Below are 68,080 nucleotides of genomic sequence, written 5' to 3'. Positions count from 1 at the left end.
AATTGCCTTTTCATTTTCACTTATGTCATAAACATTTAAAATTTCTCTTGAGATTTCTTCTTTGTCGCATGTGTTATTTAGAAGTGTGTTGTTTGATCTTTCTGTTACTGATTTCTAATTTAATTCCATTCTGGTCTGGGAGCAAACATTATATTATTTCTGTTCTTTTAAATTTGTTGTGGTATGTTTTATGGCCCAAAATGTAGTTTATCTCTGTGAGTGTTTCATGTGAGCTTGAGAAGATTATATATTCTGCTGTTGTGGATATAGTCTATAGATGTCAGTTATATTCAGTTGATTGATGATATTGTTAAGTTCAACTATGTCCTTACTAATTTTCTACTTGATGCATCTGTCCATGTCTAATAGTGGGGTGTTGAAGTATCCAGTTATTGTAGTGGATTCATCTATTTTTCCTTGCAGATCTATCAGTTTTTGCCTCATGTATTTTGTCACAGTTGTTAGAAACATTTATGTTAAAGATTGTTATGTCTTCTTGGAGAATTTATCCCTTTATCTCTATGTAACTTCCTTCTTTGTCCTTGGTAACCTCCCTTGGCTTGAAGTCTGCTCTGCCTAACATAGCTATGCCTGCTTTCTTTTGATTAGTGTTAGCATGGTATATCTTTCTCCATCAATTTACACTTAATCTATATGTGTCTTTATATTTAAAGTTTCTTACAGACAACATATACTTGGGTCTTGTTTTTTGATCCATCCTAACAATCTCTCTTAATTGGTACATTTAGACCATTGATATTCAAAGTGATTATTAATATACTTGAATTAATATCTACCATATTTGTTACTACTTCCTATTTGGGCTTACATTCTTTTTCTGTCTTACATGGTTTTAATTGAGCACATTATATGATTCAATTTTCTTCTCCTTTCACAGCATATCATTCCTTCTTTTTCACGTTTTGTAGTGGTTGCTGAGAGTTTGAAATATATGTTTGCAACTATTCCAAGTCCATTTTTAAATGACACTATACTGCTTCACAGGTAGTACAAGTACCTTATAATAAAATAATCCAAATTCCTCCCTCTCATCCCTTGTATCATTGCTGTCACTCATTTCACTTATACATAAACATACATGTACTCATATATGTATATATATATAAGCATACGTAATCACATATATTGTTATTATTTTGAACAAATTGTTATGTTAGATCAATTATGAATAAGAAAATAGAAGTTTTTATTTTATCTTCTTTTATTCCTCCTTCAATGCTCTTTCTTTCTTTATGGAGGTCCCACTTTCTGACCTATATAATTTTTCTTCTCTCTAAACAACTTCTAACATTTCTTGCAAGACAGGTCTACTGGTACCAAATTCCTTCAGTTTCTGTTTATCTGAGAAAGTCTTTATTTCTCTTTCAGTTTTGAAGGTTAATATTACAGGGCATAGAATTCTAGGTTTGTGGGTTTTTTTCTCTCAACACTTGAAATATTTCAGTACTCTCTTATTGCTTGCATGGTGTCTGAGGAGAACTCAGATATAATTTTTATCTTTGTTTCTCTATAGGTAAAGTGTTTTATCCTTTGGCTTCTCTCAGGATCTTCTCTTTACCTTATATTTTCTGTAATGATAATTTTGAAAATGATATTCTTTAGTTTATTTTGGCATTTATCCGGCTTGGTGTTCTTTGAGGTTCCTGGATCTGTGGTTTGGTTTCTGATATTAATTTGGGGGAAATTCTTAGTCATTATTGCTTTGAATATTTCTCTTGTTCCTTTCTGTCTTTATTCTCCTTCTGGTATCCCCATTATGCATATGTTACAGCTTTGGGTCCTGTTTTTTGATACACTCTCACAATCTCTGTCTTGATATTCTTGGATTAGTATCTACCATTTTTATCCATAATTCTTGGATTTCCTGTTACTTTTTTTCTTTTTTTCAGTCTTTTTTCTCTTTGGTTTTCAGTTTTGGAGGTTTCTGTTGAGATATCTTTGAGCTCAGAGATTCCTTCCTCAGTCTTAATCTGTTAAGGCTGCTGTAACAAATTACTGCAGGCTGGGTAGCTTACTAATAACAGAAATTTGTTTCTTGCATTTCCAGAGGCTGGTAAGTCCAAGATCAAGGCACCAGCATGGTCAGGTGAAGACTCTCTGTCTGGTTCATAGCTGGTGGCTTCTCCCTGCATTCTCACATGGTGGAAGGAGTTAGGGAGCTCTGTGGAATCTTTTATAAAAGCACCAATCCCATTCATAACATAAACATACATGTACTCATATATGTATATATATATATATATAAGCATACGTAATCACATATATTGTTATTATTTTGAACAAATTGTTATGTTAGATCAATTATGAATAAGAAAATAGAAGTTTTTCCACTCTCATGATCTAATCACATCCTAAAGGCCCCATCTTCCTTCTAAACAGTATCATGTTGGACATAAGGATTTCTACACGTGAATTTGGGGTGGGGCAGGACATAAACATTTAAACCATGGTACATGTCAAGTCTGCCAATGAGCCCATCAAAGGCATTCTTCAATTCTAATAAAGTGGTTTTGATCTCTAGCATTTCTTTTTGGTTCTTTTTGAGAATTTCCTTCTCTCTGCTTACTGTGAGTGACCATGAGTTCTTGCATGCTGTCTACCTTGTCCATTAAAGCCCTTAGCATATTAATCATAGTTGTTTTAAATTCCCAGTCTGATAATTTCAGTATCTTGCCACATATGAATCTGGTTCTGATGCTTGCTCTGTCTCTTCCAGCTGTGTTTTTTGGCTTTTTAATATGCCTTGTAATTTTTTCTTGATATCCAGACACAATGCGCTGGGTAACTGCTGTAAATAAGGCCTTAGTAATGTAGTAGTAAGATATGTGGAGGGAGGGGAAGCCTTCTCTAGTCCTCTGAGGAGATACAAGGTTTTTAGTGAGCCTGTGCCTCTGGACTAGAGCTTCGCATATGCTTCTCGGTCACCCTCCCCTCCCCCAGCCGAGGGCTATAGGATGACTAGAATGGAGTTGGGTGTTTCCATTCTCCCTTGTGGAAGGCTAGAGGGGACTGGAGTTGGGGTTTCCCTTACCCCAAGTCACTTGGGCTCTGATAAAACCCCAGCAGTTTAGGGCCTAGCTAAATAGTTAACTCGTGAGAACAGACCTTGTTTAGCAGCATAAGGGAAGTTTTCTCCCATATTTACTGTGAGAATCTCATTAGAACTCCAGGAGGAAAAACTCACTAAAGTGTGGGGACCCTGATGAATGGGCCCCCTTGGAGTTTTAAAATCTGAGTTGTCCACCCTGAGCCTCCAGTGATTCCTTAGTACAGTGCAGCCTTCCCGACCCCGGCACTTAATTCTGATGGAGCTCTCTGCTCCAGTAAATTGTGATTCTCTGCATTTGCCTGCCAGTTCCTCCAATCTAGGGGTCAGTAGTTACTCTAGACCTCAGATCTCCAAATCTAAGGAGAGGTGTTGCTTTTTCAGTTTATTAAGCTTTTTAGTTGCTGTTAGGATTGAGTGTCAACTTCCAAGCCTCTTACATGCTGAACTGGATACTAGAAGCCCTCAAGAGCACAAGTTTTTTAAGCTTATCAGATAAAAGGCTTGAACTCTCACAGTGAGTGTAGCCAGCACATTGTGTAGCCCAGCATTTCCCTAACTTATTTGACCATAAACCCCCTTTTTGTCATGCCACACTGGTTAATGTGCCATGAAATCATGGGAACTGACTTTGGGAAACACTTGAACTAAGGGACTGTCTGTGCTGGAGAAGTAGCCAGTCATTTCCTCTGGTTGTGGCTTAGTGCTTAGAGGCCCAGGGAGGTGCTGCAGTTGTTCCATTGGACCAGGAAGCCCAGGTGGGTCTCCTTTATAATGAAAGACCTAGTGAGAGGCAGAGCGGTTATGAGTTTCTGCTCCTGGAAGCTTGCTGGGCTCAAATCCTGACTGCTGAGAGACCCTAGGCAACATACTTAACCTGTTTGCCTCAGTTTTTACATCTGTAAAATGGAAATGATGGTGATACTTTTGGCTCATATGGCTCCTAAAAGATCATGTGAGTGAAAACTTGTTCAAAACTTAGAGTATGCTTGGCACCCAGTTAGTGTAGCTGGGTCTTTGTAAGCTCCTATAGTCATAGCCTGCAGACTCTTACATTTGCTCTTCAACCCATGGATAGACTATATAGCCTCTTTAAAGTGCCTAGGAAACATGGGATAAAATTCATTATACACTTACTTTGGTATGAGTTAGCCATTATTTGATACTCTTTTTACACTGCAGCTATTTTCTAGATTCAGCTCTGTGGAAGTAGGAAGACTGAGAACCAGTGGTGTTAGCCATATTTTTGGTGCAGAGCAATAGTTTCCAGTATTTCCAGACTTATGGATCCCCCCTTTTTTTAATGGACCCCCTTTTTTTCAGCATTTAAAGTTGGGCAGACCACAGCATCTCCACATATAGTGGTTGTGCTTTTGCCATCAACTGAGACAACAATAATGGCCAAAAGCTACTATAAATGCTGAGATGCTCTTTAAAAAAATAAGTTAAATGTTTTGAGATAATTATATGTACATGCAGTGATACTTTAAATGAATTATTTCCTGCTGCTGCTGACATGTAAGAAAATAAACCAAGAAAAACTTCTAACTGGGTAAATCAATCACTCACCTATATTAAAATATTAGAAAAAATAGATGCAGTGAAAGATAGATGGAATGGCACTTCTTTATGTATACCTGTGGGAAACTGGCATATCTGCATGTGTTCTCTGACCCTGCCAATAGCTCTGAGATCTCTAGGGTTCTGCAGGTCACAGGACCCACTCTCCTGCAGTCAAAGAATAATCAGTGGAGAAAAGGGTCCTCATACTGCAGGTCATCCCGTTAGTGGGGAATCCTTGGCCCTCACTCCTCAAATTCCTATGAAGGGGGATTTCTCTTCTCTTGCCAGCTCCCATCCCTCATTTGTATGAGGGGAACTTCTCTGGTAATATTAGTGATGGTCTATCAGCCATTGGGCCACACCTATGTGGGGTAAGTTGTCCCCAAAGTGACCTAAAGCTGCATCATGTCCTCCCTGGTGCTGCCCACTTTGGGTTTCTTGGGTGGAGAGAAGAACCAGGGCTCCTCTCTGGCTAACCTGTGAGGTTTGTCTGTCTAAGGCCACCTACACTCCTCCTTTTCTGGAGACAGCCTGTAACCTGTCGTTTTCGGCACTCTGTAACACTCTCCAATCATCTAGCAACTGGTTTGTGACTGGAATCTTCCAAGCGGGAGGCTAAGGGCACTCAGAGTCAGCTTTGTGCACCCACACTTGCCACACATGCGCACAGCATTCTAGAGGTTGGGAGGCAGCCCTTGGGGCCTTGGTTCTGCCCAGTCCTTCAATTTGGCCTTTCCAGGAATTGTCAGTCCTCCGTTCCCAGGGTGGATCTTCTGGTCCCTGTCTGACAGCTGGAAGCGAGGGCAGATTGTGTTAAAGAGCACCCATACCCAATCCTCAGGAAGACTTGGAACAAAAAGGAAAGGCAGTGTAAAATCCCCACCTTAACAACTACTAGTAATTTTATGTAGGAAGTATTCCGAGTTTCACAAGGCACACAAGAGAATAGCGAGAAGGCAGTTGCTCTGCACTCTCTGAGAAAGCTCAGCTGCAGGGGCACAGAGGTGATGTCCTGCCAGCACGGAGCCGGGACCCAGCCTGGGCAGGAAGAGCTGTTAGAAATAAAACCCTCAGTGCAACCCCAGGGATGTTACACAAAGCTCTGTGCTTTCACTGGCTCTCCTAATACACCTTCTTCTTTCCTCCCCTCCCCTGTTCTGCACAGCTCATCAGAAAAGTCACCTGGGGACAGAAAATATAAATCTGTGTGTAACTATAGACCTTTGTTTAAATATCGTTTGTGCTTAAAGGGACCAGGCCAGAATTCTCTAACACTAAGTAGTGAGATTAAATTCTGCCCCTTTAGATGTTCAATATATTTAATAAGAAAACACTGCTATTGATATAAGAAAGGAATTTCACTTAGAATATCTCAGGAGCCCAGTTCTTTACAATACTTCTCAGGACCTGCTAACAATTGTTATGATGAGTGAGTTAGGGAGTGTGCCTTTCTCTGCCAGCCACCTCAAGACAATCTTCAGTAATACTCACTGGGGACACAAAGAGTGTGGTTGGGGCCACACAGATCCACTTACCACCCTAGCTGCTGTTTCCCCTTGAGGGTCATCTTTGGACAACTTTGAACTGGGAAAAATGACTGTGAGGCATTCCTACTCCAGAGGCCAGGCTGGAAGCAGCAGATTGAAGGCAGTTATTAAAATGAGACATGCACAGGAGATTGCATCACTTACTTTTTAAAGTAAACAGAAGTAAAGATTTGGCTATGAATTGTTTGCCTGGTCATTCTTGTTGCTCACCTCGGCCAACCCCTTGTGCTAACCTCTCAGTGTTCTTTGGATGACAGTCATTTCTATCTCTTGAGTGCCACGCAGAATTATTCAGCAAGGAGCCAACAGACAACAGGCGTCTGCCCACTGCTCGGGGGGCCACCGAGTCCTTTCTCCTGCTTGGCAGCTAAAACCCGGGCAGTAAAGCCTAACCCCACCTGTGAAACTGGAGAGACCGAAGGGCTCCAAGGGAAATGTCTGGGAGCTGGCAGCTGGGGCCTCTGTGCCTGGGCACTCATTCATTCATTCTTTCAAGCATCTGACACATACTTATTACGTGTCTACTATGTGCAGGCAGTCTTCCTGATGCTCTAGGTGTAGCAGTAAACAGACACAAATTCCTGGCCTTAGGGGACTTACATGTTAGTGGTGAAGATGGTAAATAAAATAAATAAGTATTTTGTACAATATATTAAATGATAAATGCTACAGATAAAAATAAATCAAGAAAGAAGGATAGAGAATGCCAGGTGGAATTTTAAATGGGGGTATATGGAGGGCCTTGCTGAGAAGGTGACATCTGAACATGGACCCTGCAGTGAAGCCCTCCCCTTCACAAGCGCACACACATCTTCCAACCAGTTTTTGGTGCCCTATTCTTAAATATGTACAGACAGATCTCAAGTTCAAAGCAATATATTGGAAAGCCTTCAAATATAAAACAAACAAAAATAGGGACTCAGACAGCAAAAAGATAATGCAGGAATCAAGAAGGCAGCATTTCAAAAGGCCCCAACTACAGTTACCTTTGAGAGAGAATAGAAGTGATTGTATCCATAAAACAAGATGACAAGAAAACAAAACAAAACGAACAACTGAGAACAAGAAAGAACTCCTGGAAATAAGAAAAAATTAGTCGGAAAAAATTCAGTAGAACCTTAGAAAAATTACAATAGCCTCAGAGAGAGAGAAGATACCACATTCATGAAATGGAAACATTCCTATAGAAAAGGAACCCTCCGATAATACTGAAGAGCTATGAGAAATTAAAAATGATGTCAGCAATTAAAAACTCAATAGAAAAAGAGGAAGATAAAGATGAGTAAATTCCTTGGTGGGGTTGGGAGGGAAAGGGATTGAAATAGAAGAGAAAAATAAAACAAAAATTTGAAGATGGGTCCAGGAAAGCCAGTATCTGCTTATGAGAAGTTCTAGAAAGAGAGCACAGAGAAGATGGAGGGGAGGAAAGTATCCATAAAATACTCCAATAAAAGGTTCAATGGGCCCTCCATCCCTTCAAGGAGCCCCCAGAATATATAAAAATAGACCCTCACCAAGGCACATCACTGTGATATTTCAGAACACAGGGTCCAAAGGAAAGATTTTGTAAGCTTCCAGAGTTTAAACAAACAAGAAAACCAAACAGGTCGTCACCCAAGGACAGGAAGCAGAATGGTCTCTGGCTTCTTAACAGCAGCACTGCAAACAAGACAATGATGGCGCCTCAAACTTCTGGAGGAAAATGATTTCCAAGCAGATATCCATACAAGCTGTGAATCAAAATTGAGGGTAGGATAAAGATACTTTCGGACAAGTGAGGTTTCAAAAAGTTTACTTCTTATTCTTTCTTTCTAATAGCTCTGGAGGGTATGGTTCTCCCAAATGAAGAAGGCTAAACACAATCTGCTGACTTCCCTTTGATGTTCATTCTCCCCTTCTTTCTTTTAAGGCAGACCTCCCTCAGTTTTAGCAGGGCAAGCGGCTTCCCAGCAGGGCCTCCATTGCCTAACCTCTGCTTCAGCCTGGGCAATTTTTATTAGAACAGAAATTAACCGTTCACACTAGACACTGCAAAAGAAAATTAACTTAATCCAGAACAAACTTCACAATAAGGGATTCTTACGTTTTCATAGAGTGGGGAAATAAGGAGAGAAAATCATTTAGGCAGTGTTTCCCAAATTTGGCTACTTTCACAGACATATTCTTGGGAGAGGGGATTGCAAGTTTCTTTTATAATGTAACTCTATGTTTTACTTTTGTTCATCATCTAAACAAAGTAATATACACTTGTTCAGGATTAGCTGGATGACCATCCTATATAACAGTGTCGCCACATGGCTGCAGCATCTACACTTGTGCCTCTGATCCCTGGGGCACCAAGTGAAGACCAACATGCTTAGCTTTTCACGTGTGGTTCTCAATTTGGGTCCTCAAGACCCTTCATGAAATTGTTGAAATTTCCTATGAGATTTGTGAGTTGCCGAGGTCAAGAACACTGGCTCAGACTACTGATTCTCAGGATAGGATGGAGTGGGGTAGGGATGGCGATTGTAGAGACACATGTAGTTTGAAAAAGCCCGTTCAAAATACTGATTTCATAATACAGACTCTGTGAAGTCAGACTCAACAAAATTATTTTCAGGCAGTAGCAGAAAAAAACCAGCTACAGAGTCATCCTAGTGGGCCTGGGATAAACCTGGTTGAGCGACAGTGGTTTAGAGGTAGAGGAGTTCTAGCACACGGAGAACAGTAGGAAACATGTGCCAAAGGGAAAAGAAAGCCTTCTGGGTCATTGAGTGAATCCTTGTTATGGTCCTGTGGAACCCCAAGGGCCAATCCAGAAGAAACCTTACACTTCCATCAACCTTTTGTGGTTTGGGGCAAGTCAGTCCACTTGTAATACTGAGTCAAAAGAAGAAAAAGCTGTTTTTGTCCAAAACTTCCTCCTTCCTTTTTTGGGTAATGCATTTCAGAATTTTAGTAAACAGTTGCTGTAGTTGGGAAAGGGAGCCCCAGGTCTGTCCACCAGGAACTGCTGTCATCATTTGCAATGCCTCCAGCTCTCAAGGGAGATATCAACCTGGAGTCTGCTGTGCCAGGGAAAAAAATACAAGAATTAGATTTTCTTGGAAAGGTAAATGCTCCTCATGTCCCATTCATTACCAGGTAGCTTGCTCTTGTGATCTGAGCACAATCTGTGACAGAAGGCCTTGAGATGCAGTAGCCAGCAGAATACTGAGATCATATAATGGGGAAGGGTAATGCAAACAAAGTGACCTTGTGAATATGGGGAACTCTACAGCTCACGCCTACGTAGGGGTGGTTGGGGAAATAGTATGTCCCACTCTCCCAGGAAAATCAATAGTTTTCTTCCATTCTTAATATAAGCCTAAATTGCCTCCAAGTGTCCCAGAAGAGGAAGCATTTGGCACCACATCTAAACTGGACTCTGAGTGCCTTAGTGCATATGGGGTGAGGCCAGAAAGTGAACCCAAACAGTGTTCCCCTGCCATGATGCTGTTGGGGGATTATAATCAGAAGGTTTATTAATACTGACTATTTAATTTCAAGGGATTCAGTTGTATTTTTTCATACCTTTTAAAAAAGTCTTTTAAACTTCAGTTGCTATCCTGAGTAACCACCACAAATTATACATACTCATTGCTCAGAGTAAGTTATTAATTAATGGGCAATAAATACCCCAACAAAGAAAATTTTGGTTGAAAAACCACTACTTTCTCCTCTGACTAAAAAACCCACTGAGTCTCTCTGCATATGAGTCAGCAGAATTGGCCTAGTTAGAAGCTAGCTAGCACTAACAGGAACTGGGAGACAGAGGAGTGTATCAGACCCCAAAAGTGTTCTGGTTCTTTTCTAAAGAGTTCATCACTCTATGGGTTTCCATTCACCAAGGATCTCCTTCAGGTTACAGTTGTAGAAAACTTTGGGCATTTGGGGAACCAATTAGATTGAACTGATTTGTAGTGTGAACACAAGTAAAGCAATAATTACCTTGATTTCACATTGCACTTAGAATAATCCAAACTGTTCACCAGGGCCTGTGCACTCTGACCCCTGCACATGTTACTATTCTTTCTTCTTACTGTACAGCACTCAATCTGCTCTTGCCTGTTTTCTGTTCCTTGAATATTCCATATTTGTTGCACCTCAGGGCCTTTGCACTTGGTGTTTACTCTGCCTGAAAAGCTCTTTGGCTTCATCTTTACATGGCTCTCTTATTCTTGTCAATCAGGCCTCAGCTCAACCAGTCCCTCTGAGAAAGGCCTTCCCTCACCATATTAGCTAAGTTTGCTCCCCACCCCCTGCCATGTTCTATCAAACAAATTTTGTTTGTTTCCTGAATTATTTACTTACTTGTTTTTGATCTATCTATTTAGAATATAAGTTCCATATTATCTTTTCATTCATCACTATATTCCCAGTGCCTTGTATGGTTTCTGTCACATAGTAAATGCTGAATATTTGTTGCATGAGGGTTGAGTGAAAGGATTTCCTCCCATGGACACAGTCAATCCCTTTGTAAAATGGGAAACTCATAAATGATGTTACACTTCCTGAAATCATTCTTTCCCTAGACAGAGTGCCTTCCTAGATTATAATGAAATATGGCAGTAGAATTCCACCATTTCCCAGAGTTCCTGGCCCACCTGTTACTCACCTATAATTATTGTAGGGCTCCAAGTTGCTGTAGCCGCATCAACAGTTCCCCCCTCTCATGCATATTTATTAGATCATTGCATCCACCTATACAATCTTTACCAAAAAAGACTCGAGGTACCTAAAAAACAAACAAACCAGGACACTTAAGGATTTATTAGGTTAGAAAGAATGACACCTTATCGTTCCTCTAAATATTTCCATGATCCAAACTATTTCAGATTAATTTACAACGTCCTCATGTGTATTCTTTTAGGTCAAAACTTTGTTATAAGCATAAAATTATTTATTAAAGAATGTTTTTCAACCAAGATATTACTCACATTGAGTGTGCTGTTCATGAGATTGTTTAACTATTCAAAGTGATTTAAAAACTTCACTCCACAGAAACACATTTCAGAGAGAATTGTGGTGGGCTGCAGCTAGACCACCCCGAGTGAATTCTGGTTTCTCTGCAGCTGGGACCACACTTTGGCCCTGAAGTCAAACTGTGGCAACCAGGAAGGAATTGGTTTCTAAATACAGCTTGAAAAGTGTTTACGTTAGGTTTGTGTCCCTAACTTTAAGATTCACAGTCCATTAGTCACCTCTGTGGTGTGGGCTCTGTCCTCAGCTGGGGGAGGAGTGGTGGTGGTGTCTCAGTCCCTTTCTTTAGTCCCCGGCCCATGATAAGATGTCTAAGTGCTGTAGCTCTGGGAGCTAGGACTGCCCTGGTTTCACACCTGGTGGGTCACCCAGGTCAAGCCAGGCAGACAGTCATTATAGTTCAGAATGCACTCATCTCCTGTCACACACACACTCAGGATCCCTCCCTGCTGCTAGGTACAGGCACATTCCAGAATTCCAGAGAGTTTTGAGACTCCTGAAGGAGGAGCAAGTCTCCTCATTGCTGCCCAAATCCAGGCCAAGGGTATCACAGAGGAGCTGACCGGCAGTGAGGAAACCAGCACACTAAGGCCCCCTGAGTGGTGGGAAGCAAGCAGGTGCTCTCTCAGAACACTAGGAACATATCAGAAGGGCTGGACGGGTGTGACAGAGGCTGTAGGAAACTTCTGAAAATTCTCAAAACTTTTGTTTTCTCTCAGAAGGCGTAATAATTAAAATGAAGTTTTTAAAAAGTGAGAGATGAGAAAAAGGGCTGAATTATTTCAGATAAGTCCTTTTAGTATTTTTATTAAGAAGGGGGTCTGTGTGGAAGTGGGCTTTAAAAATCAAGGCCAAAAATTAAAAGAATCCTGCACCACATTACCAGGCTATTTCTTTGTGCTGAGAATGGGACTGAGTTCCACTGAGGAAGCCTTGTTGGGTCCTGTTCAGTCACAGAAGGTACTGCCAGAAACCCAGGTTTTCCCCTGGGTTCTAGCCGTTATAAAGCTCCCCTTTCCCAAGTGCTGGGGGCCCCTTGACTCCTGTCTTCCCAGGAGCACGTGGCTATGGTTGCAACAGTAAATAAAACAGCATCCTAGTATAATTTTACTGTAATTATTCTGCAGTAAATTATTTCATATTTTATATTCTATGACATAAAAATCATTTTAAATAAAGAAGAGATGATTCAGTCTCGAACTTATGTTTTCAAAAAGAATTGAGCAGCTGTCACTACTTCTACAGCTTCCCACATCTCTACCTTTGACCAGGGTGTTGGCCAAGAAGGTTCCAGTTAAGGTAGTTGTAGAAAATGCCCTGAGGAGGAAGGAGTCCTTTCCTAAGATGGTGGTTCTCAAACTAGACAGAGCATCCGAAACACCCAAGGTCTTATTAAGACCTAGATTTCTACTCCTCCCCACCAGATTTCTGACATGGGAGATCTGGGTTGGGACCCAAGAATTTGCATTTCTGACAAGTTCCTGGTTGATGCTGACTCCACTGCTCCAAGAATCACAGCTGCAAGCTCCGGGTGGATACTGAACCGGTCATTCCCCCCAAGGTAACAGAAGCTTTGAAAGCGCACAACTCCCCAATAGCCCCCCACAGCCTGAGACAGGCCCTGAAACACAATCCAGCTGTATCTGGGGAGGAGTTCTGTGGACACCATCTGGCCAAGAAGCTGGTTTGCCCGAAAGCTAAAAGTCCCGTGTCCTAACACTGCCCCGGCAAGCGAGGTACCAACCAACCACGTGGAAGCACACTGGTCCTGGGCATCCCTGGAGGAGCTGAGCCGCGGCTGCCCCGGACAGCGGGGAGCTGTGGTGACAGAGCAGGAAGCCGTTGGCTCAGCTGAGGAAGGGAGAGGAAACACATCCTCCGGGCCTTCCCTTGCTGGCCTCCTCCCCCTCTCCGGAGGAACTTGAGAGTGTGTTATTGTCAAGCAGAAAGGGAACTGTCACCATAAGAGCAAGCTCGGCCACCCTGGGGCCGGTCCTGCCCTGCGGTAGGTCTCTCCAGCCCCAGCCTGGCCAGGGGCATCGGCCGTGCTCTAGGGTTCCTGGCCGGGAGCTACTCAGTCACTTCCTAACCCTCCTCACCAGCTTCTGGCTACATCCTGCCTGCAAGCTGCCACCATTTCCCGCCTGAGTTACTGCTATGGACTCCAGGTAGTTTCCCAGCTTCAACCCTCACCCCGGCCTCTCCCACAGTCTTTTCCCTATAGCCACCAGAGTGACTCTCTCAAAACTAAGATCATATCACTCCTCTGCCCAAACCCTTCAGTGCCATCTCATCTCACATCACAGCCACAGTCCTTAGGACAGCTTGATAGGCTCTCCCAATCTGTACCCCATTGTCTCTTAGACCTACTATTCTCCTACTCACAATGCTCCAGTCACACACACCCTCTCGTCAGGTATACTTCTACCACAGGACCTTTGCACTTGCTGTTCTCACTGCCTGGAGAGCTTACCCCTAAATTTCTGCATGCCTTGCTCTCTCACCTCCTTTAGAGATCTACTAAAATCAGTGAGGCCCTGATGGCTCCATTTAAAGCTCTACCTTGCTGCCTACTGCCTATACCCTTCCCTACTGAGTTTTTCTCCACAGCATATAACACATACCACCTTCCAACATAGTATTTCATTTGTTGTATTTATTAGAATGTAAATTCCACAGAGGCAGGAGCTTTTGTTTGTTCAAGGTGGTGTTTCCAATGTCCAGAAAAGTGCCTAGTATATAGCGGGTGTTTAAAAATATTTATTGTATCCAGCAAAATTATCCTTCAGAAGAAGAGGAGAAATACTCTCACACACACAATAGATCTGCCTTACAACAACTATTTGAAGTTCTGGAGAAGGAAAATGATACAGGTCAGAAACTCAGATCTACATAGAGAAAGGAAGAGCATGAGAAAAGTAATAAATGAAGGCACACATCTAGAAGCTGTGGCTATAGCAAAACCAAAACAATTTCTCCAAGTTCATAGCCTGAATGAAGGGATCAGTTTCTGCAATCGGTCAAGTCCTGCTGGGCTCCTACTATAGGCATGTCAATCATGGTAGGTCACTACAGGCTCCCACTGTATGCAGATCACCATAGATTATTACAGGATGAGTAGGGTAGCAATTGCTCTTAAGTTTTCAGTCTCTTTGAATGTAAACTCTTCATTGTTAGGGATCATGAAGCATATAACTTTAAAGGATTTATTCTTCTTGGAGGAATGCATTCAGAGCTCAAGAACCTGTGAAAATATTTTTAAAAATTCATAAAGTTCAAGACTACTAGAATTAAAAACTGTTGCTTTACAAAGAAATGGGGAAAAAAATGTGTTGAATGGATGTATAAAGAGGCTTGTTTTCCGTACTAGTCAACAGGCTGCCATGGTGGGACATGTAGCTCCTACTCCCTGTTGCCAATTGGAATTACCTGTGGATCTTTTTTAAAAATAGGAAATAAACTATTTTTGTCCAGAGGTATAATTGACAAATAAATTTGTATATGAGGGATACAGTGTTGTGGTTTGATAAATGTACACACTTGTGAAATAATTACCACACTCAGGTTAATTAACACGTCCATCACCTCACAGAATTACCATTCACATGAGTGTGGTGAGAACATGTAAGACATACTCTCAGCAAATTTCAAGTATACAATACAGTACTCATCTATAGTCACCATTTTGTACATTTGATCCCCAGAATTTATTCATCTTATAGCTGAAAGTTTGTACCTTTTATCTAGGGGTCTTTAAAAAACTACTGATACCTGGCTCAGGCCCCCAACATTGCTATTTAATTAATATGAGGTATGACTTGGCATTCAGATTTTTTTTTAAAGCTCCTTAGGTGATTCTAATATGCAGCAACATTTGGGAACCCCTGGCTGAGCAGAGGTGAGGTGGTGCAGTGGGTGGTGGTGGTGGGGGTCCGTCACAGTGGGGTCTGTGACAGGGCTCTCCCTGCCCTTTCCTGCTCAGGCCCAGGCAGTCCACACCGCCAAACATCAGGCCTCCCTTGCCATTTTGTCCAGGATATCCCAGAGAATGGGTTCTGGAAACAATAGCCTAACAAGTTTAGCCTTTTTTTGCACCAAGATGCTGATTGCTGACTGGAGGGCCAGGGAGAAATAGCCTCCAATCTATGTACTCAAAATCTAAAAATCCTGCAAGGCAAACTAAAACTGAACTAGGACATGTGCTGCCACAAATCTATGCCCTAGAATTGCATCCTGAACGGGAACTTGGGTGAGCTGGTGGGACACCACTCAGAACGGACACAGGCTTTCTGGTTGGCTGGGTACCCACCAGAAGTGGTGGCCACCTAGGAATCCTTTTCAGATAGAGGAAGCATCTTAGGGGGACCCATGGCCTATGCCTAACCAAGGAGACAGGTGACCTACCATATATTCTGGTTTTGCAGCTAAGGAGCTCTTTTGAGGGTCACAGAGGTGGTAACTTGCCCAAGATCACAGAGTAAAGCACTGTGAGAGCCAGGCCAGGAATCTGGCCTCTGGACAGCCTACTGTGCATGCCTAGAAACACCCCGTAATTTATAACAAGAGGCACATAGGGAGCCATTAAATTTTTCTATTGGGAGGAGTTAGATAAGATGTGGAAGAATGAGCTAATGAGGTTGTGGTTAAGAGATCCTAGATAAAAGACTGAAGGACAGCAATTCCCACTTGGCCCAATGAACAGATGATTCCCGTGTTCCGCAAGGGTAAGGTACAGATCACAGCTGGCTCCTCACCCCACCCTCCACCGGCCCCCACCCTCCACCCGCCCCCCACCCACCACAGCAGGCTGAAAACTGTCATTTTATGGCAGTGCTTAAAACAAAGACTCCTGAAAACTCCGCGCCTCCCTGACAGCTGCAGGGCCCACTGCCCCTGCCCCCATCACAATCGGCTTGCTCCCCCCTCTGACCAGAGGGGACCTTGGGCTTAGCCCAGCTGCCAGTTCCAAGGGAGCAGTGTCCTCAGGCACCCTCCCCCACCCTGCACAGCCCTCGGACGCCTTGGTGAGGAGCCCTTGCTGTGCCCTAGAGAAAGGCACAGGCAGAGGCTGCTCACAGTTCTGACAAAACAGGAACCTGGGAGCCTTCTCCCCAGCCTTTCAGAGCGAAAGCCCCGTCTCACCGTTTTGGCTCCTGTGAGCTGTCCCAAGTAGTCCTGGATCTTCTTTGTGTCACTGGTGGCTGTGATATCTACAAACTCCAAGCACCCTTGTTTGAAGGGCAGTTGGCTGAGGAGCTCTTGGGTCCTTATGCAGTAGGGGCAGGTGGGCTTGATGAACACGACCACCTTCCCAGGCTGGATCTTGCTGTTCACAAACTCTTGAGCCATGCTGACAGGCTGCTGCCTCCAAGGAAGGAATCTTCCGCTGCAGGTATCGCTTGGGTACACACTGGCAGCCCAGCCAGCTGGCTCTCATTTAAAGGAACCTCCCTGGAGGAGGAGTTTCTTGGTAACGTGCTCGATTTTTTAAAGGGACAGACAGCTCTGTGTCATTTCAGTCTGGTGTGATTCACCAGCCAGAGAGGCCAAGGAACGTGTACCAGTATTGAAGCAGCATCAGTCATGCCCAGGGTGACACTGTTGTCCTTGGGGCTTTCAGGAGCCCGTGCCCTTTGACAGAGAGCAGAGTCAAATCACCCTCTGGGGAAGCATGAAATGCACAGACTGCCTCCAAGGAGGGGGCTCCGTGGGCAGTGACTTCTTAGGAGTCAAATCTTTGCTTTCCCTCTCAGAAACATGGTTTTTAAAAACATGTGCAAACAATCATTCAAGAAACAGAGCACATTTAAATCATCTTTAGAGGAAGTGAAATTTAAATTATGACTTTGCATCCAGACGCGAGGCTGCTCCTGGGGAGTTTTGCGTGGCCTGCACATGACTGTTTGTTGTGATTGTTTTGGTGGAATTAATTCCCAACCTTTAAAAATCTGGTGATTTCCCATAAGAATCTGGACTTGCAAGCCCTCTCTGAAAAGTCAGGTTGCACTCACATGTGGCAGCAGCTCCTGGCTGAGTGGCCAGTGTACCCCGGGGCAGGTCAGACAGTGGATCCCTGGCTGGCTCAGGCCTTGGGGACTCTTGCACTTTCATCCCACAAGCATCTGAGTTTGTGACCCTTGATCAGTAGTTTAGCATGGAAGTAAATTCCCACATAACCCAAATTTCAGACTGTGGATTCAGTGAGGGTCTTTTTCTCTTTGATGCTTGGTGACCCTCTGTGTCACTATTTGGGAGTGGAGTGGGGTAATAACTCAGCTACCACATTCACCTCACAAAGAACAAAGCATGGGCTATGAGACCAGAAAACCTGATGCTCTTCCTACAGTGCTCTCGTAGGGGGAAAAGGTCTGTTCTAGGTTCAGTTCTGACCCACTTTGGGTGTGCTAAGTCAGTAAACCAAGGAAAAGCCACCTCTGTACAAAGCTAACCATCTTCCCCAGGAAGTTTCACGTTGAAGTTAGAGCATCTTCTGAGAGGTCCAGGTCCAGCTGGGCCCACCTGGATTGCCTGTTGTGAAGGTTTCTGTGGCCAGGATTCTCACCTGGACCTGGTCAGCTAGCTCCCTAACACACGTGTGGGCAATACGTTGCTATTGACTCTATATAAAGAGCTCCCCAATGCTCTGGGCCACATGGTGGCACAGCTGCAAGGCTGCAGAAGAGCAGAGCAGAGGCTGGAGGGGTGGCAGCATCAAGGACAGAAACTGGGATGGCTGTGTAGGCAGAGAGGCCCAGAGGCCAAGACCGGCTTGCTGCAGGCTGACTTTCTCTGAGAGGATGGGATTCTAGTGATTGATCTTTCACCGTGGAAATAAAGTTGGATATAAACCCTTTCACCTCAAGAATGTTCTATGTCATTTCTTTGGTCACATTGAATCCATAGTGAACTTGCCTGGGGCTGAAACCCATTGGCAAGACACCTGTCTAGGTCAGTAGAATCTCATGCATAGTGTGATTGAGAGAAGAGAAGAAAATGGCTTCCCAGAACAGCTCTAACTCTTGCTAAACTGAAAAGACAAAACCAGAAACCCAGATTCCGTGTCACAGGGAGCTAGTAAGTGAGATCTCTGTTGACAAGAAGAATGTGCAGGTCAGGAGGCGTGAGGCAACCTGGCCAGGTCAGGGTTTGGAATTTTTCACCCCATAGCTTCACTTCCCTCCCAAATAAGCAGAGGGCACAGTCTGTTTCCTGGGGTCTTTTCCTTCCTTAGCTCAGACTCCTGTGGCCGGGCCCCTCCCGGGGCTGCTGCCTTCTGTTCACAGGCATAGGGTTCCTTAGATGCTAGAACCTGGCTCTTCCCTCAGAACCTGTGTCTTAGTGTCTAGGGCTTGCCTCTCCCTCTTCGCTGCTCTTTTTCCTCGGTGTGTGACTGGTCAAGTCTCCCCTTTGTTCACCACCATCACCTGTCATCTCCTTTGACCCTGTTTTCCTGCCTCTGCCCTTTCCTGATAGCAAAGCTGCAGGGAACTTGCTATTTTGCTTGATACGCACTCACCTCCCACTCTTCCTTACCTCATCGTGGTCTGACCTCATCAACCATTCTGCTGAGACTCCTTTAGTCAACATCAATCATGATTTCTACTTTGCTACATCATCTTGTAGCCAGTTGTCCTGACTGAGCCTAACACGGAAGTGTGGGTGTGGAGTTTCTGGTGAACTGGTGGAGGGAACCTCCCGCAGGATCTGTTTGCATAGATTCCCTGAGAGTTTGGGCACCTGGGCAGAGACTGGGACACAGGGGAACTCTGTGCTTTGCCCTACAGCTCTGCCACAGGGACTGCTCAGAAGCCTTAGGACAGATGGCACAGGACACAGCTGAAAAGAGCATTTTCATGAGGGACTATGTGAGACATGAAAAACAGATGGCAAAGGGTGGGGGGTCCCTCCATTTCTCAAAAAATGCTGCAGCTTCAGCTCAGTGAAGAATTTGAAGCATCGAATACTGCTGAATTGGCATCACGAAGCTTTGTAGCTTCGGTGTGTCAGGAACCCATAAACCTTGCGTGCTGCAGGGGGACTGCAGAGAGGCCCGCCCTTGGATGCTGTGCACATCAACAGTGGGGTGTGTGGAAGGCACAGGGGGATTTTTCTCTGGCTGTTGACCTCCTCCCAGCCTCCAACCATCCCCCAAGGCAGTCACAAAAGGGCTTACTGAGAAGCAAGGACTTTTTTTAAGGAAGTGGAGGTCCTGCTATTCAGATGGTTGGCAACAAGCTAGTGATATGTGTGAAATAGGGGCTATTCCTATTCACATGATCTCATTTGTTCCCACAGGCTGATGAGGGCTGGGAAAATTTGGCTGCCAATGGACATTTCTCAGGCTTTTCCTTTACTTGGCCACCTTGCAGGACTTGACTCTATGGATCACTGTCCCCCTCTTGAAGCTCTCTTCATCCCAAAGTCATTTGCAGCTTGCTCTTTTTATTTTTCCTGTATCTATGGGTATTGCCTCAGCCTCTTTCTCAAGAATTTTGCCCACGCATGTGGTATATCCTGGGGCTGGTTCCTCCTCTCGCAGTGTACACGCCCTCTTTGAAAGATTTTATCCGCCTGCGCGGTTCCAGCTGTCACCTTTTTGCTGATGACTACCACGTTTGTTTTTCTTGTCTAGACTTTCCTAAGCCTCAGGAATGGAGAGCTCACTGCCTACTGAGAACACCCACCTGGGGGTCCCTCAGGCATCTCAGACTCAATGGAAACAAAACTGAAGCCACTCATCCTGCCTTCTGTAACCGCTCATCCTCGCACGCACAGTCACCTACCCTCTTAGCCAAGACAGAAACCTGGGAGGCATCTTTACTGCTACTTGCTCCCCATGCCCTTGCTTTTATTTATGCAGAATGGCCAAACTCCCAACAGTTTCGCCTCCTGCATGCCTCTCCAGTCCGAACACCCTTTGCATCCTGGCCGCTCTGCCTGGGTCAGCCTTCAGCAGTTCTCTGCTAGATCTGGTTAGAATCTCCATCTTGGCCTCACTGCCTGGCCCCACACTGCTGCTGGATGGTCTGTACATATGAACATCCTACCATGTTCACTTTTTTCTTAGAAGCCTTCCATTTTTCTCTAGGATCAACTCCAGATTCTCTAGTGGGGATGTGGCCTTGCGTGATTGGTCCACGCTGCCTCTTAGCTGTGCCACTGCCTTTCAGCCACATTTGTCTGTTATTCCAGCTATGTGGAGTCTCAGCCCTTTCCACACTTCTGCTGCTCACACGATTGCTTCGGACCTGCTAATCTCTCTGCCTAAAGGAGCCCTCCCTCGCATTTCTGTGTAGCTGACACCTGCTGGTCCAACAGGACCCAGATCATGTGTTGACTCACGGGACATGATCTGGAAGTACCCTTGAACACCTCTTCCCCCCTGGATTGGGTGCCCCTCAGCTGAACTCACACACATGCTGTGCCCTGACTCATCCTATGTCATTGTCATTTGTTACTCATTTTCTGGCATCTACAGTGAGCTTCTTGAGGGCAGAGAAGGGCTTTTGTCCCTATATTCCCAGAAGATTAATAGATTCATGGGTGTCCTTATCCACCCACTCATGCCTCCATCCAACAATATTTATTAATCAACTACTCTGAGCTGGACAAAAAGATCTATCACATGCAGCTCCAGCCCTTAGGAGTTTATAGTCTAGTGGGGGACACAGATGTGGGAAGTAGATAGAAATGTTATAAAGTATTCTAGGTGGTGTAATTGACCTATGCTTGAGCACTAGGGATCTGAAAGAGACCAGTCATTCCCACCTGGAGGCTGCTTAGGGAAGGCCTGGCAAAGGTGAGCTAGACTGCATCTGGAGAAAACAGACGTCTGTGAGTCTATGGGAAGGGCAGGACACTGCAGTCAGAGGGGGTAGGAAAAGCCAGCACAATGTAAATGGCACTTGGTTTTGAGTGTAGTTAGCTGTGGATAGAGCATAGGGGGTTTGAAGTGGGGGCAAGGGGAGAAAGCTGCAGAATAGACAGATAGATGATGGGTGTCCTCCGAGCTGAAGAGCGAGGGCTTTATACATAGCAGCCATAATTGCTATATTTTAGGCATGAATAGATTTACAATTAAACATTTGATGAATTAATGACTGTGTAACATCTCCCAAGTAACACAACAGGTACCTAAATGTGGTTTGACCACAGAAGGGCTCCGTGGAGTGGTAGGAATGTTGAACAGGCAAACCTTTCGGGGTTCCTCAGAGCTCACCCTGGGACCAGTCCCCTAGGCTTGAAGTGGTGCACTGGGGCAGCTGAGCATGAGGTAGGCTGCCATTGTTCTGAGCTGCCCCCCAAGACTTCCTAGCCTGATCACAGAAGCCCTGAGCCCTTTCAGTGTGCTGCTGCGGAGGGTCGGGTGGATGAGCCATGTTGCCAGCAGCCCTTTCCAACTGCAGACACATGAAGATTCTGTGACTGTGCCCATGTTTAGAGCCTAATCTTATTTGATGTTTTGTCTCTGGACCTTTCTAGATTTGACCAAGAGGGCCACTGCCTTTGACTCTGACTTCAGTCCCTCTGATTCAGCTGTTTCTTCTCCTTCCACCCCTATGCTGGGCTGTGTGATTCTGAACTCAGTCACACTGATTTACATTGCACCTAGTGTGTGCTGGGCTCAGTGCTGGGGCTTCACACACTTCATCTCTAATGCTCAAACCAGCTTTGAGAAGTAAATACTTTGGATCCCAAATGACTAGAGCAATAAGGAGAGTGTCCCTGACTTGGAGGACTTGAAGTTCAACCAAGGTAAGAAGTATAGGTCACCTTCTAACAAGCTCCACGTGTATTTAGAAAGTCTCTCTTGATGCCACTCTTTCTAAGATCAAAGCTCAGTTTAGGCATGATGCATCACTACTAAACCGGGGAACTGAGAGTCCCTGGGTTCCACTGAGGTTTCTTGCTGCCATTTAAGGCAAGGATGTAAACTGACTTTTCCAGGTATTTCAGTACACATAGATCTTACTCTTGCTATTGGCTTCATAGGAGGGAATAACTACTTCTTGACCTAATCACGTCAGGCAGCTTACACTAAGTCCTTCATTAGGAACCTATTAGGGACAGCAGGAAGGAAGTGGCAGTATGGTTCTTGCCCAACCATCAGTGCCGAGGGCATCATATCTGTCTCCTTGGGGATGGATATGGTTGGGGACAAATGGAGGACTAAGGACTCCCCTTGAGCTGTGACTGGGATTCCCTCTAAGGGGTTTGAGGACACACTGAGGGAAAGTGCACAGATTTAGATTTCAGAGTATAATCTGAACAAGCAGAACATAATGCCTCAGCTTATATAGCCTCAGACTCTAACCAGGTTTATCTATTTGGATATATTAGGTAAAAATTAACAGAAAACCCAATTAAAACTGGTTTTGATTAGAGGAGGTTATTTTCTTGGCCATCAGGAAGTCTGGAGGCAGGCTTGGCTCAGAGGCTCAGCGATCCAGGGCTCTGGACAGGTGTCTCAGATTCTCTTGCCTGCACCCCCCCCCCCCCCCCCCGCCCCTTGTGATTGTAGGTGGTCTGCAGCTGGTCTGAGCATCTGTCCTCACACAGCTGTTCAAATATGGGAGGGAGAAGGTGGCACAGGCAGGCACCCTCCTTCCATGCTCTTCCCCCCGCAGACTTCCCTTACATCTTCTGTGCTGGAACTGGGTCACATGGGCACGCTGAGGGCCCCTGTCCCCTAAGCACAGGGCTGTGTGCCTGATACCTGAGTTCCCTGGGCCAGCGCGAGGGGCAGCACCGGTGCCGAATCACCAGTCAGCCTTCCTCTGTGCTCCACACGGCGCTCTGATCTTGTCTACTACCTGCTTTCACCAGCAGGAGCAGGGCCTGCTTCCCACTGGTGCATCCTTCTCAAGGTAGCTACGTCAGAGGCAAAGGGGGTTTCTGTACCAGTTCATCTCTCCTGTATCTGTTGGGATGCCTTTGGTTGTAGGAAAAGAAATCCTGACTCAAACTGGCTTAAATAATATTTATTTTTTTAAGTCACAGAATGAGAACAGGCCCAGCTTCAGGGTTAGCATATTCAGTGGCCTCAGCTCCATTTCCCTGCCCTCGTCCACATGATGGGCCCCCTGAGCCTGTTGGTGGGATACGTCATCTCTGTCAACAGCAGTGTCCAGAGGAAGTGAGAATGGGTCACTTCTGAAGTTGCCCCACAGCAAACTTCACCTTGTGTTAATTGCTTCAAGTTGTCTTCCAGGCTCATTCCTGACCCAAAGATAAGCAAAAGGAGTGGAATGGCTCCTCTTTGGGGGAAAATCAGGCCTGTGCCTGGAGTGGAGTTGGTTTTAACTTCTCCTGAGGGAAGAGGCTGTGTTGAGGAGGAGTGGATTCCTGAGCAAAGTTGGAGTTCTCTAGGAAGCAGGAACAGGAAAATTGACATGGGGAGGCAGCCAGCAGAATTCATGACCAACTCACAGGATGAGCTTCTTAGAACCAGGGAGCTGCCAGTAGGAACTTTATCTTGCTTAGTCAAACAAAGCTGAAAACACCGAAATAAAAGATGGTAGTTCCTGCTGCTCAGTAACCATCTTATCTATTTCTTTGATTCAATGCAATGCCTTCCTGGCCTAAATGTTTTCAGTAGTTTCATATCTGCCACTTCCTCCTTTCCCAAGGTAGCTTATTAAGATGGTACTTATTTAGTAAATAAATGTCCCCCCTGTAGTAGGTACCAGTACCTGCCATTTGCAGGTAGGAAAGCAGACACAGGGAGATTTGGAGATTGTCCAAGTATTCCTAGGTAGGAAGCCGGCCACTTGGGATTTGAGCCCAGCTTTGTCCGAGTCCAAAGCAGGCACTATCTCCCCTACTCCATCCCACAGGGTCCACCTACTCTTGCCCATCTCATGCTGACACCCCTGCCAGGACATTTTTCTGCTGGACGCTTGCTCAGCCTGCCCTTGAACCCCTCTGTGGAAAAGGCAGGAGTTTGAATCAATGGGAGGAACACGGAGTATCTCTCAAGGCCGGTGGTGCCTGCTGCTGAGGTGAAGTGAATGCCCACAGCCTCACAAACACACCTTCCAGGAAGAAGAAACATTTTATGCTCTCATTCAGGATGATAAAGAAGAAAACAGCACATTGTGAAAAGACGCCAGATGAGATACAATAGCAGCTTTGCTTGTGAGGAAGAAGAAAGTGGTCCCAAAGGATGTGGAAATAAAATCCCATTGTTAGGTGTGGGGAATGTTGGGGTTCCTACCGCCAGAATCCTCACCTGAACTTAAACTACTTGATAATGTAATTGGCCTACTGCTAGGCTACTGCTTCAACACCCGTGGTCAATAAGCTATTACTGACTGAGTCACTATATAAAGAGCTCTGCCCAGTGCTCTGGGAGGAGGCAGAGAGAAGAAGGATTATAGACCTGCTGACTGTTGGATGCAGATGTAATTCTAGTGTGTGACCTACCGCCAGGAGAACAAGCCAGGTAATAAACCCTTTCACCCCAAGAACATTAAATTGTCATTCCTCAGTCTCGCTGAATCCATAGTGAACTTGTCTGGGGCTGAAACCCACTGACAAGATATTAGGCTTTTCTGAAACTACACCTAGTACATTTCTGCTTGAAAATATGAGTGATGTGTCTCTAGCTGGTAGTATATATGAGTGCCAGCTCCCTCTTTGAAGCCAGACTTTACTCCACTCAGCTGATAAAGGCTCAGAAAGCTTCACTAGCTATGAACTCAGTCTACAACTCAAATTAGACATTCCTGTGATCATCTAATTTCTAGTCTTTTTTTCTACAGACATGTCTTCCCCCAAGCAGCCCATGAATTGGCTTTAGTTCTTACTAATTCCCTTGTGGCAAATACAAAATAAAATATTGACAAGTGCTCAATTTAAATATTCATCAAAGGGATATTCGTTTAGTAATGATATATCAATATGATGGAGTACTATGCAATGTTTTTAAACAGAGGCAGATCTATGTGAACTGATAGGAAACAATGTCTAAGATATGTTATTAAATAGGCAATATGTGGATATATTACAAAATTCTAATACTGTGAAACACTTTATGGTGAAAGGGAAGTTGCTCCTTCACCCCCATCTCCCAGCTGCTGAGAGCCTCACCAGGAGCAACCACTGTTTCTGGATTCTTATGCCAGAATTTTTTATTAATTTTTTTTAAAAGTAAGGTCACAGCAGTGTGTGATTCCACTTTAATAAAATTTAAAAATTTATATATGCACATGCAGATATATGTGTGTACAAAATATGCACACATAGATGAAAGAAATATATATTGTTTTTCTGAAAAGAGAACCAGGACCCTATCAATCAATTAATTAATTTCACCAATCATCTTTAGGGAAAATGAGTAGCAGTCAGATGGGGTAGGGGCTTTTAGGGGGGAACTTAAGTTGGTAGAACTTTGTTTTGAAACTATTTTAAATTATAAAATACATTCTTACTTAAAAGTTTCAAACAATATGGAAGTAATAGGGGCTCAGTGTTCGGTTGGCAGTTTGAGTGTCTGCTCAGCAGAATGAGGATGCTGCCAGGTACCAGCAAGGACTAGTGGGGCACCAGGCAGAAGAGCAGCTGCGAAGCTGTGGGCACCAGGGTCCAAGCTGGCTCCCGATGATACTGGCCTCCTGGCATTCCTCTGTGTGGTTCCCTCGTAGAGCCGACCTCTGATGTGTGACTTCTGAGGCTAGGCCATAAAAGACATGGTGACTTCTGCTTGCTTTCTTGGATCATTTATTCTGAGGGAAGCCAGCTGCCTTGAGGCCACTCAGGCAGCCCATGTAGACGTCCTTGTGGCAAGTAGCCAAGGTCTCTAGTCAACAGCTACTGAGTACCCCTTTTTGGAAGCAGATCCTGTAGCCCCAGTCAAGACTTCAGATGAGCAGCCTCAGCTAATATCCTAACTCACCTCATGACAGATCTGGAGCCAGAATCACCCAGTTGTCCCTGGACTCCTGACTCTAAAAAACTGTATGAAATAATGAGTGCCTGTTGCTTTAGGTGGGTAACGTTTGGGATGATTTGTTGCACTGCAATGGAAAACTAGCCCAAAGGCCTAAGCACCCTAGGCGTCAGCCCACATACCAGAGGTGCTTTGATCATAAACTACTGCCGTTCCATTTGCAGGTGGGGGTGAGGCTTCTGCTCAAGTGCTCACTTGGGATCAGCTTAGGGAAGGGTGAGACTTAGGCCCAAGGTCCTCAAGCATGCAGCTGGGAGGGATGCAGAAGCTTGGGACTAGTGTGTGTATGTGCGTGTGTGTGCCCATGCCTGCACATATAGTGTGTGTATGTAGGTATGTGAATCAGTCTTGTTCCCTTGTGTCCTTCGTAGGAGAAAAAGGCCTGTTTGCCGTGCCCTCTGCCCCTAGGGTAATTATTGAATCCTAGTTATGATACCTCTTTTTAAATTGATTTATAATTGACATGTAACATTATATAAGTCTCAGGTGTAAGTTTTTTTTAAATAGAGTTTATTTTATAGAACAGTTTTGGGTGTACTGAAAAAACTGAGTGGAAGGTACAGAGATTTCCCACCCACCTCTTGCACCCACATGTGCACAGCCTCCTCCACTCTCACCTCCCTCACCAGAGGGGCACATTTGTTACAAGTGGTGAATCTACACAGGCACTTTGTCACCCGAAGCCTGTAGTTTTACATGGGCTCTTTCTTGATGTGCCTATTCCATGGGTTTGAACAAATGTACAAGGACATGTATCCACCATACGGAGGAGTGTCACTGCCCCAGGAATCTTTTGTCCTCTGCTTATTCATCTCTCCCTCCTGGGCAGGGGCTTTTTATTTTCCTTTTTAGGTTTCGTTGAATCTTTACCACGTGAATGTATTATTTTTTGTTCAATTTTACACTTACTTAAAGTAGTGTTTGGGCAGTAGGGAGTGGAGTAAACCAGTTCAGAGTAGCCTTTAAAGAGCTTTGGCAGAAGAAGGGAAGTAATAGGGCCATGGCTGAAGTAAATAGCAGGGTTGAGAAAAATGTGTTTATTATGAGGGAGCATTGAGTAGGTTGGAGTTTTTTGTTTGTTTTTGCAGAGCACATAACCAGTTGAGGGGAATCTGAGAGGGAGGACGCTTGATGGAGCCAGGTCACAGCCAGAGCCGAGGGTAGGGACAGAGGGCCAGGCAGTGGGGGCCGGCTGAGCAAGGAGGGGCACGTCTCCCAAGGGAGTGTCAGAGTCGAGGGGAGAGATGGGGGTGGGGCTTCTGAGGCTGAGGATGGGTGGGCCAAGGGGCCACAGTGAGGGCACAAAGGACAAGGGATGCCCGACTGCTTGTGACACGTGTCTGAGCCAGCTCATGATGGACTCCAGGCCAGAGAGGTGAAGCCAGGAGAAGATGATGAAAGAGCAGAATGGGGAGCAGTTAATGTCAAAATGAAGATGAAGAACTGGTTCAGTGGCAGTTTAAAAAACAATTTATAAAAAATATTTGTGCTCAATGACAGGAAATTCAGGCTCATAGTCAAGCACTTGGTGGATGCTTGGCTGCATGACTAAATATGAGCCACAATGCCAGAAATACAGAAACAAAACAAGTTTCTATTTATTCATTTAAATTATCATTGATATACAATCTTATGAAAGTTTCACATGAGCAACATTGTGGTTTCAACATTCACCCATATTATCAAGTTCCCCACCCCATTGCAGTCACTTTCCATCAGCATAGCAAGATGCTATAGAGTCATTACTGGTCTCCGTGCTATACTGCCTTCCCCGTGGCCTACCTATATTGTGAGTGCTAAAAAACAATACAAGTTTTTTAAAAAGTAGTTTCAAGCCTTGCTTGAGAAACACAACTTTATTTTTGCTAAGATGACCCCCACTACTGAACAAGGTCTGATTGGCCAGGGAGCAGACCTAGAAGAAAGAAAACGACCAATTAGTTACCGATGTGTCACACATTAAATTAACATTGTCAGATTACCTAGGGACAGCACCTGCCTGTACAGAAACTGCATTTATGTACAACTGCTTGTGAAGAAAATGCCTTACATATGATCTGAGATGCTCAAAGGAAATGACTCACTTAAGGACAGAGTACCTTTAACGGGAAAGGACAGTGTCCCACCCAGAGACACTCACTAGGCACATGTGTATGGAGCTGTCATTTGAAATGACTAGTCTAGAGTGCTTGCAGTAAAACTAAGAGAAGCTAAAACTGGAATGTAAAGATCTGAGCTGACAGTCACTACTGAGAAACATCACCAGAAGGCTAGGAGATGAATCAAAAGGAAATGCCAGCCTCTTAGCCCTTCCTCACCCAGGTACCCTCCCAGCCATTCCTTTCTGCCCAGCACCCTTGTCTCACGTAACAATTCTCAAGTTTCATTATTACTCCAGAGACTATGACGTTCAATTAAAAAGAGATGAGAAGTACATTGTAACAAAGATGTTCTTCAGTGGTCTTCTGATTCATCAGTTTTGGAAGATCCAAATAATGGAAGAAGATGCAGCTAACAATAACAAAGGAGAACGTATGTGCTGAGTTTTCTAGGGTCTGAAAATCAAGGTGCAGAATCATATGTATAGGACATTCACTTTTGTATGAACATAAGAATGTAGGCTATGAGAGTATTATATGTGTTTGTGTATGTGTATAGATATGATATATGAGATATATCTATATACTCTAATATGAAAGGTTTCCTGGAAAACATAACAAGTTTTAAAAGGTGCAAAATGATATCTATCTCTTAAAAATGAGAACTAAAAAATGCTATATGTGCCTGGATCTCTGTACTGTGTTTGAGGTAAATGCCCAGAAGGCACTGGAAGGATGCACAGCCACTGTGGGCGGTGAGGCCTCTGAGGGGGAAGGCGGCCGTGGGAGGGATGGTGCTGGTTCTCAGCTTCCCTCTGCAGACTTCTATAGTATTTGACTCTTATATAGTAAGAATGTATGCATGTATTACTTATGTAGGAAAAAAAAGAAACAATAAAGATCAAAACTGAAAATGATATGATCAACTCTCGACAACTCCCTAACTCCTCTTGGGAAATTAGAGACCCAGAAAGGTGTTGAGAGAGACCCTAGGTTGCGCTTCCCAGGTGCACGGCCCAGAGTGCTGGGAGCTAATGAGCAGAGGCCCGTGAAGGAGAGGCGGAGCCCACCAGGCCCCAGCCCCTCACTTCTGCAGATGTGGGGACTACCAGAGAGCTGTGAAGGGACTCAGCTTGAAAGTCCATCTAAAAAAATCATCACCACAGCCACATGGCAGCGGAGAAGGGAGAGGAGACCAACGGCAGCCTTGCTGAGGTTGATGGAGAGTGAGTTCTCTGCAGTTTTTCAGGAGGAAATGGAATAGTAGCGATTCCCCCTTAGACTCTGAATTACTGAAAAATCAAACAGTATCTGGTAAAGGCAAATTGTCGCCTGTGGCTGATGAAGCCTGGGTGCTGGGGTGTGAGCCCACTTTGCACCCTGCAGTGAAGGCCAGTCTGCATGCGACAGAAACAGCGGATCATCAGATCCTGTGGGTATTTTCTAAGAATGCGATTGTCATCCCAGAGGAAGGAACAGCTGAATCTTGGTGCAAACTAAGACTTTGAGAGAGTGGCTGATCTCAACGAGGATGGAATGTCCCAGAGCCCCAGGCTTAGGCCTTTCTCTTGCTCAAGGCAAGGGTGCTGTCTCATCCTCAGGTACAGGGCAAGCTGAGCCTTGGAGAGGCCTGCAAGTTAGTTTTCTGAAGCTCCCCACCAAAACTTGGGGCAAAGGTATCTTTTTAAACACAAAAGTTAGAAATATTGGTGCAGAGGATGCTCCATGGGGGAGGCTGGGGGCCAGCCATGGCATGAAGCCTTCCCAGTTGCAACAGGACCCACAGGGCCTCCTTGAGTGACATCATTCTTCTCAATCAGCCTGACGGACCTCAAGCCCTTCCTAGGCCTTTGCTGCTTCAAGAATAACCAGTCACATCGCCTCAATAGCAAGAGAGCAGCTGCTGAACTGTCAGCTAGTGACACTGGGGAAGAAATGGGATGAAGTGCTCACCTAGCTCCTTGGATGGCAGGGTGTAGCCGTGAAGTGGGCGTCTAGCCCTGCCAGCTGGGAACCTGGCAGGTACAGCCCAGCTGCAGAAGCCCTGGATCACCAGTCTGTGACTCTCCCAAAGCTTGCTGTGGTATTTTATTGCTGTCCTGCTAAGCCACATCCCTTCTGGCTACCAAAGCAGAAGCGTCTCAGCTTTCTCTCTCTCGGCCTGATAAGGGGTAGGTGACTGGGGCTTTACTTCCAACATCTGGATGCCACAGGGGAGACCCGGGAGGAGGAAGGGGCCTAACTTGAGAAGGGGACATGAGCATCTAAGTGTGCTGGCCTGGAGATCTGGTGTGCTGAGTGGGAGATCTGGGAGAACACTCAGAGGTGTTTGTCTGAGGATTCACTGTGGGGGCAGGAAGACTGTGGCTGGGAGACCAATGCAGGGCCCTGATGCAATGTACAGCCTTAGGCCCATTTATGATCAGCTTGCAATCCTGTCTGCACACAGGATACCCTGGAAAGCTTTAAAAGTACCTGCCTGGGTCCCACCCTGAGCAGCTGAGTTAACTAACCCCCTGCCAAAGACCTGCCATCCTCAGAGGAAGACCCACCCAAAGATACTCCTTGCCAGGAGGCCAAAAATTCCCTTTGTGCTCAGGCTCACCTGCCAAACAAACCCTGGGAAGCTTGCCTCCCCTGCGAGGGGCTGTTTTACTGTGAAAACTACTCTCCTTAAATTGACAGTAAGTTTACATCACATTTAAATAGACATCTGGGAAACTAGGTCTCAAGTACTCTGTCTAAGAAGTGCCTTTGCCTCTCTTTGGAAGTATCCACATTTATTTATGTAAAATATTTTTCCCTTAAAAAGCAGAGAGATCTGTGGAGAGGAGGGTGTACTAGAGTACTGGGTTAATAATTGCTGGGAGGAATTTTCTTGTGGTGCAGGTAACTTCCCCTTTCCCCTTACAGGAAGATGTCCTGAGTTCCGGAAGGGGCCAGTGTTATGATTTTTTGCATTTTAGAATGGAAACATTTGTTTTGAAATGTAAGGAGGAGCTGGAGAGAAGGGGATGGGAAGTGGGTTTTGAGGGGAAGGAGGGAGTGGTCAGGCTCCGATGGCACAGGGAGGGTGGCAGGTCTTGAGTAATGGTGATCTGTGTGCCTCTCACCACCCAGCACCCCAAGCTGTGATGCATGTGCATGGGTGGAGGGCATAAGGCTCATCTGGGGGTGAGCACTGACTCTCAGGATCCGGGAGCCAAGGGAGAGTGCCCTGGGCTGGGCCTGGCCTGACCTCCAGGTGGTGGGGCCTGCAGGTGGGGCCCTGGGTCTGGACAGGGAGGTGGGGACGGCTGCCCTGCACACCCAAGGCCCCCTGCCCAGTGCTCCTGCACCCTGGAGACTTCAGAACTCTAGAGTGCTGTGATGATCCTGAAGTGGGGAGCAGGGTCGGGGTGGCTGGGGACTGAGCCAGATTTCATTTTCTTTAGAGCAACCACGGAATGTGGCATTTCTTATGCTTTGGGGCAATGGAGTGATTCCCACCATGCAGAGATTTGTCGGTTTAGTGGTAGGTCATTGAGGAAGGGAGATTCCACCTAGCAGATCTAAAGGAGGAGGTAGAATTGATGTTCAGTGCTTGGAGAAAGGAGAAGGACGGAAAGAGCCAGCAAAAGCAAAGACAGTGTGGGGATGGCCCAGCAGAGGGGCTCCTGGTGGCAGGTGTCCAAGGAGCCATGACAGAACCAGAAATCTTTGCGGTTTTCTGTGGACATGGATGTAAAGGCCTCCTTTACCTCCTCCGGGATGTCTTTACTGAAGCAGAAACTTGTTCTCTAAAGCTTCTGTTGGTGTCTTCTCCTCTTCCTCCTTCCACATTAGAAATGTTTTAAAGTAACTCTAGTTCATTGTTACAAAATGTCACATGAAGACATGCTTTCTCTTACTTCTGACTCCTACCCTCAAGTTCCTCTCTCCAAGTGCAACGGTGATTACCTGGCTCCTGTTCCTGGAGATGATTGGTTACGTATGTTTTCTTAAACTACAGTGTATCTGCCCACTGTTGTATGCTTGCCTTGTCACATAGCGTCCTTCCATTCTGAGGATGGACCACACTCCATTGAACCAGTTTCCTGTTTTGGAGTTTTGGGTTGTTTTAGGCTGGCAGGATGGCTACAGTGCACTTCCTTGTGAGAGTGGGTTCTTTCTGAGAACTCAGGAGGGCTGGGAGCATGGTACAGCAGACATAGCCAGAGGGGACTCAGAAGCTTGATGGCAGAGGATCAAGAGAGGGTAATCTGAGGACTGTTAATAGCTGGCAACTATGGAACTTCCCCAGCCCAGGAACTGGAGTTTGAGATGATCCTGAAAAGATCTCAAGGGCTGATCATTCACTTTTCTCTCCTCAGAATCCCAGAAATACCTTACCCAGCCTTCCTGTCATGCTGCAGGAGGGCCTTGAGTAGGGAAATGCACCTTTACATTCCCTGCAGCACTTACCCCTAGGCCCTCCACACAATTTGGTTGAAGTTTTTATTAATAATTTGATTATTTTTTATGAACAAAAATATAACTGTTTCACAATTGCATTTTTGATTTGTTGTTTCCAGTGGAGAACTCAAGTCCTTGCAAAGACTTTCTAGTTATTTCTGGGACTCTACATAGGATTTCACATGCACTTACTAATAAGTCCTTTCAGCCACTGAATGATGGCTGTGGTGGTTCGTACCTTCCTCCTGACTCTGGTCCTATCTCTTGGGGCCCTGCTGCTGCGGCCCTGGGCTGAGCAGTGTTCCTCACATTCTACATCAGCTGGAGGCTCTGCACTGTGAGCCATCTTTCAAGAAGGGGCACCCCTGCCATGTCACCCTGCTCCTCTCCTAACACAGGCATGAGCAGAAGTGTTCAAGTTTGGGTATTGGCTTCTTCCAGGACTGAGTCAAAATTCAAGGATGATCAGACGAAGTGCCTCAGCCCCATGACCTGAAAAGCAAAGGGAAATTCCTTGGGGAGGAATGAGTGGGTGGCTGCTATACAGACAGCTGCTGAGTTTTCTGATAGTCGAATTTTGAGATGAACAGTCAGGTGACCCCACCTGATAGAAACCTGATGGGCAGGAGGGCGTCCTTTGGATGGATACATAGTAACACTCTTGGCTGCTGGTATTCATTGTTGATAATTCCATTCCCTTGTCTAAGAAGAAATTGGTTAGGAAGGAAGACTTATGTAAAAGAAAGGAAGGAGAGAATTATTTCCATTTTTGTTTCTCCCTTACCTCCTGGAGTTCTGTGGCAACATTAACAGAAACACTAGGACCTACTTCTGTCCTTCTCAGTGGTGCTGGGAGAGGTGCCCTCAGGAAGCATTGCCAGACCCCTGGCTGGGCCATGTGCAGGACTGACGTTCTGCTGGCATTTACCAGTTCACTGTAAGGACCAGCAGTGGTTTGGATTGGTTGGGGCCCATGCCATCTGAGATGTTAGGTATTTTATGGCTGGGCATATTCTGAAAATCATATTCAGTATCACACAATAATTTTATATATGGAAAATAAGGGATTCCTCTTGTATTTAAAACTGTGGAAAGTAAGGTTCAGCAAAATTCTTTGGCTGGTGAGATGGGGAAAGGCACAAGATGGAGTGGGAGGGAAGAAACCACTGGCCCATAACAGACTTTGGGATGGGGTGGTAGGAATGTTGCATTTATCAGAAGGGTGCATGGATGAAATAAAGTTGAGAAATACTCAACTACATAAAATAGAGGTAATTCTAGTTAGGTGCCAGCTGGGTAACACATGAAGAAAACCCCTATTATAATCTCTTCTATATATTTTGTTTGGCGAGAGTTACATTGTCAGACATCAAGACTGCAATCACTCAGCCCTGTGGCTATCAGAGGAAAACTCCCGAGTGGTCTTCCAGCACACCCTGGCCTCCTCTCCTCACTCCGAGCCCTCAGGCTTCCATGCCGGGAAGGGCTTCCTGAAGGAGAGGCCCATGGAGGCCAGCGCGCAGTGCTCAAGAGCAGAGCTTCAGTGTCAGGCAGACCTTGTTCCGGTCCCCGCTGCCACTGACTGGCCACGTGAGTTCAGGCAAGTGGCTTCATCTCTTCAGCCCCCGGTTTCCTCTTTGGTGGGTGGTACTGGAACTTCCCTCAGAGGAAAGGTGAGGATTACCTGAGATAGTACACCGACATAGTTTTCATAATGCCTGGCCCAGAGTGAGTGCTCAGTAGGTGAGAGCCAGTCCTGCTGATACACAGGGGTGGAGGGAGATTCTGGGAGCTCTGCTTCATAGACGCAGGAGGAGACAGAGATGTCATGGAGGTTCAGGAGCCCTTAAGGTCAGGAACCTGAAAAGGGTGATGATCAGCAGTAGTGACCATAAGAAAACTGGAAGACTTCTGATCTGAAATGTTCCCACTCCTCAGTGTATCCTCGTTCGAATAAAGAAGAAAATCTCCTGTTCTCAAGAGTGTCAAACGTAGCTGAAAAGGCATGTCCTAGGCCTAGCCAAAGTTAGGAGAACAGAAAACTCCTGGGAAACAGAGTAGACAGAAAAACAAAATAGGCTGATACCTCAGGGCCTGCAGGAAGGAAGAGAAACTAGCTGATAACCAGCCAAGGCTCAAAATATGGCCTTCACGCTGCGGCCAGCCCAAAGCCTGTGGTACTTCCTGACATGGTGCTTCCTGGGAGCCAGTTTATCCATTAACACTCCCTGCACGTGTTCAGTCCAAGATTGTGGCTTACTACAAATAAACATTTGTTTAATGAACATGTAATTGAATGGGCAGGCTAGCTTAGCTAATGGCTTCTGCTGCCTCACTGCTCTCCAGCCCTCCACAGGTGTCAGGGGCGCATCACCCAATCCGCGGAGTCCAGCAGAGCTAGGTAGGTGAAGGGAGCATGCAGCTGTGGGTTTTTCCTGCTCAATATCCCTTCTTCCAGCAACAGAACCTATCTTCCTTCTGGGGAACCACTCAACCCCTACTCTCAACCCTGGTTATGGTTTCTTTCAAGACTTAGTGCTAGCAGGATGTGACCTGTGGTAATTTCTCAGTTCCCAATGCCAGGAGTGACATGTGATGAGGTTGGCCAATCAGAGCCAAACCGGTATGTTCAAGGGGGACACATGTTACAATCCAAGCCCGTGAGATGTAACTCCCAATACCTGGAGCTATTGGGACACAGGTGCTATCTTTCTAGAGGACTTTTAAGTTTGTTTGCCTGTAACTGTTGGAGCTTTACCTTCCCTCTAGGAGAGCTGGATTGAGGATAAAGTCAATCAGAATAAAGTGGAGGCAAAAGAGGGAGAAATAGATGCCAGATGACACTATCTAAGCATCTACCTCTGGTTAAGCTGGGTCTACCGCTGCACTTTCCCATTGCCTGGGTTTTTAAATTCCTTTTTTTGCTTAAGTTGGTTAGCAGTGGGCTTCTTTCACCTAAATACAGCAGGAAACTGAGGGGACATCTTCTCTTCATCATCAGAGTAGATATGACCTGAATTATAGATTTCCCTCCACTTTTAAAGAGTTAATTCTTTGTGCTTATCCTTGGTTTTCCCAATGCCCATCTTGACTACAGCCCTTGAAGCTAGTCTGAAATTAATTCCGTATTTTGTAAAATAAGGGGAAACAGAAGTTGGTGACAAAGAATAAATATTTCACAATGAGATAGGATTTTTTGCCAAGTGACTCCTAGTGTATCTACGTCCAAGCCTGGCTCAGCCAGTGGCTTAGCCCCAGGAGGGAGTATTGCCTTTTTCTTCATTGTATTTTGACAAAAAGTAGTAAATGGCTCTTAAGATAGTTAGTGAAGAGACGGAAAAATAAAAAAATTCATCTGGACAATGGATATGAGTGTTCTGTTATCTTTTGAATTCTGTGGGTTTGGGTTTACATTTAGGAAGTATTAAATATGTGTTGCATCTGAGGCTCCATGTTTGTCTCTGGTAGGAGAAAATGTATCTCTTCATTGAACCCGAGAGGCAAATAGAAACTGCATTTAGGTTCACTTGGTTTGGCAAATATGCTCTTTTAACTTGTGGGCCAGATAAGATGTGATTCTTCCTTGTTCCTGGGTGGACACCCTGTTCTTCCTTCTTCATCAGATCCAAAATGTTCTCTACTGTGTGTGACTTTGGGAAAGTCCCCAGCATGCTTCAGTGATCTCATCTGTAAAATGAGCAGTTTGGACTAGAGCAGTTTCCAACTTAAAAAAAGTGTGTGTGGTGGCAGGAGCCGGAGTGGAGGGAGCAGTATGATTGTTCAAATATAACTTGTGAAGGTACACAGAAAACCCTAAAGACTCTACCAAAAAACTATTAGAACTAATAACTGGTTTCAACAAAGTTGCAGGATACAAAATTAATATACACAGAAATCTGCTGCATTCCTATATACTAACAATGAACTAACAGAAAGGGAAATCAGGAAAATAATTCCACTTACAGTTATATCAAAAAAGGATAAAATACCTAGGAATAAACTTAATAAGAGGTGAAACACCTGTATCCTAAAACTGTAAGACACTCATGAGAGAATGAAGAAGACACAAGTAAATGGAAATCTTTCCCATGCTCATGGATAGGAAGATTAATATTGTCAAAATGGCCATCTTGCCCAAAGCAATTTACAGATTCTGTGCAATCCCTATCAAAATACCAACAGTGTTTTTCAATGAACTAGAGCAAATAATCCTAAAATTCATGTGGAACTACAAAAAACCCCTGAAATAGCCAAAGCAATCCTGAGAAAGAACAAAGCTGGGGGCATTATGCTCCCTCACTTCAAGCCACACTACAAAGCTATAGTAATCAAAACAGTATGGCACTGGCACAAGAACAGATTCATAGATCAGTGGAACAGAATAGAAAGCCCAGATATAAACCCAAACATATATGGTCAATTAATATATGATAAAGGAGCATTAATATACAATGTGGAAAAGACAAAGCCTCTTCAACAACTGCTGTTGGAAAAACTGGGCAGCTACATGCAAGAGAATAAAACTGGTTTATTGTCTAACTTCATACACAAAGTGAACTGGAAATGGATCAAAGACCTAAATGTAAGTCATGAAACCATAAAAGTCTTAGAAGAAAACACAGGCAAAAATCTCTTGAACATAAGTATGAGCAATTTTTTTCAAGACATATCTCCTTGGGCAAGGGAAACAAAATAAAAAATGAACAAGTGGATTATACAACCTAAAAAGCTTCTGTACAGAAAAGGAAACCATCAGCAAAAGAAAAAGGCAACCTACAGTATGGGAGAATATATTTGGATATGATTTATGCAATAAGAGGGGTTAACATCCAAAATATATAAAGAACTCATATGGCTCAACTCCAAAAAAACAACTAACCTGATTTAAAAATGGGTGGAGGACCTGAACAGACATTTTTCCAAAGAAGAAATACAGATGGCCAAGAGGCACATGAAAAGATGCTCCACGTTGCTAATAATAAGGGAAATGCAAATCAAAACCACAATGAGATATTACCTCACACCAGTTAGAATGCTCACTATACAAAAGACAAGAAATAACAAGTGTTGGTGAGGATGTGGAGAAAAGGGAACGCTTCCTACACTGTTGATGTGAATGTAAATTGGTGCAACCATTGTGGAAAGCAGTATGGAAGTTCCTCATAAAATGAAAACAAAACCAAAAACTGAACATAGAAATACCATGAGACCCAGTAATTCCACTTCTGGGAATTTACCCAAAGAAAACAAAATCCCTGATTTGAAAAGATATATGCATCCCTATGTTTATTGCCACATTATTTACAATAGCTAAGTTATGGAAGCAATCTAAGTGTCCATCAGTAGACAAATGGATAAAGAAGAGGTGGTTCATATATACAGTGTAATGCTACTCAGTCATAAAAGAAGAAATCCTGTCATTTGCAACAACATGGATGGACCTAGAGGGTATTAGGCTAAGTGAAATAAGCAGGTAGAGAAAGACAAATACCATATGATTTCAATTATTTGTGAAATCTAAAAACAAAACAAAATGAACAAAACAGCCGTAGACTCATAGATACTGAGAAGGGACTGGTGATTACCATGGGGGAGGAGCTGGGGTGGGTGGGTGAAGAGGTTGAGGGGGATAAAGTGGCACAAAAGTTCTTAATCATAATATAAGTTGGTCATGGGAATGGTAGTACGGCATAGAGAATATAGCCAATGATTCTGTAACATCTTTCTATGTTGACAGATAGGAACTGCCCTAGTGGGGGGTGAGATTTAATAATATGGGTAACTGTTGAACCACTGTGTTGTACACTTGAAACCAATATAAAATTGTATATCAACAATACTTCAATATAAATATACTGAAGAACCCCACCAAGCTGAAGCAGTTTGGGCTGAAATGAGGATGGTGGTCTGGGACTCCTCCCTACTCAGCCTCTAGGGTGGCTCTGGGGACAGATCCCTGAAGCTGTAGGACTCTGAGGGCCCATTTGAAATGCCCCTCCCAGATGGTTGCAAGGCCCTTTCCAGCTCCAAATATTACAGTTCTCATATCTTTCATGAAATGTTCTTAGTTCCCATGCAGACTGTGTCTTTCTGTGTCACTGTAGAATTTGTGAGTATACCACACACTGTGACCTGTGCTTGTAAGCTCACCCAGATAGGGAGGTTTGTCTTCCTTTAAAGCTGGTATGGCCATGTGTTTCTTCTTTTTTATTGAAGTATTGTTGATATATAATCTTATATTAGTTTCAAGTGTGCAACACAGTGGTTCAACAGTTACCCACATTATTAAATCCTCCCCTGACTAGGGTAGTTACTATCTGTCGATATAAGAAGATGTCACAGAATCATTGGCTATATTCTCCATGCTGCACTATCATCCCCATAAGCAACTTATATTATGACTGAGAATTTTTATGTCCGTTTATCCCCTTAACCTTTTCACCCACCCACCCTAACCCCTCCCCCATGGTAATCACCAGTCCCTTCTCAGTGTCTATGAGTCTACTGCTATTTTTTCATTCTGTTTTGCTTTGTATTTATATTCCACAAATAAGTGAAATCATATAGAATTTGTCTTTCTCTGCCTGACTTATTTCAGTGAGCATAATACCCTCCAGGTCCATCCATGTTGTTGCACATGTCAGGATTTTTTTTTTAACGGCTGGATAATATTCCATTGTGTGTACGTCCACATGTTTCTTTGGGGAAGTAACTCAAATCTTATTTGTGAAACTGAATGGACCTAAAAGCACTCTAGGAAATGGGGAGAGAAGTTCTGTTCACACACTGGAAATCTGGATCTTCGTCTCCTGCAGCAAGTCACCTGTGCTGGAAGAAGCTAAACTGCTAGCCCAGAGCATACACCAGGGCAGAACAGGGCCAGCACAGACCAAAGGTCCCCACAGTGGTCCTTCCCCCACACCTTCACACCTTCTTCCCTAGCACACATGTTGCCCAGGCCATGGTAGGTAGATCATAGAAGAGATGAATGTGAGCTGGGCCATGGCCTCTCCAGCATCACTGGGCCAGGCCCTGGAGTGAGAGATGAAGTTACTATTGGAAGCTTCACCAGGAGGAAAAGACTGGACCTATGTCCCCCATAGTCCTAGTCCTTTCCTTACCCCTGTGGGTAGAGGTCTGCTTTCTTGAAGAGAGGCTTTGCCACTGTCACTCTGGGGTTCTGTGTAAATTCTATTTGGCTTAGGACCATGCTTTCCACATGGTGTGATTTCATTCATGACTGGCCCTGTCCACTGTGGTGCCTAACCTAGGAGAGTGTGCAGTGAATAGGTTCCTGAGGCTCAGGTAGACACATTATGGTTGGAGCACCACCTAGTGGCCATGGAGAGTACTGTGCATGATGAATGAACACACGGCATCTTTCCAGTGGGTGATAGGAAGACAAATAGCATTTGCCCTCCAAAAACAATTCCATTGAAAATATGCTCTAAAGCAAAATTGTACTGAACATAATTTTTAGCCTTTTCTTAATGATTCCAAAGACATGTTAAGTGTCATCATAATGAATACTGGTTATTATTATAGAGTGCTATAAATGTAGGAGATTGGAAAAAAATCTGTAAGGATTCCATACTGCTTAAGATTCTGTTTTTAAAAGTTTGACACATCCAGAAATAATATATCATGTAACCAGTAAAAATAAGGAGGCTAATATATAGAACTGGTTAAAAGATATTAAAAGAAAGTTGTAGAACACTGTCAATAGAATGCTAGAATTTTTGTGAGAAACACATTAGAAGATATATAGGTGTGTGTGTGTGTGTATACATACACCTATTAAGTATATATATGATTTACAGTATATCAGTACATGCTTGTTTTGGAAGCATAATGATTATGGTGGCCTCTGGGGAGAGGAACCAAGGATGGGGGAAATATACACGTAATAGACATATAGTAACTATATATATATTATATCTTATACATATGTAATTTGTTGATTCTGTGTTTCTTTTATACCCTTTAGATTCTGGCAAGAAATATGTTACCTATTCAAATAAAGAAAAAATTGTAATATAAAGTCCATAATAGTACTTCTCAGTGAAATACCAGCCATTATCATTATTGTTATTGGTAGCAGTAGTCACAATAGTCATACTATTGCCATTTTTCTCTTCCTTCTAAGAAAAGTAGAATGCATAAAATAAATCTGGCTCATTGATCTGGTTATTTGCATTCTGGACACATGGGAGCTGAAAGTACTTTTTGAGCTAATTTACTGTTTTGGAGCTCAGTGCTGAGTCTAAGGAAAGATTTCTCAGTGACAAGATTCTTAATATCAGCCTATAAATGATTATCATCATTTACAAGAGAAATTAGGAAAAAGAATGCTGCTGATTCAGCAGAAATTATTAGTTGAAAAATAATTCAAGTCTCCAGCAATTCTTTTGAAGTATGAATCTGAGGATCTCTGTGTTGTAAAAAGTGTCAAAGTCCTGTGCTTAATGTTTTCTAGGTCATAGAACTCTGTCTTCTAATGACATCTTGTTCTGCGGCCAATATTTAGATGTGTGACCTGTTGAGTGGGCAAGAAGGGAAGCCATGCAGTTGTCTGTTTGTCTGAATTCAATGTACATATGAGGTACAACTTACGCTGTCATAATGAGTAACATATACACATAATCACTATTATTACAGTCATCTTGGGAGGCAGTACACTTATTTCAGTGGTACTATAACTGACCAAGACAACTTGGGGACCAATGGCTCTTTTGGAATTGCCTTTGTGTCAGTTTTTACTGGTGATGTGACAAACGTATTACATCACTTTGGGTCACACTCCTTTGGAACTAAAAACTGTATCACACAGCTTAGTCAATTTTTTTAGTCATCAGATTTATCAGATGTTGTCTATTTCTAAGAATTACATTTCCCCCAAAGAGAGGACCATGGCCTCAGGTTTGGTAGTAAGTCACTGTTTCTGTCTAACTCCTTTTGAAAGGGCTTAAGGTGACAGCCTTCAAAGGGTCTGGAGATGCAAGGCAAGGGACAGATGGGCAAACCAGTGAAATTAAATTCCAGTTGGAAAATATTCCTTATGAAAAGTTTTAAAGTGATGGAGTGGGTAAAGGTAGGATGGGTAGAGGCGATGCAAATGGAAAAGTCAAAAAGGGGAATCCCTCTCCTTTCAAAGGGTTTTGGTGTAATGTGTTCAATTGTAGAGAGACAGACATGATTCCTATGGCAACAGAAGATGTAAAAATTTAAAAACTAATGTATTTTTCAATTTTCTGCATGAAATATCCAACATTTAAAAGCAGTTTGCAAAGGTTGAAGTCAGATCTTCAGTTAAACCTAGTGTGTAGGTATAGTATCAGTAATAGTACTTTTTGAATTAATAGTTTGATATAGTTGAAATGAAAAAATAAATTTTACAAATATAAATAACCTAACTAAGCAACATACATTAACAGTAGGTTTTAGATCTAAGCGCAGCAGCTGGGAAGTGGGGTTAAGAGTGGGGACTCTGACCCTCCCTCCGCCATCTTGACCTTGGGCAGATGACTTCACATCTATGTGCCTTAATGTCTTGCTCTGTAAAACGGGGATGGTAATAGTCACATCCCCTTAAAAGGCTGTGGTGAGGACAGTAAAGGAAAATTTCCTGCCTACAGCAGCACTTGCCTAAGAGAGATCCCAGGGGACAGCATGTTTCTCAGGCTGGCTCTGAGCAGCCGAAGCTGATTGAGGACCCTGACACTGGAGAAACCTGGGGCCACGGACTCTCACTGGTCCCTACTGAGGATGAACCTGAACTGAGCCATGCGGTTCGCTTTAGCTAAGTGGGTTCAAACTCATTCTGTCCTCTCCTGAGTACTGGATTTCAGTCCTTAGCTAGCAATAACCATATGAACACCCTCCCCCTTGCCCTCAGCACTTTAAAAACGGACTTTTCCCTCAGTGAACTCCTGCTTACTCAGCGAATTTCTTCACTAGCCTGTGTTCTTTTCTATGGCAAGCTAGTAGATTCAGCTTTTTATTTTTATCTATCAGTGCACTCATTCAGCCATCCATCCATGCATTGCCCATCCATCTCTTCACTTATTTGTTAGCTCTGGTGGCCCTCGTTTTATTTGTTGACAGGCATAAATGAATTAGTATATGTTAAGCACTAATATATGATAGCTACTATTATCCTACTCACTGTTATCTTTTGTATAAGAACATGCCACTGCAATATTTTAATTACATTTCTATAAAAGTACACATGAATGAAAATACATAGACTTCAAGTGATAAAATGTTCCTCTAAGTCATGATGTGGTGTTCAGGAGCACCCCATCTGGCATCTAGTGACTAGCTGGGAAGATTCTGAGCCTCTGCAGTGGGAAAGAGGCTGGTTGTATTCAGATCTAAGTCAGGGTCAGACACTGATGTTTGAAAGACTATTTCGTCTGATTCTCTTTAAGTTAGGAGCTTTTGAAAATTATAGCTCTAAACACCTTAAGGAAACAGGATGAAAAGGTAGTTTGTTGGTATATCAGTGTCTACAAGGCCTATTTTAAGAAGCCAGCTATAGACTCCCAGAGCAGCACACAAGGGTGGGTCTTCGTTACCAACAAAGGAAATGGCTCTCTTTCTTACAGCAAAGAGATATTAAGGACACTTCTCAGTAAATGATACAGAACAGGGCTCTGTTTGTTTCCTAGACCTGCTGTTCTGTGTAGCCCGAAGCTCTGGGTCCTGCCCCTCCCCACCTCGCTGATCACTGCAACAGTCAGTCCAGGCTCTCCTTGGGGAAGCCCACCCCATCGCTGACATCCGCCTTCTCTTCCTACTTGTAGGCCATTGTGGCACAGGAACTGACCAATGAAAAAAGGTCTCGGGTAATTTTGAATCAGCCTCCAAGTGCTGCAGAAACTTTAAACACAGAAATGGATGGGGTCACTGAGGTCAGGACTCTAGAGGCTGCTGCCTCATGGTCAGAGCATGAGCTTCTGCAGGGCAAGGGTGGGGCCACTGGGGACTGACAACAAAGACCACAGCAGGGTCACTCAGAGTCGACAGCCCAGGCCACTCAAAGCTGGGAACCAGCTCTGCTTCATATGCGAGTTATTTTTCTTTTAATTATCCTTTGAGTTGAAATTAGTTAATTATGTATTTGGAATCTCCACTTCCTGCCAGTTGTCCAACTGGCCTAGCTGCTATTCCTTTCCCCAAACCAACACTGAAGAAACAATAGAAGCAAGAAGGAAATGTCGATTCTAAAAATTAACAACAAACCACTCACTCACTGTATTTCTCCCTAAGGTTAAAGGTGGATCCTGACTAGAGGAGGGTAGAATCAATGCTTCTTGTTCAATTACACATCTTGGGATCTCGTTTTATATCAGCATCCATCACTCTCTGCTCAATGCCATTTAATAAATGCTTTCTAAGATGCTGCCCATGGATGCCATTTAATAGATGTTTCTCAAGATGTCCATACATAAAGTAGCTAGGCCTCTTGCTACTTTAGAAGAGGTTTGCAATTTGCAGTGGCCCCCCTGGAAGGCTAATCCCAGAAGGCTCTGATTCCTTCCTCTCACAGTTATTACTTTTATCTGCTGCCCTCTCCTGAGCCAAAAGGCAACAGATTTTCAGGCTACAAGGCTGAAGGAGTTGAACACATATTTAAATGTGCTTATGTTTTACTAGAAAAATTGATTCGTTTCTGCTGTGCATAGAGACCTAGACAACAGACCATGTTGAGCAAATCCAGGTTCTGCCTCAGAGAACAGTCACCCTGACAAGACTTTAAAACTGTACATTTGTTTTACTTGATTGATAAAGTGACACACACATAAATGAAAATAGCCAAAATTAGAATGTAGAAAATTTGAAAAGTAAAAACAAAAAAGAAATCAGTCATAATCTCATCATCTAAATACAGTACTAGTAACATTTTGATTTATTTCCTTCTGGTTATTTATTTACATTCATTTTGTTAACAAAGGTAATAGACATATTTTTAAAAATTAAAGTATAGCTGATATACAGTCTTATGTTGGTTTCAAATGTACATACAAAACAGTGGTTCAGTAGTTACCCATATTATTAAATCTTCAACCCCTCTAGTGCAGTTATTATGTATCAACATAGAAAGATGTTACAGAAGCATTGACTATACTCTCCATGCTTTACTATGGTCCCTGTGACCAACTTATTTTGTGATTGTGAATTATTGTGCCCCTTTATCACCCTTCCCACCACCACCACCAGACTCAACCTCTCCCCCTAGATAACCACTAGTAAAAAAATAATAGACAATTTTTAAGAACAGTTACAGAAATATTGAGCAGATAGTAAAAATATTTCCTATATATATCCTCCTTCCCTGCAAAGTTTCCCCATTCTTAATATCCTGCATTTGTTGATATAGCTGTTACAATTGATGAACCAATATTGAAACACTGTTAATTAATTAAAGCCCATCATTTACATTAAGGATTATCTTTTTGTTATATAGTCTGTGGGTTTTGACAAATGCATAAAATCAGGTATCCACCATTACGGCATCATACTGATTAGGTTCTCCATTTATCTTTTAGATATCAGATCCTGCCATGATACACTTCTGCAGGCAGCTGGTTCCTCTGTTTGTCATGTCAGAAGCTAACACAAGCCTGCCTTAACATTTCGGCACTCTTCCTCTACGTGCCAATAAACTCTCACAACACTCAGAGAATGCACCAGCCTGTATTTAACCATTCTCCTAATGGTGGGTATTCATGCTGCTAACAATTTTTCACTTATCACATGGGATATTTTAAAGTCAGTTCATGGAAATAGCCTTCCAGGATCTAAATAACATTAAGAATAAAAATCTGAATTTTTATTCAGGAAGAAACATGCTGTTTGGTTTCCCCCAGCACCAACTAGACAAAAGCCCTCTGTGTAAAGGTCTGAGGCCCATGCCCCCTAATGAGTGCCAGTTCCGCGTGGCTCCCCCACACGCTGGAACAGTGGCCTTCCTCAGGGGCAGGCAGGGAGAGGCTGGCCGGGGTCTCAACCTCCCTGCCCCGCAGGCAGGACTGGGATCACCATTCAGCCCCCTCTCACTGCTTCATCCAGTGCCTCTCGGAGCATTTAGATGTGAACCTGGCATTATTTTCTTTTGCCATTAGGACTGGTTGGTTTAATGGGGAAAGCAGCCATGGTGTTGGTGGAGGGGAACTTGGGCTGTGTAGGATGGTTTTATTTTATATAATCATTTTTAATTGAAATATAACATATATACAATATTACAGTGGCTTCAGATGAACAACTTGGTAATTCATCAATGATATACATAATTAAATGCTCACCATAAACAAGCGTAGTTACCATCCATCATCATACAAAGATGTACAATGTTTTGAACTATATTCCCTATGCTATACTTCTATCCCTGTAAATAAATTCTTTCCTAATTTGAAATTTGTATCTCTTTATCCTCTTCATTTATTTTACCCCCACCATAGTAACCAATCATCCATTTCTATGTTTATGGGTCTTTTTCTATTTTGTTTGTTCATTTGCTCTGTTTTCAGAGTCCACATATAAGTGAAATCATATGGTATTTGTCTTTGTCTGATTTATTTCACCTTGTATAATATCCTCTAGGTCAATCCATGTTGCAAATTGCAAGATTTCTTTCTTTTTTATAGCTGAGTAATATTCCATCATACATATGTACCGCATCTTCTTTATCCATTCATCTATTGATGAACACTTCAGTTGCTTCCATATCTTGGCTATTGTAAATAATACTCCCATAAATACAGGAATGCATGTATCTTTTTGAATTGATTATTTTGTTTTCTTCAGGTAGATTCCCAGAAGTGGAATTCCTGGGTCATATGGTATTTCTATTTTCAGTTTTTTAAAGAAACCTCTGTACTGCTTTCCATAGTGGCTGTACCAATTTACATTCCCATCAGCAGTGTATGGGGGGGTCCCTTTCCTCCACATCTTCACCAACATTTGGTATTCCTTGTCTTGTTGATACTAGCCACTCTGGTGTGAGGTGATATCTCATTGTGGTTTTGATTTGCTTTTCCCTAATAATTAGTTATGTTGACCATCTTTTCCTATGTCTACTGGCCATCTATATTTCTTCTTTGGAAAACTGTCTACTCAGGTCTTCTGCTCATTTTTTAATTGGATTGTTTTGTGGTGTAAGATAGTAGGAGTTTTTAAAATATTTTGGAGATTAGCCTCTTATCAGGTATCTTGTTTGCAAATATATTTTCCCATATATACTAGGTTTCCTTTTCATTTTATTGATGGTGTCCTTTGCTGTGCAGAAACTTTTTAGTTTGATGTAGTCTCACTTGTTTATTTTTGCTTTTGTTTCCCTTGCCTGGGGAGACATATCCAGAAAAAATTTCTAATGTTGGTCTAGTTTACTGCCTGTGTTTTCCTCTAGGAGTTTATGGTTTCAGGTCCTATATTAAGGTGTTTAATACACTTTCAGTTCAGTTTTTAGTGTGGTGTAAGACTGATTATTTCATTCTTTTGCATGTAGCTGCCCAGTTTTCCCAACACCATTTACTGAAGAGGTTCCTTATTGTATATTCTTGCCTCCTTTGCATAGATTAATTGACCTTATAGGCCTGGGTATATTTCTGTTCCATTGGTCTATGTTTTGTGTCTAGGAAGTTTTCACCAGAGGGCAAAAACTATAAGGATAATATCCTCTTGCCATTTCTCATATAAGCACATGCCTTAATTAATGAGAATAATTGTTTGTTTGTTTGTTTGCTGTGGAACTTTAACCTTAACGCTCTCTATTTACAGAGCCCTGGAGCATCAGCACTTTATCTTACACTGGCTCCAGTGCCATACAACTCAGCACAGCGAGTGTCATTCTGCCTCTTTGCGGTGAGAAGCCTTGGGACCTCTGACTTTCTCTGCGACGCGCTGCTCTCTGCTGCTCCTCATGCCTGTCCCACAGCTGGCGTGTAGCGAAACTGGAAGCTGAATCGGGAAGAATGCTTTCTTCATCTGCCTGGTGGCCTGACAGCGGGGCAGGCAGCCCTTCATACCCAGTTCAACCCATTCAGAGACCACATGTAAGGCCAACCTGTGGGTCCTCCCACGGCACCTAGAGCTGCTGTGAGGCCTTGTTTTTGCTGTGGTAATCCAGTCTGTCCCCTGACCTGTGACCCAGAACTATTTGTTCCAACCATTCCCAGTCTGCTGTCCTGGCTCAAGACGAAGTGAATGAAAACCCTTTCCTTGGGCCCTGCTTTCACACTCAGAGGTCAGTGAGAATGAGTGGTGTGGTCATCCAGGCCCTGAGATAAACAGCAAAATATGCTATAGTGCGGGGCCTCGTAGGACACTCACAGCTGGCGAGCCGTGGAGTAAACATTAGGACAGCATTCCTGGGGCCCCGCTGGCCCAGGCTTGGGTGCGAGCGATCTCTCCCGAGCTGTGGAGGCTTCGGCAGGCCATGTAGCCTCTTGGGCCTGTTTCCTCTCCTGTAAAGGAGAATCATATTTATCTCATAGAGTAGTTATGAGGATTACATGGAAAAACAAACAAAACAAAGGTCAGGCGCTTCCTTACCTCCTGGCATAAGTAAGCCCTCGAGATACTAGAGTTTCTTTATTCAGTCTCCAGGAAAATCCAGAAGAGTCAATCTGGTGTTCTCAGAACTGTCGGCAAGGGCTTCCACACCGCACCTTCACTGAACACCTTTCTTTTGGCCTTTCGGGCCTCCTCTTTCACCAATATCCGTGGTTTTAGGTCAGTGACCTCTCAGGTAGGGAAAGGCACCCCAGGCCGTGACACATGTGAACGCACCTCTAGAGTTAAACCGATTCTGGCAAAAACCTGCAGATGCCGCCGAGGCGGATTCCTGAGGCACCTGCTGCCAGCCTCTCACAAGGGGCTGAGGTTTGATTTTAGACGTCTGCCCACCCTGGCCCGGCTTTACTTCATCTCAGAGCCAGCCCTGATCTCCTCCACATGGACGGCCCTTCCTGCCTGGCTGGGGGATTGTGACAGTCTTTGTTTCCATGTGGGCAAAGTCTTTTGAAAAAGGGGGGGAAACTCATTAGGAGCTGTCACCCGCAAACGTGGTTAGGTCGTGAGGGATTCTACCAGGAGAGCCGGGTGCTGGCGGGTCGCTTGGCTGAGACTGTTTTATCCACTTGTACAGAGTAGGGGGAGATGAAACGGTATGCAGATGCCGCCAGGGGGATGTCATGACTTTCCTTACCGTGGGGAGCTCACAGACAGAGCTCCACCACCCCTGCCATCTGCGCCTGCATTCTATAGTGAGGAGAGGATCGCGTGTGGCCTTGGGGGTTGGTTTGGACAAATCGTGCCTATTTCTGCTAGTGTTCCTGTTCTCCTTCCCGTCAGGCCTGGCTGTTGCCTCAAAGCGAACTGCACTGACAGGACATTGCCTCCGCGGTCAACTCCAGCCTGCGGCGCTCTCGCTTGGCTTCCGGCAGGTGGCGCTGCGTCCCGCGAGGTCCCTGCCGCCCGCCCGAGCTCCGCGGGAGGCCGCGGAGTTACCGCCGGTGAGTCGGCCGCGTGCCGCGCCGCAGCCCAGCGAACGCAGATGATGACACACCCGCTTGACCGGGGCCTGTGTCAGAAGCAGTGGGGACCTGGCGTCACCGCGCAGTGGAAAACAAAGTGCTTCTGCCTGCCCAGCCAGGGTTCGCATTTGCTCAGTTCTGATTCCCCAGGGCGTTTACAGGCAGAGTGAGTTGATGGGAAGTTTCAGGACTTTGCCGTGACTCAGATTCACTTTCTGTAAACCGTAGTCATTACACTTCCCCTCACTTTGGGCTATTATCTCAACTTTTAGGTCACCACTTGTATATGTGGTAACAAGAGATTTGGGGATTTCACAAGTGTTTTTTTAAGGGCAATACCAATTTGAGATACATTCCTATTTTGAGATTGTTGTCACTCAGCTCCCAAAATAGGCTGACCTAATATATGTATTTACATGGTTCAAAGTGTGCCATGCAAAAATTCAAGTGGAACTTGCAGAACCCTTTTCTGGCAGGAAGCCCAGGCGGGGACTGTTCATGGAGACAGTGAGGACTGGGTCAGGCTTGGGAGCAGCACATGCAGCTGAGGAGGGAGCGAGCCCAGGAGAGAGGCCCAGAGCTTTTTTTTTTTTTTTTCACCTAGAACTGGAATGATCTGTTTTAAATATTATGGCAGAATTTTTATACTGGGGGAAGAGACAAGATGGGCTCGGAATTGGAGAGAAACCGCAGACGTGGGAAGGTTTGAAAGGGTTGAAAAGGTGAGCAAGAAGGAGCCTAAGCAATACCGCGGCGGGTTGACGCCACGCTGGGCTCCTGCCGGGACGGCCGTGGAAGGAGGAGGGGCTGGGAGGGCTTTCCGCCGCTGGGGCGGGGCGGGCGCAGCGGCTGCTCAGGTCCGGCGGGCGGCGTCTGCGGGCCGCGCAAAGGTGACTGGTTCTCTGACCTGCCTCTGCAGGGTGCTGCTTCTGACTCCTCTCTGTCACATTGACAGGGAAATGTATTCCTGAGAAGTTCCCTGTGTCTGTATTCCTAGTTTTGCCTACTTGTTCTCCCAGGATTTTTTTCTCCTGCTGTCCAACGCCCTTTCTCACCTTGTGTAATGTCAAGTCTCATTGTCCCCTGAAAGTTCTCCTCCAGATATCTCTACACCTGGTTGAATTTTCAGTTTATTTATTTATTATTTATTTATTTATTTATTTTATTTATTTTGGTCCTTTTAGGTTTCTACTGAGAAAAAGGAGAAGGTAGGAAACCATCTCGATGGCCTCTCCTGAACACCCTTCTGCTTCCAGGACCCCTGGTGGGGGAGGGGGTCTCCTGCTGCCCTGCTGCTCTTTTTGCTTTAGTGGAATTGGGTGGGCACAGCAGGAGGGACATCCCGCACCGCAGGAGTACCTGCACCAAGCAACTTTCCTCAACGATATGGATGTTTCAGGTGAGCAAGTGAGCCAATGAAAAAACCTCACATACTTTGAAAACCAAGTCCAGCAGAGTTTAATTTTGTCCTGCTTCCCCACCCCTCAGGGCACACAGGAAGAATGCTTGTACGTGTAATAATTCTCATGGATGTATGTAGCATTATAAGTAATTCTTGGCTCGTTCTTCACCCAGAGAAACATACTGGGGTTGAAGAAAATGAAGTAATTCTGATTATTTATTGAGTGCGTGTGTCTATGTGTTTGTGTATTATGTGAGAGGAAACGAAGGCAAACTGACCCGGCTAAGAGGTTGTACTGATCCTAATGCACCAGGGTAGGCAAGCAAAGGAAGGCCAGAAAAGAAAACAGTTGTTAACCATCCACACACACGCACCGGCAGACACAAAGAAGCATGCTCTGGTGGGCACTTTTAATATCTGACCTTTGTAGAATAGGTAGGGCAGATTCACATTTTGGAGATGGGGAAATGGAGACTAACAGAGCGTCCGAGTGAATTCTCTGAGACCATGGTAGATCAGAGGGGCAGCTAAGTCTTTTGACTTCCAATTCATGCTTCTAAACTCCTGCTTCTTACCTTTTATAAGACAACTAGGGAAGACCAGGTGCAGATCAGTAAGTGCCTCATGCCCTTGTCAGGGGAGCTGAGGTCAGATACCTCCCACAGCGTCGGGAAGGATTGCCAAGCCCACAGCCGCGCTCCCCAAGGCTCAGGTGGTAATGCCTGATGACGCCAGTGTTAGTGAAACACGCAGGCCGAGAGCCTGGCCAGAACATTGCTCAGTATTCTCAGGTGGGGAGCATTGGTTTTGTGTAGTCTGAGAGGAGTGTGGCACGTGGGCCAGGCTTTCATCACGTAGTCCCCTTCCCTTCCTGAGGACTGTTTGCACTATGGTGACTTCCTGTCTTATTTTTAGTATCTCATTCTCCAGAGTTGCTCAGGTGTCTGTGGCCGTGTTTTATTGACTCATGCAGATGCCCTGATAGAACTGATGACTGCTGAATGGAAAGCACTCAGCATGGAAAGCCCGGGAATTGTCCCATAGCTTGCCTATTGATTTCAGCTGATTTTTTAGAGCAAGTTTGCAGATACTTTAACTTCCAGATTTCTTTAATTAACTTCCTTCAAGCTGAATCAGGAAAAGGATATATTCTGGGGTAAAGCTAAAGGGAATGGGGGCAGCAAATATCCATACACTATTTTTTTCAGTGGTCCCCTCCCCCTGCTGCTGTTCTCATGCCCACTGTAGTTTCCACGTCTGTAGGCAAGGCTGCATGGTCAAACAGCTGAGTCACAGCCTTGCTGCCTCTCTCTAATTACACATTTTATCAACTCATCTGACACAGAAAGGGTGTTGGTTGGACATGAAATACATCTTAGGAATAAGCTCTTTAGATGCAGGGGGGAAAAAAGCAGAAACAGCATAAAATGGTTTTTCACAGTGTGAAGGCTTTTTTCCAAAAGTCTGGAGCTAAGGTTACAAAGAGACAGAAGAATCAGCTCCTCTTCCCGCTAGTACAATCATGAAAATTAAAACATCAAAATAAACTACACTATAAAAGTCTCATTCTGTCAAGTCCTCTTCTGGTTGTGTTGTTGATGTCCTTGGTGCACACGCCTGGCTGACGTCCCATGCCATCCATCCCTCCCCCATCTTCGCTCCCATTGTTTTTGCTGTTCTGTCTCTCCACCTTACTCAAAATCACCTTCACTGTGAATTCTTGTCTCCCTAGAAGATACTACTTCATGGCATAGTCTTTGCTTCTAAAACAAAAAAAAAAATGTTCTCAGGTCATTCTTTGTGTACAAGCACATCTCGGGCGGATGGCAAGTTCTCCCAGAGTGGAGACAATGACCTCTAATGCCTTTTTATTCTCCCCTGCTCCTTCCTCTCATGGGGTTGTCTTCAGTACGCACATCCAGTCACAAATCTTTCTCATTTTTTCTAACTTATACCAACCAACTGCCTGTCAAGCCAAGCTAAGAACAAAGCCCTCTTCCCAAATGCACATATGAACAGCCCCCCAAAATATTTCCAGGACATGCAACCTGAGTTTGCTGTTCCACCTCTCCCCAAATATGGCCTTGCTGATACCATTTCCTGTTAGATGACAGATCAGATGTTTCTCTCATATGGTTGCTGTTTGTCCCATGCTTTCTGGACAGGTTTCCAGGTAACCTTAATAGCTATGCTTCTGGGGAAGGAGGAGTAGAAAATAACTCACCTCTTCAGTAAGTAGTTTTAAAAATATAACAGCATTTAAATGCTTTTAAAGAGCAGCTCTCCCCTTCCGGCTGCTCAGGCCCTGTTTGCTTAGTGATAGGAGCCCTTGTGACGCTTTGTGCTTGGCAGCCTCTGACTAGGACAGAAGGCAGATTAAAAGGCCCGAAGATTGATTTTCCTGTGGCAGGCTTTCTGTGAGGGGTGCGGGAGAGAAATCACTTGGGGGGACGGTGGTCAGGCAGGCCTGTTTCGCCATATGCTCTTCATTCATGTGGAAGGCTGAGCAAGCTCTTTTTCAAGAAATGCGTCCCAAACCACGGAAGGGAGCATTTACCCAGGAGGTGCTAAGGCAACGGGGACCCTGGAGGGTAGAAGGTTGAAGCTGTCATGGCCTCTCTTCCCACTCCCATTCCTGTCCAGAACTTGCAGGGGAAATGTCCCCAAATTGCTGGTGTGTTTTACTTTCATGTGGCCACAGTGTGGCCACCCAGGCTTACTCTGGTGCAGCTGGATCTCATGGTTCAAACTGTGCCTGACTGTCCAGTTTTGGAAACTGGGAGGTGTTTTCCCTTCTGCCAGGGCTTGGGGTTTATCTTCCCCAGAGTATTGAGCAAGAGCTGCATGTTTACAAAATCCCAGGCCCCATCATTTCTTCCTGTCAGGGCAGGAGGAGAAGTAGGCACGTAATATCAAGAAGGTCCTGCAGCTTCTGTCCTTTCTTGCCCAGCACAAAGTTCCCAGGGCAAGAAGGGGTGGAAGTGGGGTGCTCGGGGTGAGGGGATGTGTGGATTTTTTGAGCTTCAAAAATATAATTTTAAAAAGCCACTGTAAATGAAATCATTGAATCTTCGTATCATTTTATTTTTCCCAAAACTATTTCTAAAAGTTGTATATAAATTAAAATTTAAAACCTACACTGTATTTTAAATGTTCTGGACAATGTAGTTTTCTTTTTTCTCTAAGTGTTATTGGGAGTCCTCTAAAAGATGTACCCTCTCCTCCACCTGGTTTATTTTTTGTGCTAATTTATATATTTTCTAGTATACTGAAGTGTTTTTGAAATCAAACTCTTATACAGTATTTGACAATATCTAACACCTAAGTCAACCCCAAACTCTTTCTAGGTTTTTTTCACCCTTTGGTAATGCCTTGAGCAGAAAACCACTTAGGCATAGCAGTCATGTACCCACATAAGTTGCCTCTCATGGATGCATAGATGGTGGGCTTTTCCACTGTGCTGTGCAAACTAGTTCTGATAGTTTAGGGACATCTTGGTTATATAATACATTCTAAGTCTTAAAAAATAAATCCATGTGCATTTTATATAGTGGGTCCTGTGGGACCTAGTTAAAATACGCACATGTCTTTTAGAAGGCATGAGAGGTAGGGGTCATGCGATATTTTATATGTGTGAAGAGATAATCACATATATTTTGGTGATCATCAGTTCCATGGGAAAAGATCCCAAACCACCATCAAAATATCATTTGGCTTTACACACTAGAAGTACCCAATTTCAAGTTTCCTTAGGTACTTGGGGCCATGCCAGGGTGGAACAACAGGAGCTAAAGAAATTCATGTTAGGGCAGATTGAAGCTCAACGAGTCCCAGGTTTCCAGCAGGACTGAGCTCTCTGAGTCACACCAACTTTGGGAGGAAGAGTTACCAAGGAGTGGGGTGACTCTGGAGGATACTGGGAAGAAGCAGGGCCTGATGATGATGTTTAAGTCCCTGTGAATCAAAAATATTAAGATTCACTCTTCCCCACCCCACCATATATAATTCAAAATAAAGATTATTTAAAGCGATAACATGTAAAAAATTCTCCCTGGTAACTACCTGGTTGATTAAAATATTTTACATTTTTCCTTTGTCTGAATTGCTGTTGCCCTAAGCACATGCTTGGTCTGCCTGTTCGCTATCTTAGCAAACCTAGCAAGGTGGGCACAGGTGTGGACGGGCTGTGGCGGTGGTTATTTGACAGAATATCGGGCTCTTGCTAGAGGGGAGTACTCCTGCCCAGCCACTGTCAGATAGAGCAAAGGGCCAGACACAGCAGGAGCTCTAGAGTGGGTGGATTTCAAAATGTATAGAAGAGGTCCTTGTAGGTCTCGGCACTGGGTACTTAGTTTATGATTTGCACACGTTCATTTTTCTGGCTGGAAGGCTGGAAGCAAACAGACAGCTCATTAGGAAAATAACTCAAGAGCTAAATATAATGGAGGAAGTAGGCAGCAGATCCCAGACAGATGAGCATGGCTCACAGCCCTTCATGGGAGAGAAGGGGCCGAGCCAGACCAATGCATCTGTCCCTCAAAGGTCAGCCATCTAGGGCTTTGTCAGACCTAGAAGGGAAAGGAATTTCAAAGGGCCTTTTGTGGAGCACACACAGCTCTGGCTCCTGAGATTCAAATCAGGATCTGGAAACTTGGGTAGCAACCACTTGCCTTGCAAGCACAATGCTTAGAGACCAGCCAGGGCCCGCCATCCTCTTTTTTTTCCTTTTCTTTTTATGAGCCCCATGGTTTCTCTGTAGTTGGGAAAGAGATCATTAAAAACAAAACAAAACAAAAATAACCCAAAACTGAAGTTACCTACTTATTTTTGAGTTAAACCAAAGCATGTTACATAATATTCTTTGCTGTGTATTATTCAGAAAGCTGTATAGGAAATATATTTTAAAATTTAAGACATTATTATTTGCATTACACAGCATACTGCCTAGTGAGTAATGCAGTATACATATAATGTTTCAACAGGTGTGTATCAAAATAACCTAAACCTATGAGTACATCAGCAATAAACTTATTAAATACTGAAGTGTACCTTAAAGTAGATTCTTAGTTGTTTTTGACCTCCAGTTTCTTGCTGGATCCTATCTTCCATGTGTATTATAATTTCTTTTGCATAAAATGACAGTCATATTTCTCTGTCCTTTTCTGTCTCCAGTGAATGTTATAATTGTGAGGAACTCTCAGAAAACCTGGAAACTGTGCTGATGTTTTTTGGGAATTTTGCTCTTGAGTCTCATTGAATTTTCAGTCAGCGCACTGTTCTTGTTTGTTTTGCTTACTTCGTTTTCCTGGAGCAGCACCCGCAAGGGCTCTGGGCTCTTTGGATTTTGTGTTGTGAGGAGGAGCCCATACTGGAGAATGGAAGACCTGGCCCCTTGCCCTGGCTGGTGCCCCAGCTTCTGACCTGGGGCCTGAAGCTGGTCCTTTAGGTTCTCTGAGATTCAGCTTTTGGAGCTGCTAGCAGAGTTGTTAAGGAGATTGAGCAAAATAATGACTATAAAAGCACTACTCAAATGTAAATTATGCATTATTATTAGTAAAGTTATTATTTTATTCCCAAAGTAACAGAGTAGTCATTCAATTGGTATGTTTTTATTCCTATCATTCATTTTACATGTTTCCCCCTTCTATTTCTGTCTGTTGTTCTCTTCATATTTTTTAAGTTTAAAATGATATCGTCAACATTGAGTCATGACTCTGAGTCAGCTATTGAGAATATGAATCAGCTGAAGTTAAGGGAAGCATCATCTGAAGTCCAGTAGGACCTGACACTATGGAGTCAACTTCTGTTGGAAACAAAGAATCTACTTTCATTGTAAAGTTCTAAACGAAACCTTAAGTCAAAATAATAAGGTAGAACTACTAGGGCAAAGAACAAGGAAACTCAATAGGCACTAAGTGCGGAGTCAGAGGAATTTACATATAGCCACAGAGGGCAATTTTGAACCTGCAGGCCTAGTAACCTATAATCATCCTTGAAGACAAGAATATCATAACCTCAGCAAGCTGAGTAAAGGAGGCCAACCAGTGAATCAAGGCTACGGTTATACAATGGCTTACCTTTTGGTTCCAAAAGCTTGCTGACAATAGGTTCTCTTTCTCTCCACCCTTTCATTGAAGTTTCTTGACCCAGGAAGGCTGGCCACCTGTTAGAAGCCCATGCCTAAATCAAATTCCTTAAGCACTGGTCATTATCGTCTCCGTGTTTCTATTGTAATGATGTGTTTATAAGCCAGCAATTCAAGTTTGCCTGGAACCTTAGTGTAGAGAGTCTCATGCTTTGAGTTTGAGCCATAGCCCACTTTGGAAGTCAGGTAGAAGCTATGGACTGCTTCTCAGAATGATGTTCTTAAAAGTACAAAAAAAAAAAATACATAGGATACAAAGGAAAGCAATTATGTTGAAGAATATTTTTAAAAATATGTGATACAGTGACACAGATGCTTCTTTACTGTTACATTAGGTAAGATCTGGTGGGTTCAGTAAATGCTGTACCTTCAAAGTGCTGATGAACGTTATATTTCAAGTTATGGGTAACAACTAACGATGGTTAACTCATAGGTAATACCTGTAGTTTGTTACCTGTCTTCAAAATGGAAAGAGATGCTAAATTTCAGCTACAGGTGAAATAAATAAATGGGTCTTTTCCCCATCTAAATGTATAGACCCCCCAGAATTCTATCCAAGAGCTGCTTGGATATCTGTGGACCCATGGGAAGCAGTCCTGCCAGAGCTGCTTCCTTGCTATCAGCTCAAAGGACAGCACATGGGCTAAGAAAAGCAATTTTTTTGATATCTTCTTGGTGTATGTAATTATAAGACCCAGCTTTCACAGCTTGTTTCCAAATGACATACTTCTGTTTAATGCAAGGAATGAAGGTAGTGTTTATTTGGAAACTAGAGTGAATGTATACGTGTTTTGTGCTTTTGCTAAGGTGACTAGATATGCTTACAACAGGTAGTCAAGGATTTAGAGTGCTTGTCAAAATAGACTTTGGAGTCATCTTGACTTTATTTGAGGGCTTCCAGTCCCCTAGAAGTACAAAAGTGGGCTAAGAGCCAGATAAAGGTAAGTAAAGACCCACATTAAGATGTGATGGGAGTGGGAGCATAATAGGCAAGAAATATGTGGGTTCCGACACTGAAATGAGCCCAGGCTGGGCAGAATTTCACACGACTTCACCTCCCAGCCTCAGTTCTGGGGCAGCCACAGAGTGTGGGCCAAGCAAGGCATTTTTACCAATTTCACAGTGAATACATTTGCAGACACTTCCCCAGCATGAACTGAACTACCAGATACCATATGAATTGAAAAAAGAGCAAAACTTAGCATTGTTTTGTTTTTGAGGAAGTGGTTTTATTTTAGGGACTAAAAGGAGGCAAAGAATATCCACAATTAGGCAATATCCATATAGAATGTGTGCTCAAAAGGAAGCAAAAGGATTTAATAGATCATAGACATAATATGCTGTGTTTAACCCTTTAAGTGACAGAGGTTTTCATTTTGGCATCTTTTTTTTAGGAGGTTTTACTACAATGTTTTTCTTTTAATGTGCACAACTTTTGCAGTAAATTACATCAGAATCAGCCAAACTTTATAACACACCTATTTATGTATTTGAAATATGTATTGTATATGCATGTATGTACATGCACATGTATATGTATAGTTTAGGGTTTTTTTGTGTGTTATTAGCTAGTGCCTGGATAAAGAAGCATCACTTTTAGAAAATAAAGGATAGTAAACTAAAGGGATGATACCCGAGTGCTCATGTTTAGTTGTTTGTATATTCCTGAGTCACATACACAGTATTTCCAGACAAATGTCTGAGGGGGCGATGCATACTTTGGTAAAGGTTGAGTGGAAACTGGATGAGGGAACAGCTGTGAATAAAAAAAAAGGAATTTAAGTTGTGTTGGTAGATTTAGGAAGTGTGGAAATGAGATCATATTCACTGAACAGCAAGTTTACTTTGGAGAATAACTACTTTTCTAAAGTGGTAAATAGTGTGTCATCTAGCTGGTGGACAGTGTTTTGGATGGTAGATGGATTGCCAGTGTCTTCGGAGAATGGACTTGGCTGCCCTCTGCAGAAGACAGAGGCTTGGGGGCAGCCGCTGCCCCTTGTGAGCAGGGAGAGTGCTCAGGGCCCAGGGGGCTGCGGGGCAGGCTCGCCTGGCTCCTCCCTGCTTGGCTGGTTCAGCACTGCGTCTGCCACAGTCGTCTGAGCACGCCCTGCCTCATGCACGCTCAGTTTCTTTTGAGTTCTGTTTCTGAGAATTAGCCATAGCCTCAGTGCAGTCCCAGGTCAGAGGTCATGGGGTTTAGTGGAAACTCTCCAGCCACGCTTCATACCATCTTCTGCACTCACATGTGGTGACACTGACTCCTGGAATCCTCTCATTTTCCATTCCTATTCAGGGAAGGTTAATGGTTAAAGCCCCAGCCATGGTTCTATCCACAGATGTAGTTTCAACATTTATAGGAAAACTGCCACCGTGAAGTTTCCCTAGAATTCATCTTTGCAGTGTCTTAAATGGAATTGTGAAACATTTGGGGTCCCTGAAGAATTTGTTCCTGGCTTTTCTTTATATAAGCCATTTCCTTCCTGGAACATTTAAAAAAAACTCAGTGCGCACAGTGTTCTGGGAGCTGTAGGAGGATTAAGAATGACCTTTAGCTGAGGATCCAGGCAGTCCAATTACAGGAGATTCTGACCTATTTTCTTTTATGGGTATAATGTTGCACCTCTATGGAAAATACTGTCAGGCTCCCAAAGCAGTCCTTAGTTGAATCTAAATATTCTCAGGGCAGTGGCCTTCGACTGGTGGAGAAATTATATAAATACACACCAGGATACAGTCCAGTTCAACTCTGCTGTGTGTTGTCTCCCATTCAAAGGAATTGGGGGAAGGCTAGGATTTCTTTTTAAAGGCTGTACTGTAAGGTTACATTATAATACTATTTCCTGGCGCTGGTTGTTATTTGATAGTTTGTGGAGCACTTTCATGATCATCTCCTCTGAAATTTTAGAGATAAGGTTAATAGAAGAATGACATAGTTAAGAATGATACAATTATATAACCGATATAATTCACAAGTGATATAAGCACACTCATCTTTGAAAAAAAATGTTCCCAGGTATTGAAAAGTTAATACAACAGATTTGGCAACTCAGAGGTGAAGCATGATAAATAGTTAGTTCAGAAAGAAAATAAACATTTATGAAACACCTGCTCAGAGCCAAGCACTGTGCAGGAATCTGACAAACATTATTCTACTTGGTGAAGCAAAATGCTCATAATCCGGGGAGCCTAGAGAGTTTGAAAGAAAAAGAATGATCTAGCTAAGAGATGATGCTGTAAAGTTATGATTCCTTTACACCCTTCCATGAAAACTACCAAATGAGTGAAATGAAATGGATGAAATATTGATAGGAGAAGTCCATCTGCAGTGAAATTAGAAAGCAGCTAAAACCTCTAATCGTTTTACTGTCTATGTATGGTTAGTCTGGACTGGGTCAAGGGAGCCTTTGTGTGCTGATACACACCTTCTGGGTTCCAACTGGGATCCGGATCTCTCTGAAAGTAAGTGCTGTAAGGGCCCAGGTGACCTTTAACTTAGAGCAGGGACTGAGGGTATGGACGGCTCATAGGAGAAATGCAGAATCCCTCTAGGGGGCTGCAGAGAAGAGAGGATGATCAGTCAGATGGAAGTTTTGGGGCAAGATGTGCTAATTTTCCCTGAAAATAAAATTCCTATTTAAGAGATGCAGCCAGGGAGGATGAAAAAGTGGTAATGGCAACCAGCTTAGCATTCATCAATCAGATTCAACAGGGGAACGCAAATAACCCAACAAAAGATTAGGGAGCTGGGAGTCTCTGCCAGGACCCTTACAGCCCTTACAGACATCTTGTTAGGGCAATCCACTCACCTGTGAGTTAAGAGAAAATGACAAATACAGCTAACAATCATTAAACCCCAAGCTGAAGTCTGCAGCTGCCCCGGCTTACCCCCTGAGCCCTCTCCATAATTTGTAAACAAGTAGCAAGCCAGAAGAGAGCCTCATTCCCTTCAAAGCCGAATCTGTTTTCACCTAGACTTAGGCATATTAATAACACCAAAAGCAGATAAAAACAAATGAAAAGGAGGAAAGAAACTCAACAATCAATAAGAAGATAAAGAACAATACCCTTAAAAATTATTCCAGCAAACCAAAGAATTTCAGATGCATATTTACCTTATATATACTCCTAGAGAAATTTTAATAAATGCACAAGGTTTTTGTGAACTAGCTTTAAAAAGGATATAGGAGACAGATAGAAGAAGATAAACATAAGCTAAGAGTGACGAAATAAATTGAAAATAATAAAACCATTCTGGAAATGAAATGCACATTGGAACAGATGTTGTTGAAAACGTATTCAGTGATGCAGAGGTTAGACTAGAGAGAATAAAATAGCACTTACAGGGAAAAAAAAAAACAAAAGTAGAGAGAAGATGACAGTTATCCAAGACAGCCAATAGCCAGTCAGCATATGGGATAATGGTGTCCCTGAAGTAGAGAACAGAACAAATGGAGCAGGAAATAAAAACGTCAAAAGCAAAATTAAAATCCACTGAAATAAAATATGACCTGACTCTGCAGATTCAAAGAGTTTTCAGAGAAAAAAACTACCTGTTAACAGAATAATCTAGTCAATGGCAAGTCATGGCAAGTCAAATTACTGAACTTTAAGGACGATATAAGAATCCCATGGGCAACATGTTTCTCATAAGGAGGAAGAGAGCAGGCTGATCTCAAATTTCTCAACAGAGATATTCAATTAGAGGAAAAACTGAACACCAAAATCTAGTTAAGTATTAGATTAATCAAAATAAAGTTTTTTGGAAAGGGGAAGGCTTAGTGTCAAAAGAACTAGGTAGAGCTTTGGATCCATTTAATTATAGGAAGAAACCAAATGCATGCAAAATTATGGTTAAAGAATGGATGTAACTATTGTAAATCCTAAACATAAAGTATAACAGTTCAAAATTGCTGGGAGGGAAATTAGCTTCTTTTCTTGTCCTTCATAGCACGGAGCCATAGCTGTCATCGAAGTTTGCTGAATCCAAGAAACAACATGTACCTGATCACTTTTTGAAATTAATGTACAGTATTAATTGTTTGAATTTGTAAATGTTTTCTGGACATTCTCTAAGCTGTCTTTCTACTTTTGATTTTCTTAAGCTTTTGGAGGGTTGATTGGTGAGTAAGGTAAAATGAGGCTGAAATTATCAGCAGGGATAGTGACTAAAATGTTAAACCATCCAGTTTAAAAAGAAATCTGGTCATTGTTAGTGATCATTTCAGTTTTTCACTATTAGGAAAAATATGAATCATAATCAGGAGTGGTTATGATATTATGACACAATCGGTGGAATACCACACAGCCATTAAAAAGAATGAAATTAGTCAGTAGGGACTAACATGGAATGATATTCAAACAATGTTGTTGAGTAAAAAGATTAGGTTGCAGATGCATAGTTTGATGCCCTATCTAAATAAAAGAAAACTTCACAGATACTGTACTCTCACAGTGGCTACCTCTGGAGCCTGGGGTAGGTGAGTACAGGAGGTTTCTGCTTTTTATTTACTATATCTACTAGAAAGTTTTGCAAAGTGCAGAAATGACTTTTTTTCTTGACCTGTTAAAAAAAAAGACAAGGGACAAACTTTAATTTCTTATTAGATAACTAACAGTCACAGTGAGTTAGATAACCTGGTGGCCTTCATGATGTGCTTAGGTATGTCCATTAAGATTCTGTCCCCTTGGTGAGGTGGAAACTTGGTCTGGCCCTGAAGGGAGTGCATCTCACTTCATGGCAAATCCAGTAAAGGGGACCGCTGCAATAGGAGATTGCGTCTGGGAAGTCTGGAAATCTGGGAAGGCTGTCTGTGGTCTGAGGAACGTGGAGGGTAGTGGCAGCAGAAAGAGGCATTTTCATAGCAGATTGTGATTTTATCTGTTGAAGAAGCAGGGGCCATGAGGAGTACCTGGCTCAGAGCACAGGTGAGGAATGGGAAATTTCACCCCTGTAAATAGGGATTCAACATTCTTAGAGGAAAAACTAAGTTTCAAGGAGATAGAACATGAGTCATCTGTGAGGAGACCTTTCTGGGTCCCCTCAGTTACCAGGTACATCTTGGGGCTCAGCACCAAGTCTGAGAGGGCAAGCCCCTGAGGCCCATGGCAGGAGGTGGGGTACAGGATCCTGGCCCTAGCCCTGAAACTATGTGACCCCTCTTTTTGGTGGGATGTCCAGCCTCATGCCGAAAGGGGTTTAAATGGAAGGCAGATGGAGAACGTCTGCAAAAATGCTTGGAAAAAGCACAAAGCATTGTGTAAAGTGGTCATGAGAAAATACCCACCTCACTGCTCAGTTTTTTGCTCACTGCCATTCCCAGAAGTGCTCTCAGCTTCTTTTACCTTATGGCATCTTTCTCCAGCCCCTCGTTTCTGCTTCCTGCTTGCCCACCAATTTCCTTGTTAGAGTCACACCACACAGATGGTGCGCCTGGCTGCTGACAAGAGAGAACTGGTTGGCAGTTTTATTGGTATAGATGTTACTTTTTTTCTTGGAGAAACTGCCTCTGGCTAATAGGGCTCAACTCATAAGGCCAAGACTTCTGGTACACCCGGGAACCTCCACCAATGGAGGGTGCCTGCCAGCCAGGGCTCTGAGTGCATCAGCACCCCCTCCCTCCTCGGGGACAGCAGGCTTGTTCCTCCCTGGGGAAGCTCACAGACCTGTGAGCACTGACTGGACGCTGAACTGCTAGTTGTTGGAAACTCTCCTTAGAACTTATTAGCAATATGAGAAGGCCACCAGATGAAAACCTCAAGGACCAAAACACCTGTGACAAGGCAGTAACTGGACGTGCCAGGACCTCAGGGGGAACCATGTCTGGGCGTCTCCTTCCCAGAAATACTTGGTAAGGGCAAAGCTGTGACTGAGAGAACAAGTCCAACAGCAGAAAGGCCAGCCCCTAAATGGCTGTTGCTAACAAGAAGTGGCTTGGATAAACAAGCACTCGGTGAGTGCCAAACACCTTCCCCTCAAGGCCTGCCCAGCACAGTCTCTCCTGCACTCGTCTCTCACCCAGGAGCTGCTCATCCTTCAAGTACAAGCTTCCATACCCCTTCCCCAGGGAGGTCTTGCCCCCTCCCTCACTGCGTGTGCCCCCTTATTACTTATTCTCAGCTACCCTTTTATTTTGCAGCATTTCCTACAGTTGGAATCCAACAATTCGCATACTTCACACTTGTCTTATCAGACGGTATAGTCCCACCACCTGGCACAACACCTCGGCTCGCAGGACTGTCTGTTGGATGGATGCGCAAATGCTATGACTGAACATCCACAAACGTGTAGAGCAGGGTTTAACACTGAACTCTTTCCGACACTTCTGTTGAAGTCACAAGACAATAGATGCCATTTGCCCCCACAATACAAAGCAAGATGGCAGTCTGCAGAGGAGGGCTTGCATGGGGGCTGTAAGAAAACCCTGCTTTGTTCTCCTGAACTTTGGGCTCCTCTCACTGGCTGGCAGAAGGGGTTGAAGCTGAGAAGTCAGTTGATATGGGAAATCTTCCATAGAGAGCAGAGAGCTGCTTCTCCTACTACAGGCTTCATGAAGACCTCTGAGATGCTAGGCGAGGATGTGGAGAAAAGGGAACCTTTGTGCACTGTTGGTGGGAATGTAAATTAGCATAGCTGCTATGGAAAACTGTATCAAAGTGGCTTGAAAAATTAAAAATAGAACTGCATCACTCAACAATCACACTTCTGGATATTTATCCAAAGGAAGTAAGTTCTCAAAGAGTACTCCCAATATTTATTCAAATACTATTCACAACCAAGGTATGGAAACAACCCAACTTCCCATTGATGGATGAATGGATAAAGAAAATGTGTCATATATTTATATATACAATGGAATATTATTTAGCCTTTAAAAAGAAATCCTGACATTTGCAACATGAATGGACTTGGACATTATGCTAAATAAGCCAGCTAGAGAGAGTCGAATATTGTATTTTTCACTTACAGGTGGAATCAAAAGAGCCCAACTCTTAGAAGCAGAGTAGAATGGTGATAACCCAGGGCTGGGTATAGGAGGCAGGAATGGGAAGGTGATGGTCAAAGGGTACAAAGTTTCACTTATGTAAGAGAGATAAATTCTAGAAACCCACTATACAACATAGTGCCTGTAGATAAAAATACTGTATTGTTTACTTAAAATTTGCTAAGAGGGTAGATCTTATTTTAAGTGTTCTTATCACAGATTAATAATAATAAAGGGGGCAGGAGGAAACTCGGGGAGGTAATGCATATGTTTGTGGCCTTGATGGTGGGTGGGGATGTTTAATGGGTATACACTTACCCCCAAACCCACTGAGTTGTATACATTAAATATGTACAGTTTTTTACATGTTAATAATTCAATAGAGTGTTTTTTTATAAAAAGAAAACCTGTTCTGTGACTTACGAAGCTTGGGGAACACAGAGGGCAGGTATATGATTCGTGCCTGAACAAACAAACAGTATCCTACCGCAGAGTGGGGGATGCATTTAGGCAGTAGCCGGGCCATGAGGGCTTACTCTTATTTATGGCCGGGATGGGAGGGTGGTGAGAGACCAGATATAGCGCCTCAAGTTGACATGTTGGCATGTCCTGTAGAAAGAGGTCCTAAGCTGCTACTTCCTCCTGAAGAGGTAGGAGCTGTGCTGTTGGAGGGCCAGCCAAAGGCAAGGTGCTGCCAGCACCCTGAGAGGCAGGACATGCTCAGCAGGGCCCTGAGCAGGATGCCCAGGACAGACTCTGACGTGGCCGGAGGAAGCCAAGGCTGGGCCGCAGAGGCACTGGGGAATTAGACCTCTCCTGCCCTGTCTCCTCCCTACCTGCTGCTCCTTCTACCCTGGGGACACGGGCTGGTAGGAGGAGGAGGGAAAGGGGCAAGAAACACTTGGCTTCTGGCCTAAAGCAAGCCTGAGGCTAGGAGAGGAGAGAACCTTTCATTTCAAGTTCACTTCAGAGTTTTGGCTATAATACAAGTCTGGATTTTTTCATTACGAAAAGAAGCCTATGCTGAATGTGACCACAAGACTTATCTATGAGTAGCTGTCCTGGTGGCTTTATGAGATGGCCCGAGATTTCATCCCTGAGGGCAGAGCAACAGCTACCCAGGTGGGTTTGCAGGGGCTTAGGTAGGAACAAATAGTGTTGCTTTTCAATCACTTTATGAATGCAACAATCTCTGTTTAATCCTCACATGACCATGGTGTGTAAGTATTGTAAGATAAATTCTAACTGAAATAAGCAGGTGACGAGAGGTAACAAAGGGCCAGGCAGTTTATTTGAGCGCAATTCCCGGGCGAGGTTCACCAGTCTATGGAAATGGAGGCTAGGGAAGTCGTGCCCAGCAGGGGAGGCGGGGAGTTTTTAAAGAAGGTAGGGGGAGGCAGAGCTTAGATTTACAGCAGTGCGAGGATTGGCTAGCCTAAGGCACACATTTCACGTTGGGAGAGGGCAGCAGCCGGGGACTTGGCACGTCATCGGTGTCCAACGTGCTCACCCCTCCCTCTGGTGCCTCCAGCCTTACAAGTATTATCCTCATTTATCTGAGATGTTGGAAGATTCAGGGGTTTAGGCAAAGTGACATGGGTCACAAGCTGGCAAATCTCAGAACTAGCTCTCAGATCCAGGGCGCAGGACTTTGCTCTGTGCCACAAAGCATTTTCAACTTCATTTCCCAAGCTTTTCATGTCTTGCTTGCAGGTCCCTGGTTCTGAAGTGACCTTATCACCATCTAGAAGCCAAGTCATCTTTAACCAAAGACAGAGAAAAAATGCTCAGATGTGCATGCTAACAGCAGAAGGAGCCATACTAGCTCGTTGAGGCGAGAATAGAGAGTTCAGGGAGGAGCAGGTGGGGTGGTAATAATTGGCTACCACAGCAATAAAGACTTGTCAGCAGCGGCAGAGAGAGACCAAGGAAGGATGAGGGATAGGAGGAGGCTTTGCCAACAGTCCCCAGTGTCCCCTCACAGCTGTTCTCAGCTGCAGGGCTTGGTAGCTCAGGAGGCCACGAGACCCCTGGAGACCCTCTTGGCTCTCTGTTACAAGGCTCACTTACATGAGCTCTGTCCTTGAGAGGAGATGGGAAAGCTTATAATGTGTAAGAGAGAATGACTTCCACAGCAGACTTTTTCCCAAAGCATCTTACCTGAAATGAACTGTGTCAACCCCCTTTTTGTAACTTGGTGGCAAGCAGCACTTAGGCTTATAGAGAACAAGTCTCTTTTAAAAACTCTCCTGAGAAGACAATTGGCAAAGTGAATTATTAGACTATGCCAAGTCAAGCTTAAGTTTGGGACAGATGCATTAGCACTAAGTTGCAGGTAGCCATGGTGTTAAAAGAAGCTAATATGCTGCTTGGAAAGATTCACTTTCCAAAGAAAACTTACTTTACAGCGAGCAGGAGCAGAGCCTTGAAAATGTTTGGGGTTGGATTTGTCACCAGGGGAGCTCAATCACTATTATGCAAAAATCTAAACTGACTCAGTAAAGGTTTTTCAGTTCCAGTTGGCCACTTGTTCGTCAGGTATATTCTAAATAATAATGGAAAGGAATAATTGGAAAATAAATGAAAAAATGAAACTTGGTGCCACGCACTGCTATACATACAGGTTATCACACCCCTCCAAGGAAGGTACTGTCCCCATCACCATGGGAAACAGGCTGGAGGGCCTTATGAACTTGCCTAAGGGCTGCAACTCTGGAGGGGCAGAGCCGGACTCTAAGGCAGCTGCCGGCTGGCCTCTGCGCTCGGAGCTGCTTGTGTGCGGTGCATCTCGTTGGGCACCTCACCACTGCCTGCCTCTGGATCATCTTCTGGTAATGGCTGCTGGGTTCTCAGCCTCTCCCTGGGAAGAGTGTGTAAGCTCCTGGCATCTCATCCTGGCATTTAAATATCTTCATTTTATCATCTAAGAAATGAAGATAGTTCTGGATGCTGTTGATGGGAAATCCCAAAGTCCCTCAATTATCTTTAAAATGTCTAGTGCTTGGAAGGTTACAAAAGTGCCAGGCATAAACCAAAGTCAGTAAAGGCACATATCAAATTTAAAGAAACATCAGGCTAGAGATGCATTAATGAACACGGAAAAATGATATATAATGATATATTATCTTCAGCCTGCCTTCCTCTGCCATGTCCTTGAGAAGTGGGAGAAAAACTACTGAAAAAATTACATTAGGAAATGAAATCCATCAGTTACCATAAATAGTAAAAGTAACTTTTAAAACCATTTCACTTGATATTCCAAGCCATTATAGACTGTTCAGATGTTCCTATTCCAGAGGTGACTGGAGGTGTGAATGCAAGTGTCGGAAAGAGATGTCACCTTTGAAGG

At 43.9% G+C, this 68,080-nt stretch overlaps 1 protein-coding gene across 2 annotated transcripts; it reads right to left on the bottom strand.

Moving 5' to 3' along the window:
* Positions 1–7,690: 7,690 nt before the first annotated feature.
* Positions 7,691–16,615, bottom strand: GLRX (glutaredoxin). Of its 2 annotated transcripts, none has more exons than XM_017669546.3 (3): positions 16,324–16,615; positions 10,817–10,936; positions 7,691–9,227 (listed from the first exon to the last, which is right to left on the bottom strand). In XM_017669546.3, the coding sequence occupies exons 1-2, from the start codon at positions 16,528–16,530 to the stop codon at positions 10,823–10,825; spliced, it is 321 nt and encodes a 106-aa protein (XP_017525035.1). In that variant the 5' UTR covers positions 16,531–16,615; the 3' UTR covers positions 7,691–9,227; positions 10,817–10,822. The 2 variants fall into 2 exon arrangements, with proteins under 2 accessions (XP_017525035.1, XP_017525034.1); XM_017669545.3 differs by having other exon boundaries at positions 7,691–9,224; positions 16,324–16,613.
* Positions 16,616–68,080: the final 51,465 nt, after the last annotated feature.

Source organism: Manis javanica, chromosome 1 (genome assembly GCF_040802235.1).
Source record: "Manis javanica isolate MJ-LG chromosome 1, MJ_LKY, whole genome shotgun sequence".
In the NCBI taxonomy this organism is placed as follows: Eukaryota; Metazoa; Chordata; class Mammalia; order Pholidota; family Manidae; genus Manis; species Manis javanica.
This window is presented reverse-complemented; position numbering and strand designations above follow the sequence as displayed.

Excerpts from the sequence above, each read along its gene's own strand:
- GLRX (XM_017669546.3), bottom strand. The coding sequence starts at position 16,530 with ATGGCTCAAGAGTTTGTGAACAGCAAGATCCAGCCTGGGAAGGTGGTC. Across the intron at positions 10,937-16,323 it reads AGCTCACAGGAGCCAAAACG|GTACCTCGAGTCTTTTTTGG; the intron begins GTGAGACGGGGC and ends TTTGTTTTTTAG.